Consider the following 67599-nt stretch of genomic DNA (forward strand, 5'->3'; position numbering starts at 1 on the left):
TTTTTCCGGAATTACACATATTGCACATGAAGTGTATTGCACAGTTCTCATTATTGCGTGTGGTGATGAATGAACTGTAAAAATTTAGTATATATTTTATATGAGGCAGAAACAGTCTGAACAGTTCTAAGCAGCTTTAAATTGAATAGGATTTAATTCTGGTCCATTTTATTATGGTAGACCTAAAAAAAGCTTGGGCAATAAATAAATTCTAAACATTTGCTACATTACTAAACTATATAAATGTAACTGTGTATTAATTCTGACCTCGTTATTTTGCTCAGGATTAATACAAAGGCGTTTTTTTATTTCTAATTGTGTTACTTTGTTAAACTCTAGAGGGCAGCATTTCACCGCTGCTGCATCTCGTGTGAGAAGAGAAAAACAATCACTGAAGGCAGCTGGAGAAACCGACTTCGTTCTTAATTCATTGTTTAGCCAGGAGAGCTGGAACAAAACAAAAGGTGAAACGCGGTCATGTACGTTTTGTTAGAATATAAAAAAAATAAAGGAGTTGAGCCGATGTAGTGTTTGGACTCGGAAAGAAAAGGTTACTTTCGTCCAACCTCAAATGGAGAACTAAGTGTGTGCAGAAACAACGTCTTCGATATTTGAGAGAGATGATCAATTATTGACTAAATACTGAAGGGTTCGAAAAAAACTTATCGTCCAGTACAAAGAAGACATGGATTGTCAGCTGGATTCGCAGAGCAGGTATGGAACACATTTGGTGGAGCTTGTTTTACTTTATCGCCACTTTAAAGTTGCACTTTTGTTTCTTTTGTGTAGCTTTTGCCTTGTTTTGTATTTAAAACCAACTGATACTTTTCTACCCATTTGAAATATTAATTTAAAATGTGTTGTTAATCTCTAATTCTGCCTCCCAGATGCTTTCCTGACACCCTCTGATGCTCCGTTGGTTTATTATTGTCTGAACTTTAAAAATAATTTCATATCAAATTTTAACAATAAATCTAACAGTCTTGACTCTCACATCCAGCTCAGAATCAGATTCACTTTTGAGTGCATCATTTACTGCTTCAGAAACAGACTTTTTCGAAATTTAGCTTGTTAGCAGTATTTAGCTAGCCTAGCAAGCCAGACCCGTACAGCAAATAGCTGCACAGGGGTCTAGTGACGCTGGATAGCAGTGTGGGCGGGATAAACGGCTGTCTGTCAAGTTCAACGCCACGCAATAGGATGGCGCAACAACCAATCAGAGCGCTGAAGAAGTTTTACGTAGTCAACGCGACGGAATTTACATTGTGGTTTGTAGTCTATGGCCTGAAAAGCTGATTTCTCTTAAGCTATAAACTCTGTAAATATATAACTTTAGCAACATTTGAAACATTTTCAGGTGAGAAAGTAGTCGTTTAGACCCCCAAGGTGTTGAAAATCTGACAAACTACCGGCTATTTACAATTTTGTTCCCACGAATTCGGCGATGCTAAAGCTAGCCGCAGTGAGCAACGCACTTCTGGTTTTGACTGCTCTCGTCCCATTAACGGAATTTGAGCGTTCAAATGCCTTACCGGAGAGTTTTGTTAGCTCTGAGACGAAGATCGGCCCGCCGTCTTCGGTACATCATGCTCGCAATTGACTGGGGATTGCTCTCAGATGTAAGTTTACTTCGTTTCCCTATAAAGCTAAAGAGAGCTGCCAAGCATTACCCACCCACTGCTCGTAAACCGCACCGACCGCGTAGTCCGAGGCGTCCGTGGTAAGTGCGATTGGGGCAGAGGAGGCGGGATGGGCCAACATGGCAGCCTTAGCCAGGGCTGTCTTAGCGTCCACAAAAGCCTTGTCTCTTTCCAGGTTCCAGTCCACAGTGTGCTTAGGCTTGGCACCTTTCAGAGCCTCGTACAGGGGCCGCATGGTTTGGGCAGCCCTGGGGAGAAAACGGTGGTAAAAGTTAACCATGCCAAGGAACTCCTGTAAGGCTCTGACAGTGACTGGGCGTGGAAAAGTGGTGATGGCCTCCACTTTTGACGGAAGGGGAACAACCCCGTCCTTCGTGACTCTGTGCCCCAGAAAGTCTATGGTGGACCGACCGAACTCGCACTTGGCTGGATTGATGATGAGCCCGTGCTCGGTAAGTCGCTCGAACAGAGTGCGAAAGGTGCTCTGGAGGTGATGAACTGGCCACGAGGATGTCGTCAAGGTACACAAACAGAAAAGGCAGATCCCGTAACACAGAGTCCATGAGCCGCTGGAATGTTTGAGCAGCATTTTTGAGCCCAAATGGTGTGCGCGGGAACTCAAACAAACCAAACGGTGTGCTTACAGCTGTTTTTGGAATGTCGCGAGGGTGTACGGGCACTTGATAGTATCCTCTGATCAGGTCCACCTTCGAAAACATGACCTTACCAGCCAGGTGCGCTGAAAAATCCTGGATGTGCGGCACTGGGTAGCGGTCAGGCGTTGTCGTGTCGTTGAGCCGTCGGTAGTCCCTGCAAGGACGCCAGCCCCCCCCTGGTTTGGGGACGAGGTGTAGGGGAGAGGCCCAAGGACTGTTGGAGCGTCGAACAATCCCCAGGCGCTCCATGGACTCGAACTCTGTCTTGGCTACGGCAAGCTTGTTCGGCTCGAGGCGTCGAGCGCGGGCGTACACAGGTGGGCCAGTGGTGTCGATGTGGTGCTCTACACCGTGCTTGGCTGTAGAAGAGGAGAAAGTGGGCTGGGTGAGTGCTGGAAACTCAGCGAGCAGCCGTTGGAAACTGTCCGTGACAGAGAGCAGGCTGGAGAGGTGTTCTGCGCCAGAGTCGCTGAGCGCGCAGGCATAAGAACAGAAAGTGACGGCGTCGATCAAGCGCTGATTTTTAACGTCCACTAACAGTCCAAATGCACACAAAAAATCTGATCCCAAGAGGGGAAAAGCGACTTTGGCAGTCACAAAGTCCCAGCCGAAGCATTGGCCGTCAAAACACAGTTCAACATGCCTTGTGCCGTATGTACGGATAGGGCTTCCATTGGTGGCTTCCATGGGGGGGCCGTGGGTGTCAGCCACCACGTCCACCTGTGAAGCAGGAAGTAGACTCCGCTGTGCCCCTGTGTCGCAGAGGAATCGCCGGCCGGAGATGGAGTCGTGGATGAAGAGCAGCCCGCCGGCATGGCCGACGCTCACGGCCACTAGTGAGCGCCGGCCTTGGCGTTTCCCGCTCCACTGAAGCTGCATGGAAAGCGGCATCGTTTGGCCTTGGGGCCAAACCTGGCATGGTAGTAGCACACACCTGAAGACTGCTGCCGACGCGGGGCTGCTGCTGCGATGAGCATGTGATCATCGGATATTTCTGATACAGCACCAGCAGGAAGAAGGGCAGCTGCGCAGGGCTGTTGACTAGCCAGGAAACACTTGTCAGCCTCAGCAGCCAGTTCTCTACAATCAGTGCTGGCAGTGTTGGCCAAAGCAGCTCTCACATGAGCAGGCAGTTGGCGCAGGAAAAGGTGGAGGAAAAGGAAATCTGGCTTGTTGTCACCGAGCAGATCGAGCATTCGGTCCATTAGCTCTGAGGGCTTGCTGTCACCGAGCCCTTGAAGAGAGAAAAGCCTGCTAGCCCTCTCTGTCAGATAGTTCGAATGTTTTCAGTAAGTATTCTTTCAGAGTTTCATACTTTCTCGTCAGAGGAGGACGTTTAAGAAGGCTCACTACTCTCGATGACGTAGAACTTCCGAGAGCAGATACCACATAGTAGTATTTCGTTTCGTCGGCCGTTATCTGACGCAAGCAAACTGTGCCTCAGTCTGAGCGAACCAGGCAGAAGAAGACGATTCCCAGAATTCGGGGAGCTTGAGAGACACAGCGTTTGCGGTCATGGCGATCTGGATACGTCCAGTAAACAAACGTCGGGGTCACCAGTGTGGAAGTTGCCTTTAGGCGAAAAGATGAGCCGAAAACTTCTCACATTAAGACTCTGTGAGTCGCGTTTATTAACTGACAAAAACTGACAGTTCCAACTGACAAAAACTGACAGTTCCAACTGACAAAAACTGACAGCTCGCGCATCAACAGAACAGCCGTTATCATGAAACGTCACCGGATCTCTTAAAGAGACCGCAACTATTAAATGCATCATAACATTCAAGACAATGAACCGCACAACATTACAGATAACAGAACACATATAAGAAAGTGAATTATGCCGTCAGTGTTGAGAGCACTACAATAGACGAAATAAATCACTGTCGCCTTGACAACACAAACAATGGAGTCCTGGTTAAAGCGAGGCAGCGGTGCTGCTGAGAACATTATTCGTTTATTATTAATGATACTTGTCATGTTTTTGCACTGTTTTTTATATCTTGTAAAGCAAAATAAAGTTGTATTAAAAAAAAAAAAGCCGAACGCAGCTCACTTCCGCTATTGCGTCACTTCCGCTGTGGGTGACCCGTTGTGTTGGGACATGCGCAGTGCGTTAATCTCTTTGTGCCACCGTGATACAGTCGCATGCCCCATAAAAACAGTCTCTCCAGGTTTCAAACAGCGACGGGAAAAGGAACCGAACAGAGTGAGCTGCTGGTCCGGGCTCACCGCCGGATCCTGATAACAGAGAGGTGAGTTCAGCAGACACAAACAGGTAAAAACTCTCTGGTGCTCCAGCAGCTTTGGCTTCCTGCAGTTTGTTTTACTGTTTCTGCTGAAGGAGAGCAGCGGTTTGAATCCAGGAAGCATCCAAAACAATCATGTGTGCTAAAAGTATTTAAATCTTCTTTATTTGGCTGTTTCCTGTTTGGCTCTGGCTCAAATATTCATGTAATGCTGGTCAACAGTCGTCTTGTTTATAAGCTGAGTTTGTGCAAAACTATTCAACCCAATTAGATCAATAAAAAAGGCAGAATATTGTTTGGCTGCAGCAAAGTTGGGGCCATGTCCGCGATGCTCCGTCTCGACTCGGGTTGCCAACTCCCTGAAAAATAAAACAGGGACGCCTCATTAGAAGGGCCGGCCGAAACCTTTCCTAGCCTGGTGAATTTTTTTAGTTCCTTTTTTTGTGAGTGAAACAATTTTTTAACTATTTGACTCGAACCTGAATTGAATTAGATGCATATTTTTGAGTGATATAAACACATGGAAAACTAATTATTATCCAGCAATTCACTTTAATATAAAATAACAAAATTAACTGAATAAAATAAGTATCTTTCTTAAAGGAGAAGTTCGTTCTTCATCTTTATTTCACCAATACTTTAAGACGAATGAAAGAAAAAATGTTTTTCCCCCTGTTTGAGTAAAAGTACTACTGCACTGTTAGCTCAGAGCTGCCGTGTTGTTGTTATTTTGTAGCAGAGTGGTGGACCGCTACAGGAAATCTTTCCTGCCCACAGCCATCAGCATCTATAATAACTCCTTGATTTAATTGAGTTACATCAACATTTAATTTCCCTCTGGGATAAATAAAGTATTTTTGGAGTGGATAACAAGTTATTTATCTCGAGAAAACGATAACGACACCTCTGGTGCATCATTCGGTAACCATGGAGACGGCCTGGTCCCCTCAGCTGGTCACTGAAGTCGACTACATCAGCAGGATCACTGAGGTGTAAACGCCTGCTGAGCTGCAGTCCAGCCGGCCGTCCCCGGCTACTTTATTCAGTTTGCAATGAAAGGGGGGTAAAAATGGCTAAAAAACCTTTGCCAGAAACACATGTAAACAGGGGCGGACTGGGGAGAAAAAGTGGCCTCAAACCATCGGTAAATTAACACTAATTGTCTATTATCTATAATTATCACTTGTATAATATAATTATCTCGAGAAAACGATCAGAAAAAAGTTTATACCTACCACGTCCGCTCTGGGCTTCCGTAATTATGAGTTGAACTCAAAATGTTCTTTATTTTTCAGCCGGGTATTGTTTGAATGATGAAATCGGAAACATCTTCAGATAAAATGGATGCGTTTCTGCCACAGAAGTCTAACCATAATAACCAAATTTTGACTCTTAAACGTTGCCTTATCTGCGTACCCAGGCTAACACCCACAGCACGTCTCACTTTCACAGAGTTTGGAAAAATGAGTGTCAAGAAAGAGGAAGAGGTCGATCCTCAGCGCAGACTGCTGGAAACCATCCGGAAACCCCAAATAAAGCTGCACAGAATAGGTACGTAACATTATAAAGGCTTTGCTGAGCTAACGCATGAATATGACTCGTGTAGGATAATCAGAGATCTTTGTTGCATGTGTGGTGCATGAGGGATTGTTGTCTTCAAACATGTAAGTGCATCCCTGAGCAGGGTTCTGGCAGAGAAACTGTTCTAACCACTGATGATGTGGGATCTCATCTCTATGTCCGACTGAAAGTTTATATTTCTGCTCTAACAACCACAGACGTGCATAAATACTGAGCGCAGACTCTTGTTTGTTTCTTTATACGTTTCAAATCTGTATACAGAATAGAGTTTCACAATTAGCTACAACACTACGATTTGAAAAGGGGGATGGAGGAAGCTTTGCTTTTAATATTCCAACCGCTCACTCAACCGCTCACAACAAAACAATCACAAAAACACAATTCACTACAATAACTCTCAACACAAACACAGGACAAAGACAGAGACACAGACAAACTCCAACCCTACACCCCTCTCTCCACAGAATATATATATATATATATATATAACATACACAAAATCCGTATATTATGGAAAAAATAAATAAATAGTAATAATAAATTAAAAAAAAATAGAGAACATGTCACATCATACTACATCAGTAGTGGTAGTTGTAGCAGCAAGAGTAATAGTAGTAGTTAAAAAAATAATAATAATAGTTATTACACTATTATATAGTTATACCGTAAATCCTCTAATGTAGGCCGGGGCCTTTATTCACTCACGTGCATCTTGGTCCCGGCCATTATTGGAAGGAGGCCAGAATTAGAGACAGGCCTCTATTTCTATTTGAGCAAAACAGACTACCAGTGGAATGAATAAAAACGAGATTTTGTGTCTATTTGAAGTGAACCTATAAAATACTAGGTTCATTTATTGAACAAGTACAGTTACCATAACGGAACATCATCAACAAATACCGGCAATTCAGGCTAAATTCCAGTGTAGTACCGGTAATATGGTAACAGAAACGTAGCAAACATACCGGTACCAGTAGTGCATTGTTACTTAACCGGTATTTCATAACAAAGGGCAACCTACCGCTCACTCAAATTGTCTTGTTTACGGTAGTAAAAAAATAAAAAAATCCTCCCATTCTGTTTAATCCTCCTCCTCTTCATCTCTCCCCGTAATCTCCTCATCACTCGCGCCAGTCTCTACAACAAGTTCATTATTGTACAGTTCTTCCTCGTCCTCCCGTCCTCCTGTCTGCTGCCTGTCTGTTCTCTTCCTCCATATCGGTATTCATTTAGTTTGGCCGTTGGCATTCGAATGCGATAGTGATGGAAGTGAATGCTAATTTCAACATACCATACACTTATTTATTTTTGATTTTACTTAATTTTCTTTAATTTTGCTTTAACTTTGTTGTTACCGGTAATCTGACTCTAAAGCGCATTGAGCTGCAAGTCTTGTATGTTACGATCACAAGTACCGGTATAATGTTGAGGCTGCCCAGAGAAATCGTTGGTTCTAATTATAGATCCGGCCAGTATTAGAATCCCGGCCAGTAATGGGATACAGGCCAATATTAAAGGATTTACGGTAGTTATATAATAGTTATTGCACTATTATATAGTTCTAGTTATATAATAGATGGGTCTCAGGAAAATTCTCTCAAAATTAGGTTCAGAGTCGCTGGCGACAACAAACACAAAACATTTGTTCTTGCAGCAAAGGGGACGAGTCCGCCCAACACATCATGAAGCTGACCCAGAGATGCCTGAGTTAAAACAAATGTTACTGTCGCTATAAATGTTTCTCACCTTCCACACGACGTTAAGAGAACTGAAAGATAGGCGGAAGTCTCCGCCCATCACATAGTACAGCTTTTTAAACTTCAGGATTTTTCTAACAGGGGCAGAACAGCCCGATACTCCCTATTGTTTTGTTCTCTCTTAGAAGATTAAAAACTCTTCTAACCTCCTTAGAAACCACTGCGACTGCAGTTCTTACATTTTTTCCACCACAGTGTATATTTTGATTTTATGACTCAAACTCTTCTTTATTTTTCAGCCGGGTATTGTTTGAATGATGAAATCAGAAACATCTTCAGATAAAATGGATGTGTTTCTGCCACAGAAGTCTAACCATGATAAACAAATTTGACTCTTAAACGTTGCCTTATCTGCGTACCCAGGCTAACACCCACAGCACGTCTCACTTTTACAGAGTTTGGAAAGAAAGAGGAAGAGGTCGATCCTCAGCGCAGACTGCTGGAAACCATCCGGAAACCCCAAATAAAGCTGCACAGAATAGGTACGTAACATTATAAAGGCTTTGCTGAGCTAACGCATGAATATGACTCGTGTAGGATAATCAGAGATCTGTGGTGCATGCATTAAGGGGCAGCGGCAGCTTCTTTCAGGAGAAATAACTGGAAGGCAACTCTTTAAATCCAGAATGTTTTAGCATACCGTGTTAATATACAGAAAAGTAATGTTCAGTTTAGAAGCTTGTGAATGTGTTTAAAGATCTGTCATGTTCTATGTTTGGGAATTATTATAGTTTTAAAATAATTTGATTTACTTTAGGACCTTTTATTTATGCTCTCCATTTTATTGTAGCTACAAATAGATAATCAACTCCAAGGAATCAGGTTTGAGCCACAAACTTTTCCTCTGAAGTCCTGAGTTATCAGCTTCCTCTTAAAGGTGGACATAAAATGATCATTTCTTAATTTTGGGTACCTCTAGATCAGCTCTGCACACATCACACTTTGTAATTATTTCATGATACAGGAGAGATCTTTTTTGCTCCAAGTCTTTTTATTGATGTTTATACATTGATATTGTACAGAGTACGTAAATCCAGATGATTACAAGCATTACAGATATAAACATCACCCCCCCTTGCTCCAACAGAGCCCCATCCCTGCAACAATAGCCCCGTACCATCGTCCATATACAAAAAAAACCAGAAATCAGTAATAAATTAAAAGAATAAAATAAAAAAGAAAGGTATATAAATTGATTAAATAATAATTAAGGAAAAATAAATAAATAGATAAATAATTAAACAGAAAATAGTCCTTATAAATTCCAGATCATTCCAGTTCAGGATCCATCACATACAACACCACCAAAATCAGACATCTAATTTTTCTAAATAACTCAAAAATGGTTCCCATATAGAATAAAATTTTTGAATACACCCTTTTGTGGAATAACGAATCTTCTCTAATACCAAATGGTGCAGAAGGTCGTGGATCCACATTTTAAAGGTTGGGGGAAGTTTCTCCTTCCACTTAAACAGTATCAGTCGCCTGGCTATGAGAGTTGCAAAGGCCATCATGCTCTTCGTCTTATGATTAAGGTGAGCGTCATAAGGAGTTGTTCCAAATATGGCTGTAATGGCAGAAGGCTCTACAGGTATTCGCAAAACATCTGAAAAAGTTTTAAATACCGACTGCCAGAAGTTGTCTAATTTCGAACAAGACCAAAACATGTGTGAGAGGGTGGCTGGCATCTGTCTGCATCGATCACAAATGGGGTCAATATTAGGTGTGAATTTTGCTAACCTCACTTTAGACCAATGAAGGCGATGTACAACTTTGAACTGGATAACTATATGTCGTAGGCAGATTGAGGAGGAATGTATTCTATCTAAGGCTCTTTCCCAGATATTGTCAGGAAGTTCAGACCCCAAGTCAGCCTCCCACTGAGTCTTTAGTGATGTCAACGGCTCCAAATTATATGAATTTAGTAGGGAGTATATGCTCCCAATCACCCCTTTGGAGCCTGCTTTAAACTTCAAAATGTGATTTAAGAGGGAGTCAGGCGGCTGGGATGGGAAATGTGTAAGTGTTTTTGATATGAAATTACGGCGCTGCAAAAATCTGAAAAACTGAGAGTTTGGGATTTTGAATTTGAGCTTTAACTGATCAAAGGTTGCAAAGATATTATCTATGAATAGATTCTTTATTGTGGCAACCCCTCTATTAGTCCATTCATAAAAAGCACCGTCCATAACTGATGGTGTGAACTGGTGATTTTTTTTATTATAGCGGCACAAGTGGGCAAATCCTTAAGAGAAAAGTTTCGTCTGAATTGTGTCAGTATTTTAAAAGAATGCTTCACAATCGGATTCGAGGTGTATTTAGATATTGGTTCCCAGAGGGGGAGTTTTGAGCATAGAAGTGAATGTAAGGAGGTATGAAGACACGAGGAGGTTTCCATTCGTAACCACTCAGGGTTAGTGGCAGATGGAGGATCTTTCCAAAACAGCATAGTCCTTATGTTAGCTGCCCAATAGTAAAACTGAAAGTTAGGGAGGGATAATCCTCCATAACGGCGATGTTGTTGTAAGATTCTTTTCCGTATACGAGGGGTTTTCTTGTTCCATATAAATCCTGACACCAAATTGTTCACTGACACAAAAAAAGATTTGGATAGATATAAGGGGATGCACTGAAATACATATAAAAATTTGGGCAAAACATTCATTTTAATTACGTTAATTCTGCCACCCAGGGAGAAAATTCCAGCGTTCTAAGTCTTGCTTAAGGTGGTTTAAGAGCGGTGAAAAATTGGTTTTGAATATGTCTTTTAAGTCATGTGTTATCCAGATTCCTAGGTATTTGAATTTGTGTGAACTGACTTTAAGTGGGAACAAACCAAAGTCAATTTGTTTTGCTGCTGCATTTACTGGCATAATTTCAGACTTTTGTAGATTGATTTTGTATCCTGATATTTTGCCGAATTCTTCAAGAAGGTTCAGAGTAATAGGTAGACTAGTCAAAGGTTGAGACAGATATAGAAGCGTGTCGTCAGCATACAAGGACACCTTATTATCCGAGTCATATCTCTGTATTCCCTTTATATTGTCTTCACCACGTATAGCTAAAGCTAGTGGCTCGATTGCAATGGCGAACAGGAGGGGTGACAGGGGACAACCCTGCCGGGTGGTGGAGAGGGAAGTAGGAGGAGAGGTTGTTGTTCGTACGGACGGCTGCCAGTGGGGAGGAGTACAGAATTTTAATCCAGGAGATAAATTTTTCACTAAAGCCAAATTGTCTGAGAGTGTAGAAAAGGTAATCCCACTCCACCCGGTCAAACGCCTTCTCGGCATCAAGTGATAGTAATATTTCTGGAAAGTCGGGTGGAGTGTGACCATAAAGAATATTAAATAGGCGTCTAATGTTAAAGAAGGAATGGCGACCTTTAATAAAGCCAGTTTGATCATCGGCTACAATTGAGGGCAACACCGTCTCTAAGCGGCAAGCCAGGATTTTGGAGAGAATTTTCCTATCCACATTTAAGAGTGAGATGGGACGGTATGAACCACAATCTAAAAGGTTTCTATCTTTTTTCGGAATAAGGGAGATGATAGCTTGTCGCATTGTTAGAGGAAGGGAGCCAGTGGCATATGACTCCTCGAATACAGAGAGCAGGATGGGAGAGAGTTGGTCTGCAAATTTCTGAAAGAATTCACTTGGAAACCCATCGGGTCCTGGGGATTTTCCGGTTTGCATGAGCCTAATCGCTTTAATAAGTTCCTCTACAGAAAGTGATTTGTCTAGCTCGGATACAATTTTGTCATCAATTGTAGGAACCTTTATTTTCCTAAAAAAAGAGTCAAAGCGTGGTCACTAAGGGATTCACTATCATACAGCTTCGAGTAAAATTTGTGGAAACAAGAATTAATCTCAGAATGGTCTGTATGTTTGATGCCAGATTCGTCGTTTATTTCAGCTATTGTCCTATCCACAGTTTTCTGGTGGAGTTGTTGGGCAAGAATCCTCCCTGTCTTTTCACCACTTTCGTATATTTTACTCTGTGACTTATTTATTAGGTTTTCAATGTGTCTCGTTGATAGTAGGTTGAACTCAGTTTGAAAAGTTAGTCGTAGTTTGAATAAATCATCGGATGGGGTAACAGCAAGGGTAGCATCAAGTTTCAGAATGTCATTTGTTAGCTGTTCAAGTCTCATATTGTGACGTTTCCTTTGTTGTGCGCTATACGATATTATTTGTCCTCTCAAATACGCCTTCATGGATTCCCACACCGTTAAAGAGGACATTCCTGGAGTCTGGTTATGTTCCAGGAAGAAGGTAATTTCAGAGGAGATAAACTTGATAAAGTCTTCATCTGAAAGAAGTAAAGTGTTAAGACGCCAGGGGTGATAATTGGCTTTGGAAATCGGTATGCATAGTGTCATCAACAAGGGTGCGTGGTCCGAGATAACTATGGCCTGATATTCACATTTTTTAATTAGTGAGAGAAGTTTTTTATCCAAAAACAAATAGTCTATGCGTGAGTATGTTTTGTGGACTGGAGAAAAGAAGGAGTAACTTCTAGCTGTAGGGTTTTGAAAGCGCCACACATCAACTACACCATACGTATCAAGAAAAAGCTGCAGTTGAGCAGCTGCACTGGATTTGGACGCAGTCTTAGATGAACTACGGTCCAAAGTAGGTGATAGCGTACAATTCATATCACCTCCAAAGATGAGATGATGCGTGTCCATATTGGGGATGTGCGCAAAGAAATTTATAAAGAAGGAGTTGTCGTCCCAGTGTGGTGCATATACATTGGCCAGGACAACAGGTGTGTTGTACAGTCTGCCTACTACAATTATGTAGCGGCCTGAGGAGTCCGTTTCAACCTTTGACAAAACAAATGGGATGTTCTTATTAATAAGGATGGCCACACCTCTAGATTTAGAATGAAAATTAGAGTGATATGATTGTCCGATCCAACCTCCCCTGAGTCGAAAATGATCAAAAGTTCGGAGGTGTGTCTCCTGGAGAAAGGCGATTCCCACCTTTAATTTACTCAGATGGGTTAATACTTTTTTTCGTTTGGTGGGGTGGTTCAAGGACTTTACATTCCAGCTTACAAAAGTCACCTCGCAATCAGCTGAACTATCCGAAAAACCTGTCTTAGTTATAGCCATAATCAAGAGTGAGAAGGATTGATATTCTGTTTAAGTTTCCTGTATTTATTGTGTTGGAAAGGACCTTTAAAAAAAATCAAAGTTGAACAAGGAACCAAGGAGAAAAAAAGAAAATAAAAAAAGACAAGAAAAATAAAGGTTGACCAGGTACAGCAACTCCCCGACCCTCACCTATCAGAACAAGGTGAATCCCAAACCCCTCGCAAAAACATCTACACATTTAAGTGCTTGTGGGGTTACACTAGTCCTAAAAGAACAAGCTCTGCTGTTAAAGAACACTTTCAAATAAGGCACCAAAGAAACAGCCTAAGATAAACATAATTTCTTCTGTTGTCTAAATTAGAGAGAATAATAACGTAACAGAAGCACATTACAGTAATCTGACAAATCAGATTGTTATATCTGCTGTAAATAAAATAAAAGCATGAGAAACAGTTTTAACTTTAACTGACTTCACTCCCTTCAGTCAGGGTGATATGTATGGGTGATAGAGTGTAAAGTACCAACCTTATACATGCGCAGCATTTAGAAAAATCACCCGTTTTAAATCACAGTCAGTCCGGTAAGATTTCGGCTTTCACGTAAGCCATGGCTTCTCCCGGGCTTTGAAACCGTTTCTCAGTTCCGTTTTACGTGATCCGGAGTCGCGCTGGGTAAAGGAGACCGTATTTTACACCGTCTCGACCACGAAGCAGTCGTCGCACCTCGTTGAAGGCAGATCTGGCCTGTACGATGCTCGGGGGATAGTCCGGGAAAATTAAAACATCTGTCCCGTTCAATCGGAGCGGTCCGGACTCCCTGGCACGGCGGAGGATGTCCGCGCAATCCTGGTAGTAATGAACTTTCGCCACGATGACCCGGGGTTTTCCGTCTTGGCTTCTCGGCTGCAGACCTCTGTGAGACCGGTCGATCAGGATGTCTTTATCCAGTTTCAGCGCTTCTCTTAGCAGTTTGGAGACAGCCGTTGGTGAGCTTGAGCCTGGGGTTTCTGGGACGTTTAATATTCGGATGTTGGAGCGTCTCATTCTTCCTTCTATGTCAAGACACTTCTCCCGCAAACTGCCGACCTCCGTCTCAAGTTTCCCCACTTTCGTTAGCAACGAGGTAACGTCGTCTGAACAGGATGACAGCCCCTGCTCCATGTGCGACACCGTTGTTTTCATCACCTCCGCTTCGGAGCGGATCGCGGCGGTGTTGTTAGCCAGCTCAGACTTTACCGCCTGTAGTTCGGATTTGATGTTTTCAAAATCTTCAGATAGAGCGGCTTTAAGCTCCGACCTGAGCAACGGGGCTATTTCTGATTTCAACGCCGCGAGGATTTTGGTCTTCAGGTCCGCCACGTCCATTTGGTCAGCAGGCTGAGGTGTACTACACTTAGGTGGCGGCTCACTCGAGCTCGAGGTTTTTGGCCCAGTTGCAGAGGCTCCTCCGGTGAACTCGAATTTCCACAAATTGTAGGCCATGTATCACAGAAAAAATAATGTATGATGATAAAAAATAGTGACTGAGGCGATGTGTCGCAGGTTCCTATTGAATACTGTGCCTAGAAAAGAAATTTAAAACGAAATTCAGCAGAGCATGTCACTTGTGCTGCCTACTCCATCGCCTGCTCACTAGCGCCCCCAGGAGAGATCTTTTTTGGAGGGAAGCATAGTGGGAAAAAGTTCTGTCTTTGAAATTGTTCCATATTTATGTGCATGTGCTGAAATATTTGTGGATCATGAAATATAGATCGTTTTATGTGGGTTAAAACTATTAAAATCCAATAAAACGTACATAACATGACAGTAGTAACCTTTCTCTGTCTCCCCAGTCGTCCCACAGCACCATATTTTTGTAAAAGAGGAAGTTCCTGCTGACCAACCGCTCTGTAACCAGGACAGGAACTCCAGTCCAGACCAGCAGGAACCAGAACCTCCATGCATTACAGAGAAAAGGGACGATCTCTGCAGCAGTCAGGATGGAGAACAGATTGTATTGAAGCAGGAAACGGATACCTTTATGGTGACTCCTTATGAGGAAGGGGAACACAGTAGACCAGAACCAAAAGCTGACCAGACACTGTCACACAACTCTCCTGGACCTGAGAACCAAGACCAGGAACTGAGTGAGCATGAAGACTTTGTATCAACTAGAGATGCCAAGCAGAAGCCAAAGAAGAGACGTTCCAGAAACAGAAGTCACAGCAGCAGTGAGCACAACTCTCCCGTGTCAGAGAGTCAGAGTGAAGCTGTCCCGGGTTTACAGTCTGCAAATTGTGGAAAAGATATTAACACCAAGGCTAAAAAGAAAGAACATCACAAAGACCAAAAAGATGAGAGGAAATATCCCTGCAATGTATGTGGGAAAAGTTTCAGTACGAGTAATTACTTACCGATCCACATGAGAATCCACACGGGTGAGAGGCCGTATTCTTGCAACTTGTGCGGTCAAACTTTCAAAAATAGTAAATACTTGCCGATCCACATGAGAATCCACACGGGTGAGAAGCCATATTTTTGCAAATTTTGTGGGAAAAGTTTCAAAAATAGTAATTACTTTCCGATCCACATGAGAATCCACACGGATGAGAAGCCGTATTCTTGCAAAATATGCGGGAAAAGTTTCAATAGGTCATCTCTTTTAAACACGCATAGCATCATCCACACAGGTGAGAAGCCACATACTTGTGAAACATGTGGGAAACGTTTCACGACGAGTGGTAGTTTGAGTACTCACATGAAAATCCACAGAGATGAGAGGCTGTTTGCCTGCGAAACATGTGGGCAACGTTTCAGAAATAATGAAAAATTGTCGATCCACATAAGAACCCACACAGGTGAAAGGCCATATGTTTGTGGTACGTGTGGAAAATCCTATCATAAAAATGATACACTGGTGAACCACATGAGAACCCACACTGGTGAAAAGCCATATTCTTGCCAGATTTGTGCGAAAACTTTCTCTGTAAAAGTTGGTTTAAAATCACACATGAAAACTCACAGGGATGCCACGCCAGGTTCTTGAGGTAAAGCTGGTAAATATTTCAGTGCCACATTGAAGCTGGTGAGCTACATAAGAACAACCATTACAACAATGTAATTAGGGATGGGAATTGATAAGATTTTTACGATTCCAATTTAGTGTTGCACGGTATACCGGTACTAAAGAAGTATCGCGGTACTGAGGCATTTAAAACGGTACAGTACGGGATTTGGAAAGTACCGGTACTTGCAACAACGCGGGAAACTCATCACGTAACGTTGCGTTGTAACTAGGATACAACTGAGAGGAGCAGGAGAGAAGATTGGCTGCTTCACCACCTGTCACTCCCCTGGTTGACAAACTAGTTTCCCCTCTTATAAAACATTCACTTTTAAATTTAACACTCTGTGCCAGGACAAGGACAGCCACGGCTCGCTTCTGATAGGGTCCAAACTCGCCGACAACATGAAAAGCTGCCTCTATATCCATCCCCAGCGGAGCGAGCAGGCGTCTCTCTGAGCTAGCATCGCAGCCGAGAGGAAAGGCGCGAAATGGTACTCCGTAGTACCATTTCGAAAGTGACGAAAGTGATTTCTTTTCTTTTGTTTTTTTTACTGGACATAACGACACAACTGGAGTTCGAGAAGCATTGAGGGATTTATTTAAAAGACACTGGTGTAAAAACACAATTATAAGTCTGCTCCCGTTTAATTCCTTTTATTTGATTATTGTAAAATTGCTGAACAGTAACATTATTGTTATGCATTATTGTTTATGTTACAATTTTCTATTATTAAAATCTGTAATGAATGACATTTTCTGTGTTCTCTTTTTATTAAAAAAGTACCGAAAGTATCGAAATACATGTTAGTATCGGTACCGGTACCAAAATATTGGTATCGTGACAACACTTCTGCTTAACGATTCGGTTCCCTTATCGATTCTCATTTGGAGAAAAAGGACAACAAACCGGTCGATTAGCATCAACTTTGTTTAGTTTAGAAGTAACACGAGTCGTGACCTCACAAACCCAACAACGGTGAGGTCCACATTGGTCTATCCTGGCCTGGGTAATTTAACTCTTCCTGCTCTGGTGAAAGGAGAAGCTGGAGGTAGAGGTGAACTGGGGGTAGTACCACCAGCCTCTGGCTCTGAGCCAGTCTGCAGTGTTAGCCGAGGACATGCTAACGTTGCTAACGTTGCTGGGTTCAGATTCACCAACGTTAGTCCGGAGCAGATCGAAAACGCGACATTCATTCATAGTTATTGCGTGTTGGTAGTATTTCCTCCCTTTGGTGAAATATTCACTTTGCAAGTTGCCCTGTTGTCGTCTTTTTTAGGGATGTGTAACCAAACTTTCGAGCGTTTGTACCGCTTGGGCGCCATGTTTACTGTTGGCTGCTGGCTGCGCCGGACTCGCCACGCAACGTTGCGTGGTGACATTCGCGCCCACTGGAATCGATAAGGGAATCGTTTGCAAAATCGCCAAACGATTCCAAGGAATTGAAACACTGGGAACCGGTTCTCAACAAGAACCGGTTTTCGATTCCCATCCCTAAATGTAATGTAACCATTTCTACCAGTCGGTTTATATGTAATGCTAAAAGAAATTAGACATTTTTTCATACTGTTATCAAATCCTGATACTTTGACCAAAAGGGTTTCCCAACCATGTGTGAAAAATCCCAATGACAGCCGGGAGAGGCTCTCACACCCCCGCGCAACCCTGAATTGGATTAAGCCACTAAGGAAATGGATAGATGAAAAAATCCAAATAATCCATCTTTCCTTGACTATTTTTTTTAACACACCGCTGAAATTAAATTGTAAATAAAAAGTTGCCGAAACACTACATTCTTCAGTTGAATTAAATATTGTTAACATAACATAGTCCGGCCTCTCATCTGTGTGAGTGTTTAAATGGTTGTATAATGCCGAGGAGCTGGAAAATCTTTTCCCGCATGTTTTGCAAGAATATGGCTTTTCACCTGTAGACTTATAAGCTTTTCCACAAAACTCACACTATAGAGACTTTTCACCTGTGCTTGTACGTTTACTGTATGTATGCACCAATATTTTGTGATCAGCAAATGATTATCGATTAATTATGACTGGGTTGGAATATGACAAGATATACTTGTGTGTAAAGTTTTAGTAAGGCACAGAGGCAGTTATTTTCTTTTATAATAATATCTTATTAACAGGACAGTGCTGCTCTGACCACTGAGGCAAAGACGATTCGGTTCTATTGGCCCATTGTGTCAGCGCTCCTTGGATATAGTTGATCGTTCTTATCTCGTCTACCTTTCCTCCCCGGCCATAGTTGAGGTTCCCCAGACACAGTCGTAAATACCAGCTTCATCCCTGCCCCCCCCCCTAAAGTGCAGCTTTATCATTATAACGAGCACAGTGGGGAGGAGGGATTTAAGAAAACGGGACATGGTGGTATCTTGCAGCGAGGTCATCTGCAGGTTATACACAGCAACACTCAATACAATGCATATAAGAATGAATTTTCCATTACATCAGCTTACACAAGCTGGGTAAAATTTACAATGGAGTATTGAGGTTTTTAAAGCTGGTAGTTAGTTTTTCTCTGTAAGCTAAGACTGGCTGCTCTGTCATTAAATCATGGAAAGGATTACTAAGTTTTTCCTTACCTGAGCAGTCTTCACAGACACACATTCGACCTCGTACAGGGAGAATAAGATGGCAGATCTGAACCCCTTTCACCAGATGTTCACAACTTCAGAGCCAGATGTTTTCCCTTTAACAACAGCTAAAACATTCCAACTCCACGCTACAAGTAATGCCAGTTAGTTAAACTTTTGGGTGATGGTGTTCGACTGCAGATGCCACAGTGTGAGAATATTCTACCTAAAGTTGAAGTCCTGCAATCAAAAGCTCATTTAAAAAGCTAAACGTGCAAAAAGAAAGAGTACTCAGTATCGTACTTGACAGTTTGTAGACTTGTGTATGATGTTTTTGAATAAATATAAATATCACTGCATATTTGAACTGTTTTTTACTTCTACTGGTGGGTTGTTTAATCTGCAGCAATAAATTATATTCTATAAGATTAAACTGGCTTTAACACTGTGTTTTCATCCATGTCGGGTCACAGGGGGGCTGGAGCCTATCCCAGCTGCCATTGGGCGAGAGGAGGTGTACACCTGAGGTCCGTTTCACGAAGCAGCTTTAGTGAAAACTCTGAGTAGGTTAACCCTGAAAGTTTTCCGTTTCACAAAGGGAGGTAACTCAACCCAGAGAAAGAGGGGTAACTCTAGCCTGTTTCACAAAGAGAGGTAACTTAACCTCACGGTCAGTTACCATAGTAACAGACTCTATGAACCTCTAGGAACCTGGAGTTTCTCTCTGTCTCCGCCCTCTTTCAGCCACACACGCCGTTTGATTTCCTCATTCATTCAGTCAGCAGAGCGAGTTCTTCTACTTCTAGAAGTCCGTTAGGCGCAGTAGGAGGCGACTTTTTCACCAACATGTCCTTTTGACAACGATCCCGTGGATGAAGGTGCAGCATTATTGCGCGGAGAATTAAATATTCGTCGGAGATGGTTATTATAGATGTTTTAGCATTTACAGACAATTATCTTTTTGAGCGGTACCATCAGAATCTGTTGAGACAAAAGACATAAAAGACAAATAAATATTTGTATGAATAGGCTTAAAAAAGATATTATATTTTATAAAGGCACTCGTGTCTTGGGGGTGGACTCCCTCCAGGGATTCCCTCAGCCACTGCCCTCCCGTTAGAGGTGGCGTTGCTGGCCACCACCCGTTTTACGAGCATCTGCCTTCTTTCTGTTGGCTCAGTAGAAGTCTGTGTTAGTTTAAATAGGCTTAATTATTTAACAGAACATGATATAGATAAGAAGACATAGTTTATGTGTGTGAAAACAGCATTATGTTGAGGATAAAATAACTGCACAGTAAAATAGCCACTTAATATTTACTTTACAGTGTAAAACATGATCAAAATGAGGTACCTCCATGCCGAGGTCTCATCTGTTTGAACAATGTTTTTATATTTCATCTTAAGCTGCTGCCAAGAGCGCTCCTCCCCTGCGGGATTGCACCTAAATTAAATAAATGAATGGGCTACCATTCAAGCAGTTTCCCTGTAATATTATTGTGATTGCAAAGGACTACATTTAAACTTACACTTTTGCTGCTGCAGCGGTGTTGCACTTATTTCTAAAAACGTGTTGAAACTCGCCGTATGAGCGCATTAAGATTTCCAATTCGAGGTTGGTGAAAAACGTAGCCCCTCCTCTTCCCCGTTGCCAAGGTGACTCGTCAAATCGGGGCTCCATTGATGATGGCTTTTTAAAGTTGTGGCGCACACGCAAAACTCAAGGTGAACTTACTCTGAGTTGATTAACCTCACTAAAATCAGCGTTTCTGGAACCGAAAACTCAGAGTTTTCTGTCTCAGAGTAGATCAACTCAGAGGTCAGGAATACTCAGTATGTTGAACCTGCTTTGTGAAACAGACCCCAGGTGTCTCCATATTTCATATTTACCGCCATCTTGTGTCAGTTTTCCTCAATTTATGGACATTTGGGGGTTAAGTTTGTCAAAGGCCATCTGGAAAGCGTGACACTCCCCGTCAAGTTTTCATTTTAATTGCATAGATTCATACTTCTGAGGTTACATGAAGGGTAACCAACTGTCTAAGGGCCCCCTTTTCTACAAAATCCACTAAATAAATAAAAAAAACCTCTACTGATTACCATCTTACCTTAGATGGCTGCGCAGCATTTGGATGTACCATGCCGTCCTGGTGTATGGCTTCCCTAAATATACTGAGGAGGAAAAAAGTAGTTATCCAAGGTCAGCAGAAACAACCAGGACGCTCCAATAAAAGAAAGATTAATTCAGCAAAGCAGCCATCTGAGAGAGCTCCACATAAAGAATTATAAGCAATAGGACAGCGGTCACTTTCCTCGGTGGAAGATTTTAAATTAAATCACACAACAACATACCTCAAAATGTATCTTTTTTTATTAAAAACAGTGAAGGATTTCACATGGATGTGATTCAGATGCAGTCGACATTAGATAGCGAGACCAGATGTCCTCAGTTTCTCTTTTCACCCCATAAAAATGTATATTTAACATAAAATCATATAATACTTCCAACAAGGGAGACAAAATGAATGAAAACACCTCTTATCAATTATGTCACAGTATCTGCTCTGAACTTTCACTTTATAATCATCACTTTCTGAAGAATTATCGTTAGAATCGATTCTAAGAAATCAGAAAAAAACATCAGGCACTGGTCATTAAAGCCATTACAACCACTTAGATGAAACACGATAATCACATAATCCATCAGTTTGTGACGGACTGAGAAATATTCTTAATCAAAGAAATGTATACAGTACATTTTCAAACATGAAATGTTAATGAAATCATAAAACAAAGACAGGAATGAAAACCGTGGAATGTGCAGAGTTCACAAAGAGCAGGCGGTAACATATTAGATCTGTGAACAAAGTTCAAGTGCAACAAAAAAACTAAATAATGGAGGAAAAGTATGTTTTTCTGTCAAAGAACAAAACGTAACAGCGAGGCAGGAGGACGACACCTGGTCAGCTTTTCTACTCATTAGGTGATACCAGAAAGCATGAGATCTACATCTTATTGCCATGAAAACATGTACAATACCCTAAAGCAGCAAGAGTGTGAAAGCCTAAAACAGTTTTATTCACTATCAAAGAAATTCAGCTTTTTTTTTTTTTTTTTTTAAATGCACTCCGGCTGGATTCTTGACCATTTCCACCCGTTCCCACAAAATTTGGGATCTATCGAACAATCGCTGCTGCCATCTCTGAACCCAAAATGCAGCAGTAATAAAGAAATTAAGGATAAAGAATGGCCGTTCCTGTAGTGGTCGGCTGCTGCTCTTGGCTGGTGTGACTTTCCACTGCAGAAACCTCAATTTATCATCTTTTAAACAACTTTTATCTCCATCCAAATGCCCACTTAATCCAATTTAGGGCCACGGCTGGGGGGGGCTGGAGCCTATCCCAGCTGTCATTGGGCGAGAGTTGGGGTACACCAGGTCACCAGTCCATCACAGGGCCACTCTGAGGGACAATTTAGAGGCAGTAATTGACCTAACGTGCATGTTTTTTGGACAGTGGGAGGAAGCCAGAGAGAACCCCCGCATACACGGGGAGAACATGCAAACTTCACACAGAAAGAACCAGCCGGGATTCGAACCAGGAACCCTCTGCTGTGAGGCGACGGTGCTGACCACCACAGCACCGTGCAGCCCACAACCTTTATCCAATCACTTAAAGCTTTTAAAAGCAATAAAACATCACAATCGATAAAGTCTAACACTAATACAGCTGGACAGATTAAGTTGCAGGTAAAACATTATTTGCCAATCAGATGCATTTTAATGTCTGAAACTACGTGCGACAAAATTGTGTTGATATGGTTTTTCGGTATGGTATTCGTACCATAAGAGGTAATTTGTTGTATATCTTGTGATGTGTTTAAGTGATATGGAATGTTGTACGCTTTGTTTTCTTGTTTCCTGTTTTTGTCTTTGTCTTGTCTTGATTTTAGTGTGAACAGCAGGACTGCAGATGGAAATTAGCCTTGGCGCTAAATCTGGCATATTTACATTGTATGTTTATTAATATGCAGAGTCCTGTCACAAATAAACAAATAAACAAATAACTAACTAACTAAGGGACTTTCTCAATATCAAATCTTGAGATAAAACATGTGCGTCCATACATTCGCCGGCAGGGTTTAAAGAGGTCCTGCAGTCATGCTGGGGCCACTGACAACTGATCAATTCCAATTTATCTAATAAGTTTACTGTTTAAAAGATGAAAGGGGCACGCTTGATTGTAAAAGAAAGGTTGCTGTGAATGGGCATTGTGGGCAGGTCAGTGGTAGGTTGTGAAAATCATAGCGACATACCAGCCAAGAGCAGCAAACCATTAATCCCTTCTCAATCTCAGCCTTGCTGCTTTTATGTCTTTGGCTTACCAAATCACATGCAATTAACTGTAATTAATGGTAAGTAGTAAGAGTAGCCATAAGGTAAACGAGCATAAACCGTACCTAACATTATACAAACTCACGTTAATCAACACATAGCAACACTAGAAAAAAAAGTCTGGGTGGAAACAACCTCCTAACTTTCGCTCCAACCTTTAAGCCTTTGCATACCAAGAGCAGTTTTTTGCATCATCCAAGAAAACTTGCTGTGCAGAGAAAGCTTACAAAGAGTCTGATCCGTTTTATTAATCGAGCCGTTGTGGATATTTGATAAACAAGGCTAAATACTGGGTCCGTCTGATCTTACGATAACATCGCGCCGAGTTTCACCAGCTGAGGAAGAGCTGATCACTTCCAGGTGTATCTCAAAAGTCAAACCTCCAATTTCATAACCACACATTTAAAAAAAAGAAAAAGAAACCCACCAGCTACCGTAATCCAGTTCTTTAAATGGTTTGCCATAAAGTGCTTGGTACTGGAAAACAAAGTGAGTCAATTTGTTGGATGACAATTACAAACAAGGTGGCTCGAAGCGGGAAACAACTGTCTGAAAACATTTAAAAACATTTGACTCATAGAAAACACAAAAAAAAAAGAGAAACAAAAGGAAACCTGTTTTGAAGACAAAAACTTAGGGTTTAGTGTGTAAAGGATTGACATAATGTGACGTCTTTGTTTTTTTAAAGGTGCGACAATACTGGACGTCAAACACTAACTTGGTGTGCAAAGGCCTTCAGTCTTTCTGACAGACTCGCCTGGTAGAATTTTGTGCAAAATCCTGCTTTGATCTTCCTCTTGACACGTTTTAAATGCAACACTGCTTCTTATTTTCCGACTGCCTGCTCCTGGCCAGTTAAAACGTTAAAACTGCCAGTCCTGAAGGATTTCAATTGCAATCCAAATGCAACCCTCTAAGTCAGTCAGTGGGTCTACATGATGAGATTAATTCGATTACAGCTATAGTTGGGTTATGCTCCTTATTTAAGGAAGGGTAATTCTCCTTGGATATCTGGCGGTGAATGAATGGGATCAGAGGCACAAAGCGTGTCATACCCCGGTATGATAGGTGGCGCTGTACCTATTCCAGCTGTTGCTAATAGAGCCACTTCCTGTTGACCTCTTCACCACCAACAACAACAACAAACTCAGGCATTGGAGAAAGATGGAGAACGCAGAGCCAGATGAAGCTACGTCCCTCTACATTTGGTCTGTGATGAGCTGCTTGTTGCACAAACTCGATGCCCAACGGAGCATTCTCCATCGCGTTGTTTGTTTCTTTCTGACGGCGACAACAACAGGAATATCGTCTCCTTTGACTTCCGGGTCACGACCCCGGGAAAACATCTGGAGCATGCGCAGAACGCAAAGTCTGATTCACCACGAGCTTCAGCGTCTACAAGCAGGTTTAGAGTGACTTTCAACCCAGTTATCTCGGGGTCTGAATCCCATCCGATCCAATTCTTAGTCAGATTAAGGTGTCTACATGCACTTAATAACTCAGTCTGATTGTAATTTAGCCAATAATCCGATCCTTTCAGTCCAGCCGTGGCTAAAAGCTGCTGGTTGGTCGACCTCGTTGTTGCTAAGTATTTCCACCAGGTGCATGATGGGAAGTAATCTCAGAAAAATGTAGTTGTGGTCGTACAAATAGTGACCCGGTAAGATCTGTGAGCTAAAGCTTGTGTGTGGGAGGCTTTACAAGCCATGACATGAAAGGTCAACGCTGGAAAGAAACAATAGAAACTACAGATAGAGACTGAGTAAGAAAACAGGGAGTAATGCTCATGGTTCGTTTCTGTGAGACGGATTCACAGGTCATCGGCTCTTTCACCCCTTTTCCACTATCTGCTGCCTTCTCTCAGTCCGTCTGCCTAATTACAAAAGTGAAGTCATGCGTTTTGGAGTTGGAGCAGTGCCCCCACCAGTTGTAACAAGTCAACAAGTCTGTGTCTTTGCTTCCCTGCTCTGCTATTCAGCACTTTTCTTTTATAGCTTTATTTTTTCTCAGCTCTAATCCTGATTTGCGATCCTCTCAGCAGACCAATTCTGATCCAAACTCCAGCTCCAGTCATCGGTTTGTGTCCTGGGAATCACCGACACTTTGCTCCACTCTGCCTCATTTCACCTCCATCCAACCGGCCCACTCAGTAAACATATGGGCTGTTTTCGAAACCGCATACTATACTACATAATGCATACTACATACCGCATACTCATCGATCAGACAGTATGCAGAGCGTTTACCCACAATGCATTTCGCTCCTGCACGAGCCGAAATCATCCGGCCTGAAGCTGATTTCCCTTAAGCTCTAAACTCTGTAAACTTTAGCAACATTTGAGAACGCAGAGCAAGATTAAGCTACGTCCCTCTACATTTCGTTTGTAATAAGCTGCTTGTTGCACAAACGCGATGCACAACGGCGCAGTCTCCATCACGTCCAATTTCTTGTCCGATTAAGATGGCTACATGAACTTAATAACTCAGTCTTATTGTAATTTAGCCAATAATCCGATTCACAGTGCCATGTAACCAACATGTAATGAGTGGCTTTCGGTAAATCCAAAGCTTCACAGAAACAAAAGAAACTTCACCGTAAAACAATCAAAAGCAGAATAACGGAACTCACAGATTAAATCACTAAAACGTCAGCAACATGATATTTGATGTGTTTTTTTTTTTTAAAGTCTGTATGAGTCCAGCCAAGTGAGATGTTTAAAGTGAAAATGCTGCGATTACTTACGCTGGTATTAAAGCTCATGCTCATTAAATCAGGTAGCATCATTGTCCCGTTTTCTCAAGTAAAGATGGCCGATAACCATATTTGACCTGTTAAAAAAGAATCTTGCTGAAGTAATGGCTAAAAGCAATTCTTAAAGCTTTAATTCTATTCCGTGTCAAGATTTGACATTTATTATTTGACATAATATTTCAGCACAACAATTTCTCATTGGTGTTGGGTTGTTATGTGCACCAACAAATCCCTGTTGTGACAGAAACGTTTCCCACACGTTTCACATAGATATGGCCTCTCACCCGTGTGAGTTCTCATATGAGCCGTCAAACTACCGTTTTGAGTGAAACGTTTCCCACATGTTTGGCAAGAATACGGCCTTTCGCCTGTGTGGGTTGATAAGTGACGCAACAAATCACCGTTGTTGCTAAAACGTTTACCGCAAGTTTTACAAGGATATGGTCGCTCACCTGTGTGAGTTCTCATGTGAACTGTCAAATTACCATTTTGAGTGAAACTTTTCCCGCATGTTTTGCAAGAATAAGGCCTTTCGCCTGTGTGGGTTCTCATGTGAATCAACAATTTTTCATTAACTCTGAAACCTTTGCCACATGTTTCACAAAAATACGGCCTCTCATCTGTGTGAGTGTTTAAATGGTTGTATAATGCAGAGGAGCTGGAAAATCTTTTCCCGCATGTTTTGCAAGAATATGGCTTTTCACCCGTGTGGACTCTATAATGTGCCTTCAGTTTTGACCTAGACTTATAAGCTTTTCCACAAAACTCACATTGTAGAGACTTTTCACCTGTGCCAGTATAACACGGACTCTTTGACGTGGGAGAGATGTCTGCATTGCTACAATCACTTCTGTTGTGTCGCTCCTGGTCTTGACACTCAGGTTCTGGTTCACTGTGGTCACTTTCCTCATAAGTCACAGTGATGATATTGTACTCCTGTTTAAGTACAGGTTGCTCTAGGTCCTGACTAATGCAGAGATCATCTTGTTCTTCTTTAACGTAGGACGACTGTGGTTCCCTCTGGTCCAAACTTAAGTTCCTTTCCTGCTTACAGGGCTGTTGGTCCACGAGAACCCCCTTCTGTTTGCAGACATGTTGCTGTGCGAAGTCAGAGACTACAAAGTAGAAGACAACAGGAAAAAGATTACTTCTATGTTAAGGAAGATGCAACCTGTTTGTAAAGAAATGATGGACTCTGGAAAAACTAAGTGTTAATGTAGTTTTCTGGAAAAAGGAAAAGAACAAGTGTTTCTCTCACGGTGTCTGACACTCACTTTAGTGGTAAAACCAACTTCACTTTCAAGTAACCTGCTCTTGATTTGTAAACAGCAAAAGCTAAAACAACAATCATAAATTAAGAAATTATAACTGTGCCTAATGTATTTACCACACGATTCAGAAGTAACTGGCCACTCAGGTGCGAGTTTTCACGCCAGCAGGTAAATGACCATTTTGACAGAAACTTTTCCCACATTTTAAAAGAATACAGCCTCTCATCTGAGAGGGTTGTTACTCGTTTCAACAAATCACAACTGTGATTTAAATCTTTCCCAAGTTTCATAAAAATGCTGCCTCTGACCCGTGTGAGTGGTTAAATATTTACTTTTATGCGGATAAGCAAGCAAATCTTTTCCCACATGTTTTGCAAACAGTGAAATCTCATGGAGTCTGTAATGTGCCTTCAGTTTGGACTTAGACTCATAAGCTTTTCCACATAAGTCACAAGACTTTTTACCTGTGCCAGGGTTACATTGACTCCTTGACATGGGAGAGATGTTTGCAATGCCAGTGTCACTTCTGTTGAGTTCTTCATGATTTTGGTGCTCGTGTTCTGGTTCACTTTGGTCACTTTCCTCATAAGTCACAGTCACAATATTGTACTCCTGCTTCACGACAGGTTGATCTAAGTCCTGACTGATGCAAAGCTCCTCCTGTTCCTCTTTAATGGTGGAAGGCTGTGGTTCCTTGACATCCGGGCTGGAGTTCCTTTCCTGCTTACAGAGTTGGCGGTCCATCAGAACCTCCTCTCGTTTGTAGACATGCTGCTGTGGAAGGTCTGGAGAGACCAAAAAAAAAAAAAAAGGATGAAATCAACCAGCGTGTAAAGAAATGGTGAATGTGTGACTTTTCTCCCAGGTTATTCAGGGGTGTTACAGCCCCCCCCCCTCCTGTAAGAGGACTGTAACTGCAAGGCAAACGTTAAAGGGACAGTTTGCCTCTTTTGACATGAAGCTGTATGACATCCCATGTTAGCAATAGCAAAAATAGCACCAAGAGATTGTGAGGTCTGACTTTTTCCTGGAGAACCATTTTGTGATGCAAATGTATTACTCTGTTGAACGCATATTGTTCTGAGAAGCAAAACGCTTTATTTTTTAAACCCCAGCCAACTAGCCGGACTACCTTCATCAACACCAAAACGAGGCTGGAACTCTGCTCACAAGACGCAGCAGGGGGTAAGAAGATGTTCAGAAATGATGTTGCTGATATGGGATGTCATACAGCTTCATGTCAAAAGAGGCGAACTGTCCCTTTAAATGGTAAATCGACTTGTACAGCGCTTTTCTGGTCTTGCTGACCATTCAAAGCACTTGTAACATGCCACATTCACCCATTCATACAGCACATATTAGTCTATACCTAACTATCGGTAGGCAACGTGGGGTTCAATGTCTTGCCCAAGGACGCTTCAACATGTGGCATCTACACAGCTACAGCTGCCCCAATGGACCTCAGGTCATTCAGAATTCATAAGGACCCAGCTAACTGGAGCAAACCATTGCAAATTCCCCCCGGGCGTCCGGTAGTATCCAACTGCAGCAGTGGGACATAAGTGACCAATGACCAGAGGTGGGTAGTAACGAGTTACATTTACTTGAGTAAGTATTTGAAAACATTATACTTCCAGGAGTAGTTTTAAATCTCTATACTTTTTACTTTTACTTGAGTAGATGTGTGCAGCAGAAACTGTCCTCTTACTCCGCTACATTAGGCTACAATGAGCTGGTTACTTTTCTTCTTACCTCTTTGGTATTCTACGCCTCATTATTTTTACCCCCCCGCGTACGCCTCATTTTAATGTTTTATTCTGACAGAGAGAGAGACTTCCGCCAAAGGCTCTACCACCTGACTGTGTTTCACCAATCAGACGCAGCCGTGCAGTCTGGTCACGTGACCGTACTCGATCTCAGCGGCGGGACGGGTTAGCTTTAGCATTAGCAGTCGTAGCAAACAAACAAAGAAACAGATGAAAAATGTCAGAACCAACGGTGGGAAATGAAGACGCAGACGAGGCCTCATACTGAAAGCATGTTTACCTTACAAAGAGTGAGAAACAGCAGCTACATTATGTGTCTTCTGTGGCAACCAAAACAAACGCACATTTCAGCAGAAACTCAACATCTAACTTGAGGAAACATGTAGCGCTAAGTTTCCTAAACTCGTTTTTCCCCCATGGATAGGTGAATGTTTGTTTTTTAGGTTACATATGGGTTACAGTAACAAACACTGCCTATCATGTTAGCACCATTTGCCTGATTGTAAAAGCTGCTGTTAGTAACGGTTAAGGTTAAATGAATGCCTTCTCAGGCATTACATTTAGATGAAATCATGAGAGACAGAGCCTGACTGGCTCAGAGCCAGAGGCTGGTGGTACTACCCCCAGTTCACCTCTACCTCCAGCTTCTCCTTTCACCAGAGCAGGAAGAGTTAAATTACCCAGGCCAGGATAGACCAATGTGGACCTCACCGTTGTTGGGTTTGTGAGGTCATGACTCGTGTTACTTCTAAACTAAACTAAACAAAGTTAATGCTAATCGACCGGTTTGTTGTCCTTTTTCTCCAAATGAGAATCGATAAGGGAACCGACAAAGAACCGAATCGTTAAGCAGAATCGAAAATGGAATTGGAATCGTAAAAATCTTATCAATTCCCATCCCTAGATATGGGTATGGTTAGGGTATGTATGTAGATCGCCTCAAATTAAGAACAAAAGTCTCTTGGAGGTATGCTCTAAAATGTAGAAGGAGGCGGCCATTTTGGGTCAAAGGGCAAATTTTGGCCATTTTTCAGATTTACACACCTCGTATTTTAACGAACTCCTCCTAGGGATTTTGAGCTACGGACTTCATCTTTGGTCGGTATGCAGTTAAGTGACGGGGGAGCAAAAGTTATCAAAAATCTTGAGATTTTGAGCATGTTTATGGGGCGTTGCCACCACGTTGAGAACTTGGCGTACTCGCCAGCGTAAACAAAACGCTATAACTTTCAGAATCAGAATGCCTTTATTGTCATTATACGTGGTACAATGAAATTTAAAGCCACCAAAAACAGTGCAAAGAGTGCGACTATAAAAAAATATATAAGTAATGTAAAAAAGGGAAGGATTTTCATTATGGTATTATTATTACCACCGGCTCTGACTGACTGAGAAATTCCTCGACATATTTTTAATGCTTCTTCCACTCCCTGCTGCAATGCTTTTATTTTATGTAAAGCACTTTGAATTGTTTGTACATGAAATGTGCTACAAATAAATTTGATTTGATATCCAAAAACATTGGAAGCAGGGTCCACATGCGGTTTCCTCGCAGGTCTTTCTCTCTTTCCACGGGGGCCCAATGCGGGCCCGTGCTGCACGGGTTGGGAAAAAGAAGAAGAAGTGTCTCCAAAAAGAGCATAAGTGTGAAGAGAAGCCGCGGCCTCTGCGCATTTTAATGTCCAACTTGGAGAGCCTCCGCAGCGCCATCTTGGACCCGCCCCTCTCTATCCGCAGCTCTCCCTCTTCCCACCTTCTGTTTGTTCAACTTTAGCCCAAAGAATTAAAAAGCTTGAGCCTCTCCGGCTGTGACCCGACAATGCTGAGTGTTTCTGGTTTTAATTTTTAGGAGACGCATGTAAATGCCTGTCTGAAAAATAGATGCCTAAATAGAGACCCGACACATCTTTTCTGTGTGATTTACCTCTTTTCTGGAGCTTTATCTCGGGTTTCCAGCTGATATCCAACACTCTGAGCTCTTCTTCGTCCGTTTTTCTTAAATCCGTGAATATTTCTCGCGTTGGTCGCTCGCTGATAAGCTCCGTCAGGAACCGAAATGAAGACATTTTTTCCCCTTGGAACTTCTGGAATGTAAATCCGCTACACAACACTGCCTGCTCGTTCTTCTTCGGTGGGGTTTGATAGCGTCTGGCATACCGGAAACGTACAGGCTCGCTGCCGCCACCTGCTGGTCAACAGCGGGAACAAGACATTGACACGTTTTGAACGCTATTGTTTTATTTATTTATTATTTATTTGATTAGGACAATGCACATTAATCAACATATCAGCAGAGTAAATATGTAAATATGCCAGAATTAGCACAGTTGCTAAATTGAATCCGTTGGCCTAAGGCAGGTATCATAAAAACATACAGACAATACACCATGACAAATGGATATAACATAGATATATCCATGTTTGAACATGTTTCAGTGGATCTCTGCAGCGGTTACCATGGAAACAGCTGCAGATATTCACTTTAAAGCTGCTCAGAACTGAACTTACTCTGTTTCTGCCTCAGATTCTGGGTTTATATCCTTGTTTGAATATGTTTCAGTGAATCTCTGTTGCTGTTTTCCTCCTTCAGTCAGTATATAAAGAGACAAGGGGTGCTAAAGTCAGCATGGTTGGCATCTTCTGATATAATCTAATGAAAATATGAATATAAAATAGTTAAATTAAGTGAAAAGTTTACCTTTAAAAGGTTGTGTAAAGAGTTAAAGTAATAAATATGCTTAAATTTAACACAACTTTAGTAAATGTAACTTCATTTAATCAGACGTGAACATCAGATTTCTGTGTGAAGACATTTATTACATAATAAAAACACAAATGTATAAAAATAGCAAAAAAACTGAACGTGGTTACAGTGTTGTCATGATCTCTAATCAGTGAGCTGCTTGTTGATGAACTGTCAGACTCGGTGGTTTCCAAAGAAAAGAGCGGGCAGCGACATCAGGAGGGCTTTAATGATCAGTTTGTGATCACTTATCGATCCGCAGCTGTTGGCTCGGACCAGAGGGTTTTCATCTGCTCTGCTGCCAGGGCTCTGAGAAGGGAAACGAAGCAGATCATCAGCCACATTGCTCTGTTAATAACCAGAGATGGGGACTCGAGTCACTGTGACTTGGACTCAAGTCGACTCGAGTCGCTGTTTTGATGACTTGTGACTTGACTTGACAAAAATAAAAGACTTGAGACTCGACTCGGACTTGGAAGTTAAAGACTCGGCACCTGACTTGACTTGAGACACGATGACTTGAACGACTTGAGTGTTATTCAGTTCATGTTTTCAGTTTGAATATAAAATGAATAAATTAATTGAAAAGATAATATGGATTACCCGGTAGCAGCGCAGGCTGAGAATGGCGTCATGATTGGATCCCTACCCTGTCAATCAGTCATGCCCTCTCTACATACCTTAGTGTTTATTGGAGAGAATAAACTCATATCAGATATGCATCAACATGTCAGCGGGACCGGGAGTCGTTGGCTGTGTTCGAAACCGAATACTTCTCCTACTACTCCTACTAACTTTTTTAAGTTCCCGGATGCATACTAGATTCTCCTAAATGTTGGGTATGCATCATGAGGTTACTACTCATACTCAAACTACCCAAGATGCAACGTAACGTGACGTCGCCGATCGTCATTTCCTGTCAAAATGGCAGTTTCAAGCTAGCTACAACGAGGGTAGGTTCACTTCCTGTTTTCAAAACAAAAGCACCAATTGTATGGTAATGGCTTTCCCTATAATAAAAGGCAACGGGTATTTTATTTTGTGAAAATCACCGGAAGTGCGTTGCTCACTGCGGCTAGCTTTAGTAGCGCCGAATTCGTGGGAACAAAATGGTAAACAGCCGGTATTTTGTCAGGTTTTCAACACGTTGGGGATCTAAACGACTACTTTCTCACCTGAAAATGTTTCAAATGTTGCTAAAGTTTACAGAGTTTAGAGCTTAAGAGAAATCAGCTTCAGGCCGGCTGATTTCGGCTCGGGCAGGAGCGAAATGCATTGTGGGTAAACGCTCTGCACTGTCTGATCGATGAGTATGCAGTATGCAGTAGGCGGTTTTGAACACAGCCTTTGTCTTCGGCTTTCGTAATTACCATTTTGACGGCAAAAGACGAACAGCACAGTGCAAGACATGCGGCATCAACATCTCAGACAGCCAGACGACAACTTCCAACTTTGTTCGTCATCTGAAGATCCATTCTGACCAGTAAGTGCTCGTCAAATTAGCTAATATTATCCTGTTAGCCTAGTTGATAGTTAGCTAACGTTGATATGATGCGGGGTGGACAGGTTGGACACATTGGCCGATGATGTTTACTGACAGTTACTTATATCTTTGTGTTTTCACTTTATTAAGATCAGATTCTGCAGGTAAAATTGCAATAATAAGGTGACTTGGCTTTGACTTGACTTACCCAAGAACAAATTACTTGAGACTTACATGAAACTTGAAAGCTAAGACTTTGGACTTACTTGAGACTTGCACATGTGTGACTTGGTCCCATCTCTACAAGTAAGTCCCAAGTAATTCAAAGTCAAGTCACCTTATTACAATTTTACCTGCAGAATCTGATCTTAATAAAGTGAAAACACAAAGATATAAGTAAATGTCAGTAAACATCATTGGCCAATGTGTCCAACCTGTCCACCCTGTATCATATCAAGCTAACGTTAGCTAACTACCGACTAGGCTAACAGGATAATAATAGCTAATTTGACAAGCACTCACTGGTCAGAATGGATCTTCAAATGACGAACAAAGTTGGAAGTTATGCTAGATGCTTAACACCCAAGTTATTCAAGTCATCGTGTATCAAGTCAAGTCAAGTGCCAAGTCTTTAACTTCCAAGTCCGAGTTGAGTCTCAAGTCTTTTATTTTTTGTTAAGTCAAGTCACAAGTCATCAAAACAGCAACTCGAGTCCCCATCTCTGATAATAACTGCTGCAGACAGACACCACATTTTTCCTGCAAACCCTTCGAAAGGCTGCCTGCAGAAAGCATTTATTCTGGAAAAGCAGCAGCGCCCTCTATCTGCGGTCAGCTGGAAGCGCAGGCCTCTCTGAGGATTAAGAGTTTGTGTCCGACAGGAAGCAGAGCCGCTGTAAATCTGAGGCCTTACAGCAGTGAGTGATGGGGTCCACTGAACCGGGGGGTCATTCTCCTCCTCACTACTTCCCCTTTTACTTCCCTGCCTTTGAGACCAAACACTCTTTGTGTTGCACAACAGTGGAAAAACTTCCAATCAGTGTCCAGGGAGCCGCCAGGGCTGATGATGAATCTCCTGTCGTTTCCTCAGCTGCTTCAGCGCTGCAGCCATAAATCGGGCAGTTTCCAGGGTAAACCTGCAGGTTGTAAAGCCAGAAGATCCAACAAAAGCATTCGGCTGAAAGGTATGTATGCTCCAGGGTTTGACTGGAGGAGAGAGGAGGCGGCAGGAGAAGCTTTTAGTGAGGACACAGTGTTGTATCCTTTGCAAAGATCTCTTCTCTTTGTTCGTCCGACCTCAGTGTCTTTCCTCTCTTCCTCTTCTTGCATCAGGAGACACCGTCAGGGAGAAAATTTGAGCTAAAAGACCTTTAAAAACTACACACTGTTGCTTCGGGGCATCACTTTTAACTAGGGCTGGGCGAGTTAACTCGTTATTATCGCGTTAACGCGTTAATTATTTAACGCCGATAAATATTTTATTGCGCATTAACGCAGATTTGATTTTTTTTAATCAATTTTTTTTTTAATTAAATTTTTTTTAAAAACAACAACATTTCTTTTTTTTTTTTATTATTGTAAAAGTCTGTTGCTCACAGGCTTTTATTTTGTAAAAGTCTGCTGCTGTCTGCTGTGGAACAGGAAAAGATTCTTAATCATGTGATTAATGAGATTAAACATTTTAATCGTTGCCCAGCCCTAGTTTTAACTGATATAAGTAAACTATAAACAGAAACAGCTGCATCATCTGTCAGAGGAGCATTAAAGGTGTCAAAGACGATGGAATATGTCACGCCTCGTTAAAAACATGCTGAGGGTGTCCATCCTCCTCAGCGCTTCCTGCTGCCTTTGTTTTAGGAACCAAGACATCGTTCATCGTTTGCGGTCATGGATTTCCAGGTCACAGGCAGAAGAAAAGAGGTCAGGAGGCACCGAGAAGAACCCTTTTGGCAAAAGGTTACACATATATGTGGAGTGGCAGTAAAACGACACACTGAACTTACTTTTAATTAGGGCTGGGCAACGATTAAAATGTTTAATCTCATTAATCACATGATTTCCCTGATTAATCACGATTAATCGCATTTGTACGCAGAATCCAAAAATGAATCCAAAAGTAGCGTATAGCTTTTAGCATTTAGCTTTATTTTAAATGTGCTGCCATATGAATGAAAGTGCCATAACATTTGTTGTGCAAACACACTTTTAACATCAGCATCTTTCTGTAGTTTTTATGTAGAAGCCTCGCTCCACTGTCTGTTTCCTTGAATGACTTGCTGCTATCAGTTGTGTGTTTTGCCTTTAAGTGATATTTTAGACTGGAACTACTACGCTGAGAAGACAATTCAACTTGGCAGTGTTTACAGATGACTTTGGTTCTGTCGACTCCGCCGTCTGGAAGAACTTTAACATGAAAATGGCCGAGTAAAAGTTCCGTACCCTTCTCCATGTTTGGTGGATCCGCCGATTACTTTCTTTTCCTGTTCCACAGCAGACAGTAACAGACTTTTACAAAATAAAAGCCTGTCAGAATTATACTTTTACAAAATAAAAGCCTGTGAGCAACAGACTTTTACAAAATAAAAGCCTGTGAGCAGCAGACTTTTACAAAATAAAAGCCTGTGAGCAACAGACTTTTACAATAATCAAATAAATAATAAAACAGGGGTGGTTTTGTAGCCAAGCTACAAGGTTTGGGTTGAGCATGCGCCCCATGTACAAGAGGCTACAGTCCTTGCTTTGCTGTATGTTGTTCCCCCTCTCTCTGCCCCCTGCTTCCTGTCTCTCTGAACTTTCCTATCCATTAAAGGCATAAAAGCCCCACCCAAAAAAATAAAACCTGCGTTAATGCGCAATAAAATCTTTATCGGCGTTAAATAATTAACGAGTTAACTCGAGTTAACTCGAGTTAACTCGCCCAGCCCTACCAGTCCTCACAAACACCTTTATTGCTCGTCTTCCAGAGCTAAAACATCTAAACAGTTTCTGTCCTCATCTGCTAGGCTCAAACCTAAACAGGAGGAACTAAAACACGAAGAGAGGAGGCAAGAGCTTTGTAATTTGGCTTTGGGAAAGGATAACCCAGAGCTTCTTATTCTGAAAATACAGTAAAATAAGTTTGGTGTGTTAATGAATAAATAGCCTCACAGACTAAAACACCAAAAAAGTGGCATTTTAGTCTTCTGGCACAAGTTCAAACACACTGAATTATTAAAAGGGACTAACTTAAGTCTTTTAATTCACAAGTGTTAGAGTGTAGGTTTGAAAAAAGAATCTAATTAGCAGGGTAATCATAACAGCTATTTAAGTCACTTTAAAACAGGACTAAATCTCCATTTATTTCAGCTTGATTTGGCCCGTTTCTCTTCTCCCTGAATAACTCTTTATTAAATGGTCTCATCCCTCTCACCTCAGCAGTAAATGTCTCTCTCTCATTCTCCGTGTCCTCTCCTTCACTCTGTATATGGATGACAAGAGGATTAGAGTCGTAATTATTACACGTCTTATTCTTTTCCGTTGATGATAAAAACTTTCTCCAGAGCTAACAGTTACCATCTCAACATCATGCTAATTAATTAGCTGGAGCTTCACTTCTGTTTATCCATCTCTGGAAGAGTTTCTGAAGAGTTTTTCTGAGCTAATTCATGAAGTGGAAACAGTTTAACTGCAGGAAGTAGTTTCTGAGTAACCATTAGATCTTTATTTGAAGCCATTTTCCAAATTATTCTGGATCTCACATTTATCAGAAATATATCTTATTAGTACTGTGCAGAAGTCCTGATCAGCTTAATTTCTTTGTATTTCTCAATAAAAACAGTTAACAGCTGCAGAGATTCACTGAAACGTGTTCCAACATGAACATAAACCCAGAATCTGAGTCAGAACCAGAGTTAGTTCAGTTCTGAGCAGCTTTAAAGTGAATATCTGCAGATGTTTCCATGGTAACAGCTGCAGAGATTCACTGAAACATGTTCCAACATGAACATAAACCCAGAATCTGAGGCAGAAACAGAGTTAGTTCAGTTCTGAGCAGCTTTAAAGTGAATATCTGCTCTGAGCTCCTGTGTCAGGTCTTTGCTGGATTTTTTCCTCTTTCTTAAGGACATCATTTTCAGATCCTGTTCATCTGCTGGAGATAGTTCTTTAGGCCTGACACTTCTTCTTCTGTCCTCCACTTGTCCAGTTTCCTCAAATGTTTTAAGGACACGCTGCACACCATGCTGAGATATGCCAAGTTTTCAGCTAACAGCTCTTTGGGAATCACCTTATTGCTGCAGAAATCCTGTTTTCTGTCTGTCACACTGTGTTATCTTTGCTGTTTTTCACACATGCAGCTAAAGAAATGGGAACAAATCTTAATTCCAGTCTAAAACCCACAAAGAGCTTCTAGATTATTCATTTCTGGTGGCATAAAACAGTTTAATCATTTCATTTATATTAGTTGTTCCATAATTCGTCATTAGATTATATCTTATATTCCTTTTTTAAGCTTTAAATTGAATCTTATTTACTTTTTCTTGATGTTGAATAACATGTAATTCTTATTATTGTCTGTTTTTTTTCCTACTTTTAGACATGATAACGTTCATAATTTTGGGGATTAGGATATTTTTAAACTGAATTTCTTATATTAATTTGACTCTTTTGGTAACTGAAAGCAGTTTTAACATAAATGTACAAAAAAGTTGAAACTATGAAGCTGTTTTTTACACATGCAGCTAAAGAAATGGGAATAAATGATGTGTCTCTGTGACAGGCTGCTGGGAACAAAGTGCCTAAAGATCCAGTTTAAAACGGCTTCTTTGCTCAGTTGGACACAACACTGGTTCATCCCTTGAGTTAGAGCCTTTTTCCTGCCTGAATGGTTCATAGCTCAGAGTTAAGTGGCTTAATGAAGAAAAAACACATTCCTCTGAAGATGCTCAGGTACAAGAACTGAAGATGAGGGAAGAAGCAGAAAATGTCCAAAGGGAAACTCTGAAATAGCTTCAGGAAGCTGCAGAACTGCTGATCAGGACACTTTAAAGGTTAAAGAAAGTCTGGCTGTATCCAGCAACTGTCAGCGGTTTCAGTATAAATATGGACATAAGTGAACATTATATGAAAATAAAGAAAAACTGTAAATCTGTACTTTAACAACACATCTGAACAAAAACAGAAGGATTTCTTACATTGTTCATGACACCATCGGCCGCTGTCACTGGAAGCAGAGAGGCAGAGAAGTGAAGCACAGTCAGTACCTTTAACACGTCTCATGACAGTGGCTGTGTTCCAAACCGCATACTTCTCATACTACTCCTACTACTCATACTAACTTTAGCTTTTTTAAGTATACTATGTATACTATATGCATACTAATGTTGAGTATTCATCATGAGGTTACTACTCATACTCAAACTACCCAAGATGCAACGTAACATGACGTCGCCGATCGTCATTTCCTGTCAAAACGGCAGTTTCAAGCTAGCTACAACGAGGGTAGGTTCACTTCCTGTTTTCAAAACAAAAGCACCAATTGTATCGTAATGGTTTTCCCTATGATAAAAGGCAACGGGTATTTTATTTTGTGAAAATAACCGGAAGTGCGTTGCTCACTGCGGCTAGCTTCAGTAGCGCCGAATTCGTGGGAACAAAATTGTAAACAGCCGGTATTTTGTCAGGTTTTCAACACGTTGGGGATCTAAACGACTACTTTCTCACCTGAAAATGTTTCAAATGTTGCTAAAGTTTACAGAGTTTAGAGCTTAAGAGAAATCAGCTTCAGGCCGGCTGATTTCGGCTCGGGCAGGAGCGAAATGCATTGTGGGTAAACGCTCTGCATACAGTCTGATCGATGAGTATGTAGTATGCAGTATGTAGTATGTAGTATGTAGTATGCAGTATGTAGTATGTAGTATGTAGTATGCGGTTTCGAACACAGCCAGTATCAGCTGATATGATGCCGTTACCGTAGTAATAGTCGAAGGTGGCGTTGTAGTCGTAGTCGGGCGTCGGCGTTGTGTCATATTCATCGTAGGCGTTTGGCTTCTCTTCTTCTTCTTCATGACTTCCTGCGTTTTCTGTAAGAGAAATAAAGTGGAATCTCAGACATGGAACTAAAATGTGCAGGTCACTTTGGAGCCTTTTAGAGGTTTACACTGCCTGACCCGCAGAAATACACCTAACTGTAGATTTTAACACGCACCATCCAACCTCTGTGTTTTTTTTAAGGATCAGCTAATTTAGCCATGTATGGACATACGTTCCTGATGTGGGCTACTTGTTCTTTGGCGCTGTCAGCAGAAGAGGCATTCCCTTCTCCCTATTCATTATTGAACAGCAGTGTTCGCCGTTATTAATTATTATTAATATAATTATTATTATAATGTTTTGTCGGGGAGCAGTGTTCGCCGTTATTATTACGCTATATGCAGTTATGCACACTGGCTTGCCGTTGCAATCTTTTGTTGTGCTAATTACAGCAAATCCGCGCAATATGCATTCTGTCTGGCTTTGGCTCTGTTTGGCTTTGGCACCTTGAGGTCGCGCCACCTTGTGGAGGTCGCGCCACCTTGTGGAGGTCGCGCCACCTTGTGGAGGTCGCGCCACCTTGTGGCAGGTCGCAAGATTGCAGCACGAACAGACGAACGAACATCCAGACAAACAGACAAACAGACAAACTCGGGCGATCACATAACCTCCTTGGCGGAGGTAATTAGTTTAGCTACTGTTAGCTTGGCTATATCTAGTAAAGATTTATGACCAGCCCTAATTGAAGATGGAAACAGTCACCATTATGATTAGCTGTTAGCGTATAGCTGTATAGTTAATTAGTTTAGCTAGTGTTAGCTTGGCTACATTTAATAAGGATTTCTGACCAGCCCAAATTGAAGATTCTTAAAAACAACCCACTCTTCACACATAACCCTCTAGAATTATGTAATAAAACAATGATAAAACAGATGTAACATACTCCACAACCCTTTTTTTTAAAATAAGATATAATATATTTATATTTATAGATTAATTGAAAAGATTATTTGAATTGATAAGACATTCTGAAATTCGGTTTGAGGCATTTTACCTCTGCCTCATTTTCCCTTTTCTGGAGGACCCTGTGTGATATTACCCCTACATATCAGCAGAAAAGAGTGTGAAAAAGAAGCAAATATGTGTAAAAATTTCCATTTCTGTTCTCATCTGCAGCTCTGTGATTTTAGATTTTAGAGCTCCTTTTGTCTGGGAGCTACAAAGATGCAACAAAGATGGACACCAAGGAAGAGGACCTGCAAATATCTGTAAATATAAAGTACTTGTTCTGAGACAACAGAACCACACTTTCTACTATTAAAAACATAATAATTGAAATCTAACTGCATCTCTCTGACAATAAACTGCTCTGTTCAGCAGTGTTTATGCAAACTTTGATTGTGTAAGGGCAGTTTTCAGTATATAACCTGTGCTTAACATGTCTTTATTTACCAGTGGAGCTAATTTCATGGTGTTGTTTGTATTATCAGGGCAGGAATATGTGTATGTTGGCAGTCCGGAGAGTCAACGGGCGCTCATCTAAGCGTGAAATAAATAGAAGATCTGCAATGCATGAATGAGCGTTGCGTACAGTTCACCTTTAAACTGTCATTCCACTGATTTCCAATGAGCTGCTTTATTTCAGAATTGCGAAAGCTTTCATGTATTTACTGGGACAGGATGGACACTTTGCTGCACATACACGCCTAGATTGACTGTAAAAATTAAACTGGTCTGTACAGATTAAAAAATGAAACACTTGCATATGTTTGCACAAGTTCTAATCTTCAGTCTTGTTCAATGTTGGATAACCTGGTTTGGGTGGATGTGTGTGCTGATTTACTGATAAAAAGATGAGTCAAAAGATGACTGAGAAGTCAATATTTGGCACAGTAGAGTCCTATCTCAGATTACACTCTCAGGGATATAAACTGTCGTTGGGCCTGAGGGCCTCTGTGGTAACGTGACCTGCCACAGTGCTTTGGTTTATAGCTGAGATGGAGCTTGAGGCGTTCAGGTTTCACCACATTTTGTCCAGATGTAATGGACCAGATGCATTAGAACACAACCCCAGTTACTCCAGTCTCAGGAGTTTGTGCACAGTTGTCTAACAAGCTGTTCAGTTTGATCACAATCTCCACAGTTCTTATAACTTGCACTATTTGTAACACAGACATCTGTGTTACAAATATAGCGATAGCTAAAACCGCCATAAAATGTTTGAGGTCTGAGTTGTTTTAGATGGACAAAGTGACCATTATGGTTAGCTGTTAGCTTAACTGTTAGCTTAGCTATATCAAGTAAAGATTTCTGACCAGCCCAAGTAGAAGATGAGAAAGTCACTATTATGATTAGCTGTTAGCGTATAGCTGTATAGTTAATTAATAAGTTTAGCTACTGTTAGCTTGGCTACATCTAGTACGGATTTCTAACTAGCCCAAATAGAAGATGGAAAAAGTCACCATTATGATTAGCTGTTAGCGTATAGCTGTATAGCTGTATAGTTAATTAGTTTAGCTAGTGTTAGCTTAGCCACATCAAGTAAGGATTTCTGACCAGCCCAAATAGAAGATGGAAAAAGTCACCATTATGATTAGCTGTTAGAGTATAGCTGTATAGTTAATTAGTTTAGCTAGTGTTAGCTTAGCTACATAGTAAGGATTTCTGACCAGCCCAAATAGAAGATGGAAAAAGTCACCATTATGATTAGCTGTTAGAGTATAGCTGTATAGTTAATTAGTTTAGCTAGTGTTAGCTTAGCTACATAGTAAGGATTTCTGACCAGCCCAAATTGAAGATGGAAAAGTCACTATTATGATTAGCTGTTAGCGTATAGCTGTATAGTTAATTAGTTTAGCTAGTGTTAGCTTAGCTACATCAAGTAAGGATTTCTAACTAGCCCAAATAGAAGATGGAAAAGTCACTATTATGATTAGCTGTTAGTGTATAGCTGTATAGTTAATTAGTTTAGCTAGTGTTAGCTTAGCTACATAGTAAGGATTTCTGACCAGCCCAAATTGAAGATGGAAAAGTCACTATTATGATTAGCTTTTAGCGTATAGCTGTATAGTTAATTAGTTTAGCTAGTGTTAGCTTAGCTACATCAAGTAAGGATTTCTAACTAGCCCAAATAGAAGATGGAAAAGTCACTATTATGATTAGCTGCTAGCGTATAGCTGTATAGTTAATCAGTTCAGCTACTGTTAGCTTTTCTGACCAGCCCAAAAAAAACATCCTGAACACAAAATTGATGGAAACAATTACACATTTACATTTTTTTTTCTTCATAGTTAATGAATTCTTATCACGATAAGAATCCTGGCTGTGGTGTTTGAGCCCTTATACACCTAACATCTGGAACCAGCAGGGAGGGCAGGACCACCTGCAGGGTCTCCAGGGTTCGGGTCAGATAAGGTGAGATAAGCTCTGACTGTAAACTATGACGTACAGTCGCTACACCTGGAAGACACCAAATGAGGCACGAACCTATAAATGATCCAGTGAGGTAAGAAACGTAAACAAAGCAACATTTGTGTAAAATCAAGGTATTAATAATTCTGTTTTAATATTCAATTTAGTTCCCATATTTTAGTTCTATTCAAACTAAAACATAACGTGGGTTGTTTTGTTCACGAATGTTTCATTAAAGTTACACTCATGTCCTGTAGACTTAGCTTACAGGGCTGAATGCAGAGTGACAGAACAGTGATTTAACACGTTGATTTGGCCAAACAAAAAAGTTTCAACGAGGTCTCTGGGCCTATTCTCTGCTTGCCGTACGAACCAGCTTTAGAACATCTGGGAAAAATAGCATCAGAGTTCACCTCTGGATCCAAACTGATGAAAGAAAGTCTTCATCACAAGCTGCAACAACTGCTCCTTGACTGTAAATTAATCTATTTGAAACAAACACGACTTCATCATTCGTCAGCTTTGGTTAGGCTGCAGCAGCCTCCAGGAAACAAGTTTCACAGAAGACAGAAGTTTGGCTCTGAGCGAACCTGCCTGTTTAGATGACACGTGACCTGGAGTTAACTCACTCCTGAAGCTCTTTATTACACACTGGAAAAAGTGCCCCTCCAAAAATAAGTAAAAAAAACAACAAATACAAGATGTTTTTGATTGAAATAAGCAAAAAAAATCTGCCAATGGAACTAGTGAAAATCGGCTTGTCAAGATTTCTTGAAATAAAATGTGATATTTAGGACTTTTGAGTTAAAAGTGATCTTGAAATTAGCTTAAAAACCTCTTCAAATGTAAAAAAAAGCTTGTTTCATGTGAAATATGACTCAAAACAAGATGTTTTCAAGACTTTTTCCCTTAACAAGATATTCCAGATGTATTGTATTAAAACAAGTCCCTATATATTTCTGAAATAGTACTTGTTAGGCAGTTGTGTCTTATATTAAATGTAATGAGATACTCAATGAGAAAAATATACTTGGTAAGACTTTGATTTTTTCCAGTGAAAAAGCTACAAGATGTTCTGCTTTTTTTAGGGACATAAAACAGTCAGAAGCTAGAAAAGATTGTTGTTTTTGTCTGGCTCGTGGAAAGTTCCCTTCAGCTCGTCCTGAAGCTTCTTCTCTGGTGTGGACCTGAGCATCATGTAAGAAAAACAACAAATAAAAGACGTTTTTGCTTGAAATAAGCAAAAAAAATCTGCCAATGGAACTAGTGAAAATCGGCTTGTCAAGATTTCTTGAAATAAGATGTGATATTTAGGACTTTTGAGATAAAAGTGATCTTGAAATTAGCTTAAAAACCTCTTCAAATGTAAAAAGAAAAGCTTGTTTCATATAATATGTGACTCAAAACAAGCTGTTTTCAAGACTTTTTCACTTAACAAGATATTCCAGATGTATTGTATTAAAACAAGTCCCTATATCTGGCTGAAATGGTACTTGTTAGGCAGTTGTGTCTTACATTAAGTGTAATGAAATACTCAATGAGAACAAATATACTTGGTAAGATTTAGATTTTTTCCAGTGCAGTTACAAGGCACGTTGAGATGTGTTGAAACACGCCTGCAGTCAGAGACTCAGAGGTTTTAAAAAGCCCTGCTGTTAATGCTTCCCGTCACTTAAAGGATCAGGCTGCTGATATTCTTTGTGCATTTTACGTAGTTGATAAACTAACGACGAAGTGGGGAAACAGAACATTAAGAGATGCACTGGGGACCGTGGGATTTAAGGAAAGAACTAAATCCTTTTACTCTACATGACGTCTTGGGAAAGTCCAACATTGTTTATAACCAGCATGTTCTCACAGACATACCTCAAATGAATACAAACTCTTGACACAGCAATATGTAGTGGAGACAAAGAATGTGTCGGCACTGTGGAAAGTAACGAGCTCCTCTCCCGCTGTTTTCTCCTCATAATGCAGACGTGTTTTAAACCAGCTTGTATTATAATGGCCAGTGGGGACCTGAGCCGTGATACATGAGAGGCAGAGGGCCCGATGCAGGACGTGAAGCTTAGCAGGCGAGACTGTGGCAGAAGAACAATGGTTTAATAAGGCAAGGCATCTTTATCTATATATAATATAATATACACATATATATATATATATATATATATGTATATATATAAAAATTATATATCTGCCGAGGCAGAATGAGCTGGGAACTAATAAAAGAAAAATACAAAGAGGCAATTAAAGAGGAAACAAAAAAGAACTGACTGGTGGATGGATGGACGGATCCACCCACTCATGGGTGGATGGATGGATGGATGGATGGATGGATGGATGGATGGATGGATGGATGAATGAGTGGGTGGATGGATAGATGGATAGATGGATGAATAGATGGATGGGTGGATGGATGGATGAGTGGGTGGATGGATAGATGATGGGTGGATGGATGGATGGATGGATAGATGGATGGATGAGTGGGTGGATGGATAGATGGATAGATGGATGGATGGATGAATAGATGGATGGGTGGATGGATGGATGATAGATAGATGATGGGTGGATGGATGGATGGATGGATGAGTGGGTGGATGGATAGATGGATGAGTGGGTGGATGGATAGATGGATGGGTGGATGGATGGATGAGTGGGTGGATGGATAGATGGATAGATGGATGGATGGATGAATAGATGGATGGGTGGATGGATGGATGAGTGGGTGGATGGATAGATGGATGGATGGATAGATAGATGATGGGTGGATGGATGGATGGATGGATGAGTGGGTGGATGGATGAGTGGATGGATGGATAGATGGATGGATGAGTGGGTGGATGGATAGATGGATGGATAGATGGGTGGGTGGATGGATAGATGGATGGGTGGATGGATGGATGAATGAGTGGGTGGATGGATAGATGGATGGGTGGATGGATGGATGAGTGGGTGGATGGATAGATGATGGGTGGATGGATGGATAGATGATGGGTGGATGTATGGATGGATGGATAGATGGATGGATGGATGGATGGATGAATAGATGGATGGGTGGATGGATGGATGAGTGGGTGGATGGATAGATGGATGGATGGATAGATAGATGATGGGTGGATGGATGGATGGATGGATGAGTGGGTGGATGGATGAGTGGATGGATGGATAGATGGATGGATGAGTGGGTGGATGGATAGATGGATGGATAGATGGGTGGGTGGATGGATAGATGGATGGATGAGTGGGTGGGTGGATGGATAGATGGATGGATGGATAGATGGATGGATGAGTGGGTGGATGGATAGATGGATGGATGAGTGGGTGGATGGATAGATGGATGGATGAGTGGGTGGATGGATAGATGGATGGATGAGTGGGTGGATGGATAGATGGATGGATAGATGGATGGGTGGATGGATGGATGGATGGATGGATGGATGGATGGATGGTGTGGTTGGTCTTTATAACTCCTCAACTGGAGCGGGATATTTGGGTTTCTACAACAAAGCTGTAAATATAATATTAGGTGCTACAACGCTGTGGTTGGACAGCAGTCATGGAGTTCCACAGGGAACTGTGCTGGTCTCTCTTATTTTGTTTTCTGTTTGCATTTAGCATTTGGCTCATTGCAAACGAGTCAGTAAAATTCCACAGCTCTGCAGGACAATAATCAAAGTGTTTATATTCTGATCTCATCTCCAGTGGTTTTTTAACTTCTTTTTGCTCTTGGCTTTGATTTTGCTGCATCTTTTCTGTCGAGGCAGCAGCTTTTAGTGCCCTGCAGCTTTCACTTCCAGTTAGTTGGGATGTTGCAATCACTTCTTCCTCAGATGAAAACAAATAAGAAGAGAAAACAAAGTGTCTTGACTCTTCATCGTCCCTTTCACCGACTGTCATTAATCATGTTGAAATGTTGGATACGATCCCGCGGAGCTCAGTGGAATCTGCTTGGATTGATGAACATGAACGCTCATGTTTCAGGGTTTGGTTTCTTTGTGTTGTTGGTTCGGACAGAGAGTGAAAGCAGAGCGGCTGTGTCTCCTGCCTGATCACATCCTGCGGATAATGTTGCACAATTCAACAAAGAAAGCCTGGCTGGAGGGCAGATAAAAAGGGAGGACTTCAGTTTCAGACTCACATTTCTCACTTAATCACCCCATTATCTTATAAACACTAAATCAAAACGGCTTGAAGGAAGCCGGACTAACAGTTTCCTGGTATTTACCATTTACTCAACAGAAAAAGTGACTATTTTCTTCCGTTTCTTTAACAGCTTTGCTATTAGAGGATTTAGACAAGGATGTTTTGTTAATCCTAAATAGGCTTTTAACACAGCGACTGAAAGCAAAACCGAAGTTTAACATTATATGGATGGGAGATGAACTCGGGTCTGGGGTGTAATGAGGCAGAAAAAGCCTTTCAGCCTCCAAATACAAACATTTAAGCTGATAAAACTGTGTTTGTTCCACAAACTTCTGCGAGTCAATAGCTGGGTTTTCTTTCACCAAAGAAGCAAATCTGAAGCAATCTTTTTAAAAAGCAGCAAAAACAAATCAAAAAAGGTTTCATTTAACTGGTTTTAAATGGATAAGTAGTAGTCATCAGCCAACACCATAGCAATCCAAAACTGGTCCTAAACCCTCCAGAAAGAAAAGAGAAAACAACAACTGTGGTGGATATTCTTCAGGACTAAAGGGCAGATTATAGTTCTGCGTCTATCGTCTTGACGTGTTGCTTTGCTCTGGTCGCGAACCACTGGTTGCAGAACCATAACATGACTCTCGCGAGTCGTGAGAACTTCGGTGGGGGGAGTGTATATATTCCGCTGACACGCTGATCCTGGTCAAAACAACAATGGCGCGTCTGCAAGATACTACGGAGATGGATATGGAGTTGCTCGACCTTGAAGAAGAAAGGATTCTGCTATTGGAGTTGGCGAAAAGACGAAGGAGGAAGCGTAGGTGGTCTGTACGCCCGTTGAACCAGACCATGGAAGAGACTGGGGAGTTTGCTACACTTGTTAAACCCGGAAAAGCACACCGAGGACCAATCACAGCCGCTTTTGTCTGCGCACTTCCGTTGGTGGTCTGCGTGCGTCTGTCGCGTAGTCAGGATTTTTTTTGAGGTGCACGACAACGCGCGCAGAGCCTCTGCGTGGGGGAGTGGTCAAGATTTTGACGCTGGCAGAGGCTCTGCGTCCGAGCGTCAGAGGCTTTGCGTCTGAAGCATAAATCAGGCTTAACTCTCATCTCTGGGAATATCTGGGATAATATATCACATCTGAGGAAACTCAAGTCAGACACCCGAGAAAGTTAATAACGTAGCTGCAAAAGCTGTTTGGAAACTCTGCTGTTATATACACTTAACACTCAGTGGGTCTATATGATGAGATTAATTGGATTACAGCTATAGTTGGGTTATGCTCCTTGTCTGATCGAGGGTAATTCTCCTTGGATATCTGGCGGTGAATGAATGGGATCAGAGGCACAAAGCGTGTCATACCCCGGTATGATAGGTGGCGCTGTACCCATTCCAGCTGTTGCTAGTAGAGCCACTTCCTGTTGACCTCTTCACCACCAACAACAACAACAAACTCAGGCATTGGAGAAAGATGGAGAACGCAGAGCCAGATGAAGCTACGTCCCTCTACATTTGCTCTGTGATGAGCTGCTTGTTGCACAAACTCGATGCCCAACGGAGCATTCTCCATCGCGTTGTTTGTTTTTTCTGACGGCGACAACAACAGGAATATCGTCTCCTTTGACTTCCGGGTCACGACCCCGGGAAAACATCTGGAGCATGCGCAGAACGCAAAGTCTGATTCACCACGTGCTTCAGCGTCTACAAGCAGGTTTAGAGTGACTTTCAACCCAGTTATCTCGGGGTCTGAATCCCATCCGATCCAGTTCTTAGTCAGATTAAGGTGTCTACATGCACTTAATAACTCAGTCTGATTGTGATTTAGCCAATAATCCGATCCTTTCAGTCCAGCTGTGGCTAAAAGCTGCTGGTCGGTCGACCTCGTTGTTGCTAAGTATTTCCACCAGGTGCATGATGGGAAGTAATCTCAGAAAAATGTAGTTGTGGTCGTACAAATAGTGACCCGGTAAGATCTGTGAGCTAAAGCTTGTGTGTGGGAGGCTTTACAAGCCATGACATGAAAGGTCAACGCTGGAAAGAAACAATAGAAACTACAGATAAAGACTGAGTAAGAAAACAGGGAGTAATGCTCATGGTTCGTTTCTGTGAGACGGATTCACAGGTCATCGGCCTCTTTCACACCTTTTCCACTATCTGCTGCCTTCTCTCAGTCCGTCTGCCTAATTACAAAAGTGAAGTCATGTGTTTTGGAGTTGGAGCAGTGCCCCCACCAGTTGTAACAAGTCAACAAGTCTGTGTCTTTGCTTCCCTGCTCTGCTATTCAGCACTTTTCTTTTATAGCTTTATTTTTTCTCAGCTCTAATCCTGATTTGCGATCCTCTCAGCAGACCAATTCTGATCCAAACTCCAGCTCCAGTCATCGGTTTGTGTCCTGGGAATCACCGACACTTTGCTCCACTCTGCCTCATTTCACCTCCATCCAACCGGCCTACAAAGTAAACATATTGGCTGTTTTCGAAACCGCATACTACATACTTGCAAACCGCATACTACATACTGCATACTCATCGATCAGACAGTATGCAGGGCGTTTACCCACAATGCATTTCGCTCCTGCCCGAGCCGAAATCAGCCGGCCTGAAGCTGATTTCTCTTAAGCTCTAAACTCTGTAAACTTTAGCAACATTTGAAACATTTTCAGGAGAGAAAGTAGTCGTTTAGATCCCCAACGTGTGGAAAACCTGCATACTTGCTGATCGAATGAGTATGTAGTAGGCAGTTTCGAAAACAGCCATCGACTTTATAGGAACTCCGTCCTACATAAGAAATAAGACAAAAATACGATTAAAGCATTTAACCAAAGTTCCAGATGTTTACTATCAATGCAATGTAAAAATATGGCTTCTGGAAAGAAAGATCCCTGTGGCTCCATTTGCCCCAGGTTGGGAGTAAAATGAGACTGAGTACGGTCACGTGACCAGACTGCACGGCTGCGTCTGATTGGTGGAACACAGTCAGGTGGTAGAGCCTTTGGCGGAAGTCTCTCTCTCTGTCAGAATAAAACATTAAAATGAGGCGTACGCGGGGGGATAAAAATAATGAGGCGTAGAATACCAAAGAGGTAAGAAGAAAAGTAACCAGCTCATTGTAGCCTAATGTAGCGGAGTAAGAGGACAGTTTCTGCTGCACACATCTACTCAAGGAAAAGGAAAAAGTATAGAGATTTAAAACTACTCCTAGAAGTATAACTGTTTCAAAAACTTACTCAAGTAAATGTAACTCGTTACTACCCACCTCTGCCCAAATCCACTCGTACAAAGTCCATAAATTAAGATTTGTGTAATAAAGTGAAATGATGTTGGGAATATGCATTGAACACATGAAGAAAAGGAGGTCGGCGCCCATTAATATCAGCTGGTTTAGTCCTAATTGATGGTCTGTAAAAAGGTTTCTCATTACCGAGGTGTCACAAAACACACCGATGTTATCAGGTTACAGATGCATTTCTAAACTTTCTCCATTGAGCAGCGTTGGGGCCTTAAACCTCTTAAATTTTCAAGTCAAAAGGATACTCAGACCTGATTCAGGGTGAAGTCGACCCAGAAGGCCGAGCGGGAAAACGAGCCCCCACCTCAGAGACGACGCAGACGAGTTTCTTTAACTTTTACTGCTGCGCCTGTAAAGCTCACAGACCGCTCACCGTCTGGCATCTTTGTTCCTCTCACAGTTTATTGATCATGTGAACGACACAATAAAAACCACCAGTCACTTCTGCTTCTCAAGTGTTTCCAGTAAAACTAGAACCACCAGCTCAAAACCAAAAGGAAAATAAGAGATTCTGTGTTTTTTAACTGACCTTTACCTCCATAAATGTTCTCTTTCCCGACTCTTGGTGTGCATCATTGCTCAACAATAAGAGAAAGTTTGAAAACGAAAGTCAGCGTTCAGGTCTGTGCAAGTCTGAATGCCCAACAGGAGGGGAAATATTACGGGAAATGTTTTCACCTTAACGGCTCAGCAAAGCACTTCAGGGCTTCTCTCATTCATCCATGCATATGCCATCAGTTGTCAAACACATTTGAAGCCAGTTCTTGAAAGAAAAGCCTCATCAGGCTTGTTTCCATCAGCCTGTTTTCGAGTACATAAACCACTGTGTGAAGTGTGGTCAGCAGGGGGCGCTACAGGCCACGTTCCACATGGCTGCTTTAAACGGAGCAGCTGATGCTAACTGGAAGCTAATGGAGGACACACAAACGAACAACCGAAGGAACGAGCTGTTTACATCTGTCGGGATTATTCTTTCATGTCAGCCAACGGTGGCCATCTTTACTCTCTGGAAGCAGAAAAAGCTGATTGATCATGTGATCAGTGCTATGAGCAACATATTGGCAGTGTTCGAAACCGCCTACTACATACTCATCGATCAGACAGTATGCAGAGCGTTTACCCACAATGCATTTCGCTCCTGCCCGAGCCGAAATCAGCCGGCCTGAAGCTGATTTCCCTTAAGCTCTAAACTCTGTAAACTTTAGCAACATTTGAAACATTTTCAGGAGAGAAAGTAGTTGTTTAGATCCCCAACGTGTTGAAAACCTGACAAAATACCGGCTGTTTACAGTTTTGTTCCCACGAATTCGGCGCTACTAAAGCTAGCCGCAGTGAGCAACGCACTTCCTGTTATTTTCACAAAATAAAATACCCGTTGCCTTTTATCATAGGGAAAGCCATTACCATACAATTGGTGCTTTTGCTTTGAAAACAGGAAGTGAAGCTACCCTCGTTGTAGCTAGCTTGAAACTGCCGTTTTGACAGGAAATGACGATCGGTGACGTCACGTTACGTTGCATCTTGGGTAGTTTGAGTATGAGTAGTAACCTCATGATGCATAACCAACATTTCGGAGAATCTAGTATGCATCCGGGAACTTAAAAAAATGTTAAAGTTAGTATGAGAAGTATGCGGTTTCGAACACAGCCATTGACTTTATAGGAACTCAGTCCTACACAGAAATAAGACAAAAATACGATTAAAGCATTCAACCAAAGTTCCAAATGTTTACTATCAATGCAATGTAAAAATATGGCTTCTGGAAAGAAAGATCCCTGTGGCTCCATTTGCCCCATGTTGGGAGTAAGATGATCCAAGTCAGAGGATAATTTGGACCAGAGGAGTAAACTGAACGTCTGATTAATTTTGCTAGAAACTTGGCTAACCTTCTGCTCTTTGGCTCCCCCTAGAGGTGTGCGATGTAACATCACGGTCATAAAAAAATAATCTCAGTGTGAGCCCTGCACATGTACAGCCATACACATGAACGTGTTGTCATGGTGAAAAGGTCACAAAGACGGCATGAAAAGCACACAAAAATGTTAAGCGACTAAACAATTTGCTGAACCCCAAAATTATAACCTTCCAAAACTAGATCAAAGCAAGTATGTTGAATAAAACTAAATAAAATCTGAAGTAGTTAATGACCGAGCTCCATCACATATTAAAGATCTCATTATAAGATATTTTCCCAACAGAGCACTTTGCTCTCAGACTGCAGGTTTACTTGTGGTTCCCAGAGTTTCTAAAAGGAGAATGGGAGGCAGAGCCTTCAGTTATCAGGCCCTTCTCTGTGGAACCAGCTGCCAGTTTGGGAGGCAGAGCCTTCAGTTATCAGGCCCCTCTCTGTGGAACCAGCTGCCAGTTTGGGAGGCAGAGCCTTCAGTTATCAGGCCCCTCTCTGTGGAACCAGCTGCCAGTTTGGGAGGCAGAGCCTTCAGTTATCAGGCCCCTCTCTGTGGAACCAGCTCCCAGTTTGGGAGGCAGAGCCTTCAGTTATCAGTCCCCTCTCTGTGGAACCAGCTGCCAGTTTGGGAGGCAGAGCCTTCAGTTATCAGGCCCCTCTCTGTGGAACCAGCTGCCAGTTTGGGAGGCAGAGCCTTCAGTTATCAGGCCCCTCTCTGTGGAACCAGCTGCCAGTTTGGGAGGCAGAGCCTTCAGTTATCAGGCCCCTCTCTGTGGAACCAGCTGCCAGTTTGGGAGGCAGAGCCTTCAGTTATCAGGCCCCTCTCTGTGGATCAAAGAGACGCTTTGATCCAATCGGTTGGTTTCCTTCGCTGGGCTACTTGTTCTTAATTGGGTCTGTATGAACTGGACTAAATTGGAATCTAATTAAATCGATCAGATTGGATTATGATTGCACTGTAATGAACAGACTGTATCTTTAAAGTGTCTTGAAATGACATTTGTTGCAATTTGGCGCTTTGAAAATAAAACTGAACCGAATTTAACTGAAAAAGATCAAATCGACATGCTGACACGTATAAAATCTGTTTTCATTTTTGGAAACTTGCAAATTAAACAGCTGCAGCTTGAAAACCAGAGAGGATCATTTTTCATGCAAGATGGCAGTGAGATATGAATTATCGATCCCTCAGTTCACCCCACAGCTGGGATTTTGGAAAAAAAACAAAACTATGTAGGTCACCAGTTCAGGCGAATGTGTAGCTGAGTGATTTGTATGATTTTAAATGCTGACAAACTGAATGTTTTTAGACAAGAATAAACATCAAAATGTCAGTTTGTGGAGCAGTTTTGAAAGAAAACTGGTGCTTCTTCTTTTAACTGATGGTTAAAAGATGGTTTTAACAGTCACGTGAAAATAAAAGTGCACGGTTTGCCATCATACAGAGGGTGGATCAACTTACCCACCGGCTCAACTTACCTCACTGATGCTAAGTAATTTACTTAAGCTTAAACAACCGTGTAAACAATGTACACTGAAAAAGAGCTGATTCAGCGTTTTGATTTGTGACAAACAGACAAAAAACACTAAAAACGTAATAAACTACAAACAAAGACGCATCTTAAATCACATGTTCAGGGTTAAAATCAGATTCCTCAGTTTAACTGCTTGAGCTGAAGAAAACCAAGAGATCACAGCGAGTTTCAGTTGGAGTGTCGATTGATTGGTATCCGTTATGAGGTCAGGGGTCGCAGGTCACTCACCGCTGCAGGACAACAGGATCAGAGCGAGCCAGAGAGAAAGAGAAAGCAGCACGTTCATCCTGGAAGAAAGACGGAGACTGACTGAGAGGGAGAAGACGAGCACAGTGGGGGTGTGTCCTCAGCCGGTTAAAATTAGCCCTTTAACAAGCAGAGACCTGCAGGGTCAGAAGCACCGAAGTCTGAATGTGTTCACACGGCGGCTCCAGTTCTGATCCAGATCAGTCTGAAAAGTGAAGCCAATATCTCAAAAGGTTGTATCCTGCACAGTTAAATGAAGACCAAACTGAGATCATTCTGTTTGGTAGCAATGAGAAGAGGGTCAGCGTTAGGGATGGGAATTGATAAGATTTTTACGATTCCAATTCCATTTTCGATTCTGCTTAACGATTCGGTTCTTTGTCGGTTCCCTTATCGATTCTCATTTGGAGAAAAAGGACAACAAACCGGTCGATTAGCATCAACTTTGTTTAGTTTAGAAGTAACACGAGTCATGACCTCACAAACCCAACAACGGTGAGGTCCACATTGGTCTATCATGGCCTGGGTAATTTAACTCTTCCTGCTCTGGTGAAAGGAGAAGCTGGAGGTAGAGGTGAACTGGGGGTAGTACCACCAGCCTCTGGCTCTGAGCCAGTCAGGCTCTGTCTCTCATGATTTCATCTAAATGTAATGCCTGAGAAGGCATTCATTTAACCTTAACCGTTACTAACAGCAGCTTTTACAATGAGGAAAATGGCGCTAACATGATAGGCAGTGTTTGTTAGTTAGTTAGTTACCTGCAGTGTTAGCCGAGGACATGCTAATGTTGCTAACGTTGCTGGGTTCAGATTCACTGACATTAATCATTCATTCATAGTTATTGCATGTTGGTAGTATTTCCTCCCTTTTTTTTAAATATTCACTTTACAAGTTGCCCTGTTGTCGTCTTTTTTAGGGATGTGGAACCAAACTTTCGAGCGTTTGTACCGCTTGGGCGCCATGTTTACTGCTGGCTGCGCTGGACTCGCCACGCAACGCTGCGTGATGACATCATTCGCGCCCACTGGGATCGATAAGGGAATCGTTTGGAAAATCGCCAAACGATTCCAAGGAATTTAAACACTGGGAACCGGTTTTTGATTCCCATCCCTAGTCAGCGTTGGTAAATATCTTGAGACTCGGGCCCTTACAATCACTGACCGAGTCGGTAACCTCGGAGTGTTGATAGACTCAGATCTGACTTTCAGCAGCCACATCAAAGCTGTCACCAAGGCAGCTTTTTACCATCTCAGAAACATCAACAGAATTAAAGGTTTCCTCTCCCAAACAGACCAGGAGAAACTCATCCATGCATTCATCTCCAGCAGACTCCATCACTGTAACGCTCTTTTAACTGGACTTCCCACAAAGAGCATTAAACATCAGCAGCTCATCCAGAACGCTGCTGCTGGAGTTTTAACTAGGGCTGGGCAAAGAATGAATGAATAGAATCCTTGGACAACAAGCAACACTTTGCAGCCCTTTTTCTAGGTTTACATGAAGCTTGTGACACAGTGAATGTTAAAAGTTAATTAGACCTATTAGTGGAGGACTGTCTGAGGGCTCAATGCTGGGACCACTGGGGGGTCTCAAACGCAAAACAAATTACCTGAAATGTACCATTTTTACGCAAAATGAGCTTTTTGCACATGATTAACGTGCGCACGTTCTATAAATGTCACATTGAACGCGTTCATTTCTGATCTGTTGGGATTTTCACCCACAGCCATCTCTGGAGTTGACAGAGAATGGTCCTAAAAAGAGAAAATATCCAGTGAAAATGCCTTGTTGATGTGAGAGGTCAGAGGAGAATGGGCAGGCTGGTTCCAGGTGACAGGAAGGCAACAGGAACTCCAATAAGCACCTGCATTCACGGCTGCTCTCCTCTCCCAACATCCAGGCTTTCATGCCCTGCGCACAGACACATCCAGCCCGAGTTTCAGAAAATAAATCAGGCTTTTATTTTGTAAAAGTCTGCTGCTGTCTGCTGTGGAACCGGAAAAGAAAGTAATCGGCGGATCCACCAAACATGGAGAAGGGTACGGAACTTTTACTCGGCCATTTTCATGTTAAAGTTCTTCCAGACGGCGGAATCGACAGAACCAAAGTCATCTGTAAACACTGCCAAGTTGAATTGTCTTCTCAGCGTAGTAGTTCCAGTCTAAAATATCACTTAAAGGCAAAACACACAACTGATAGCAGCAAGTCATTCAAGGAAACAGACAGTGGAGCGAGGCTTCTACATAAAAACTACAGAAAGATGCTGATGTTAAAAGTGTGTTTGCACAACAAATGTTATGGCACTTTCATTCATATGGCAGCACATTTAAAATAAAGCTAAATGCTAAAAGCTATACGCTACTTTTGGATTCATTTTTGGATTTTGCGTACAAATGCGATTAATCAGTGAAATCATGCGATTAATTAGATTAAAAATTGTAATCGTTGCCCAGCCCTATTAATTACCAATATAACCATCTAACCCTTAGAACCAGCCATACGGCTACTAAAGGCCACCGCCTTGGTTAACCAAACTTTCTAAAGAACTTCTTCCTGGTGACCACTAAAGCCAGAAACACCTCCAAACCTTTAAAAACTCAGCCCTCATACAGTCATAACCAGTGTTTTCAGAAATGCATTTTTTTTTTTACAGTGCAGTGAGTTGAACTCAGTGAAGCTTGTTCAGGACAAATCCCAGCATGCAAAGAATTTCCAGTGTGATTCAGTGTGACAAGAAGCACAGATCTGAAAGTGAGTTTGAACGACTACAGTTACCTTTCGTGCACATTGATCAGAAAATATACAGTCCTGCCAAAAGATTTTTGCAACAATCAATGCTAATTCTGTCTGAGGAGCTTCTGTTTATCACTGACTGAGAACTTCCTGGGTCGCCGCTAGAACCCTCCTGAACCACCCAAACACCTCATGAACTTTCTAAGTTACCTCTTGAATTTCTCAAGTAATAAACAAAACCACTTAACAGACTTTAAGGAAGTTTTAAAGTCTTATATGACAGCCAGGATAAAGTTAAGTACTCCAGCAGTTTCCTCAGATGTGTTAATCCAGCATCTGTGACCATTAAATCCATTTAAAGCATCTTAAATGCTGCTTGACCGGGACAACCTTAAGCTCTAAACCCTTCTCTTTCACTATGAAAACTCCCTTAAATCGATCTATATAACTTCTTAAGGGATCTTTAAACTCGTATTCATGACCACTGCCATTAACACAACAACCACGAGCACCTGCAGGAGCTAATCTGTAGCCAGAAACGCATCAAGAAACGCCTTCCGGTGACCGTCGAACCCTCATCTCTGACCGGAGGGAACCACCTGCAGTATCTCCCTGAAACTTACACGAAACAAATAAGTATTTTCCAATGTGACCACCAGAGTTTAGCTCCTACAACTTCATAAAAATACACTCATGCCTGCAAGGATGATCTAATGCATCTCTGTTAGCTGAGAGGTTCTCCATGACCTCTATTACTATCCCAAGCACCCACAAACCCTTCATTCACTGACTTATTAATGTGTAGAACATTTTTAAAGGCCACTGTCCCTCTTAAAGGACCTTTTAGAATCTGTGACGTCCACCAAAGCCCCTTAAAGTGCTCACAGACCACAACCACAGTCACCTAATGCACATTAAAGCTGCTTTAAGGAGGCCTAACACCTACAGCCCCTGGAACCACTATCCAACAGGTCTGGAGCTTTATATGACCCCCTTAAATGACCCCCCAATTCTTCTTAATGGATGCAAGGTCAGTCAAAGCTCCTCTACAACCTCCCAGCGTCCTAATTCAGATCTAAAAGAAGCTTTAAAGAAGCTTTAACGTACAGTTCTAACAACATAAAGCTGCTGTCAGTGTCCTCCGAGGTGAATTTGTGATAAGAATCCAAACATCCGAAAGGCTAAAGAAAAGCTTTGGTTCTGTTTTGCTGCTCTTAGTTGCTCTGAGTCACATTTTTCCACTCTCACTTCGACATTAGAGATTTATGACCCCAGTGTTCCCAGTGATGCCTAGCTGAGGGTTTGTGCATGCGGGTAGGGATGTGGGTGGTTTGATGGATCGTTTGCCTGTAGGAATACTTCTTGCTGAGAAACGCCATAAAAGACGACAGAATGTGCGTAATCTATGTCAATTTTGGGACCGCCTTCAACTGAAGACCTGTGGGTTTTAGATCTTATGAGGAAATATTTTAGAGGCTTTGCTTTGAGACAGATGCAGGTTTTAGGTTTTTAGGGTTCCTGGGAATAGACTCAGTGAGAGTTTTTGTGTCCTTTGCACAAGATGCATGTGTTTAAAAGTGCTCCGGTAAATGTTCAGAAGAAAAAGGGACTTATTTTTTTTTTCACTGTATCTGGGCTGCATTCCCAATTAAAACATTTTGGAAAACAGTTAAGCAAACTATAGAAGATCTTGTCTTGAAGGAATTTCCTCTGGATCCAGGATTTTTTTATACTAGGTGTGCATCCCAAAAACACTTTGTTTACCAAGTGTGAACAGTTACTGACTGACATGTGTCTACTGCGAGCTAAAAGACTGATTGCACTCTTCTGGAAGAAAACAACAGCGCCAGGTATCAAACAAATGCTGGAGACCTAAACCCCTGGAACGCATAACATCTCCTAAAAGGGAAAAGTGAGCTATTCGAAAACATACGGAGACCCCTCTGGACATTTGTGGATGGGGTGGACTTGTTTCAAGAGGAAGAGGTTATCTAAGGGTCCAGGACCGGGGCCAGGACGCCAAGAGCCAACAGAGTCTCTGCATTGAACTACGATCACCTGTGCATTTAAGCTCTATATCTGCAGATGTGTATCCAAAGAGGGCGAGCTGTTGTTGTTGATTGCCTTGGTTATATGGGGCGTGTGTGAAAATGTGAAAAATTCAATAAAAATAGTGAGAAAGGTCGAGGTCGTAGAGGTCGAGGACGTAGAGGTGCGTCACGATGTTTCAGGAGGCCTCAACACTGGTCCACTTGTTAGAGCCAGATTTTATCTCTGCTGTCGTGCACCCATTGTCAGGTAGGGTGGGTGCGAGGAAGGACGCGGATGCAGATTCTTTAAAAAAAAAAAAAAAAAAAAAAAAAAAAAAAAAACTTGGTTTATTTTCAAAAAGGTTTCAACAAAAAGTGCGGCTGAGCCGGATACCAAAAACTAAACTGTGACAAAAACAAAACATGACTATGGCTTGGAATACTAGAAAAAGGTACTTAACTTCATTGTGACGGGACACAAGTGAGGATCTGGCTATGGGCATGGACAAACCGGGAGACCAAGGCTGTGTTCAAAACCGCATACTTCCATTCTGCATACTGCATACTACATACTGTATACTCATCGATCAGACAGTATGCAGAGCGTTTACCCACAATGCATTTCGCTCTTGCTTGAGCCGAAATCAGCCGGCCTGAAGCTGATTTCTCTTAAGCTCTAAACTCTGTAAACTTTAGCAACATTTGAAACATTTTCAGGTGAGAAAGTAGTCGTTTAGATCCCCAACGTGTTGAAAACCTGACTAAATACCGGCTGTTTACAATTTTGTTCCCACGAATTCGGCGCTACTAAAGCTAGCCGTAGTGAGCAATGCACTTCCTGTTATTTTCACCAAAATAAAATACCCGTTGCCTTTTATCATAGGGAAAGCCATTACCATACAATTGGTGCTTTTGTTTTGAAAACAGGAAGTGAACCTACCCTCGTTGTAGCTAGCTTGAAACTGCCGTTTTGACAGGAAATGACGATCGGCAGCGTCACGTTACGTTGCATCTTGGGTAGTTTGAGTATGAGTAGTAACCTCATGATGCATACCCAACATTTCGGAGAATCTAGTATGCATCCGGGAACTTAAAAAAGTTAAAGTTAGTAGGAGTAGTAGGAGTAGTATGCGGTTTCGAACACAGCCTATACTGTGGAGGGTGATTGGTGATTGAGTGCAGCTGATGGGGAAAACACAGGTGAAGGAAGTGAAGCTGATGGCAGGAGAAAGACTGAGGAAAAAGGTGGCATAGCATGGCAAAAACTAAAAACAAGACCTGAACCTAAAACTTAACAAAACTAAGACATGAAAAACTAAAACATGGTAAAACTAAGAACTTAAACAGAAACTAAAAACGTGGCAAAAAACCTACAGACATGACACCCATTTGGTAATCATGCGTTAACAAGTTGCTGATGAATCTCGCTTGTTCTGCTGCTCGATTCTTTCTAGTGGCATGGAATTACATCACCTGCAACCTCCCACAGACACAACAGGTTCTGTGCATCCATCAGCACATCAGATATGAGGCGTCACGCTGGAAACCGGCCAACGACAAGCAAACTGCCTGGAGCCGATTGGCCGTCTGCCCAGCAGTAAAAACATGCCGTTGGTGGTGATGGACGTGGGAATGAGGCTGATTTGCGGCCCCTGTCTGACTCTGTAATGCCGCTGTGTTTAGCTCAGGGTCAACAGATCACGCTGACTGTTTGCATTTCACATTAACTGCCGCTGAGGTTGTCACACTGTGGTCTGAGAACCCTTCAAGGGACCCTCAAGACCTTCCTGAGGTCCTAGAGGGACTTTTACCGTATTTTAGCATTCAATAAAGGTCATCTGCCAGGTTTCGGTACACCTGGGGACCATTATTTCCAAACCATGCTGATAAATTTACCTTTCCTGACAAATTACCAGGTGATATCTCGTATCTTTGTTTTTTTTATTTCAGAACCTGTGCAGATACACAGCTTTTTATTTCCTTTTTTTAAGGCTGACACATGTAAAACTCACCAGATTACTCATTTTATTAAAAACTCAAAGCTGTGAGCAAATTCACAGAAGAGGTTGGCCCCCAAAAGCTATGAAAACTAAAGTAATTTGAATTTTTGTACTTTAAACATACATTAAAACCTCTCCCCTTATTCTTAGATTTATTTGAGACTTAAAGACTTTTTTGGAAAATGTTTTCTTCTTAGATTTTAATTTTCCTTCCAGAACTAAAGAAAAAAAAAAACAACTGTATGTAAAACTGAACTCAAACAGCGCCCTCTGCAGGTGGATGAGTTGAATAACTGAACAAACAGCAGTATAAATCCACAGTGAAAATGGAAAATAGTCAGATCATCACTATGTTATGAATTTTTTTTTTATTATATTTTTTATTTTAATTTAAATTTTTTTATTATTTTTTATTTTAATTTAATTTATTTTAATTTAATTTAATTTAATTGTATTGTATTGTATTATTTTATTTTATTTTATTTTATTTTATTTTATTTTATTTTATTTTATTTTATTTTATTTGATTTGATTTGATTTCATTTATTTTTGTTTTATTTTATTTAGCATTTTTATGTATTAATTTTATATGATTTTATTTTATTTTATTATGATGAGATTATTTCACGTCTATCCAGTACAAAGTTATTATTCCAATAGATGCTCCCACAGAACAGAAGATGCTAATAGCTACTTTTGTGATGGATTAATCTGATGAATTTTGGAGAAAGCTGTGGTCCATCTCAGTGTTTGATTTTCAGCGAGTTTCCTGGTTCCTGTTTGTTTTTCCAGCTGGTCGTTACTCAACCCGGGGACTTCTGGGAAAAGTAGTTCACAAAATGTAAACAAATTAGTTTGGATCTGACGGACGTGTCTTTTTAAAATTCATTTAAATTATTTTATTTGTTTCTCTTTATTTTCTTTTATGTATTTTTAATGCTTCTTCCACTCCCTGCTGCAATGCTTTTATTTTATGTAAAGCACTTTGAATTGTTTGTACATGAAATGTGCTATATAAATACATTTGATTTGATTTGATTTCTGATGAAGACAAAAGGTGAGCAGGATATAAACCATGGAGCAGATGAGATGTTTGCAGGTTTTCACGGTTAATGTAACTCTAGGTAATGAACGATGTGAATGTATTGTGCTCTGAAGTGTGTGTTGGGTGTGTGAGAGCAGTTTAATGTTTAGAGACAATGAGGAAGTGAACTTTGAAATCAGGTGTTTTCTTTTTTTTTTTTCGGGAACAGACTCGGTTCAGAGAGGAGCTGAAAGCAACGAGAGGCCTAAACCAAGAGACGTCTGAACCTGCTGCTCGTCGTCGCTGTGGCTGTTCGAGATGAAGCTGGAGGTGAAGATCGAGGTGCTGAAGTTCGGCTTCGCAGTTTTGAACACAATCTTCCTGGTGAGACTTCTTCTGTTTTCCATCAAATATAAAGGTGTAACTTTATGGAAACAAACAGCTCTCCCTCCCTGCACTCTCAGAAAATAAAGTACAGGATTGTACCTTTAGGGGTACGATGGCTTGTCCCTGGGGCAGTACCCTCAGAAGGTATAGTTTTGTACCCTTGTGGTTTGTACCTTACAGAGACCAATCTTGTACCTCTGGTGGCTTATACTGAAGTAGCCTAACACAGACTGTCTATTGTACTCCAGCAGGTAGAAAAAAAGTACAGGTAGGTACCTTTTACCACTTGAGTACATATATGTACCTTTTGGACCCTCAAAAAGGTACATATAGGTAACCTGGTTCTCACGCAGATGGATGTTTCTCATCCATCTGGAATTTTGTCGGTTGCCTAGCTGTTCTCTGCTGTGAGTAGGGGGGGGTTGTATTCAAAAACCTCTCGAACCTGATTGGAGATCTCAATGTGTGTGTCACGTACTACTTCGACCAATCATATCAAAAGCGGACGTGGCGCGTTGGAGCGCGACCAGTCTTTCGGTCTGTGGTGGAAAATAAACAAAACACAACAGCAGCGAGCAAAGCAGGAGCTAGCAGCAGCTAATCGTCCGGCAATGGCTGTGTTTGACTGTGTTCGTTGTCGCGCCGGATGCTACGTCATACCTGTTAACACCCCGCCCCACGATTGTGATTGGATCTAGGCATAGAGACGGGCCCGGTTATGGGGTAACCGAAGACTTCGGGCTCAACAAGGCGAGCCCAGACCCTAGTGCGAGCTCACGAAGTGTAACGAAGATGCACGAAGCACGAAGGGTCTGCGTGAGAGCCAGGCTACATATAGGTACCTTTAGGTCCAATAATTAACCCTAGGGGGTACATTAGTATAGATTGTACCTCAGGGGGAAAAAAAGGACTCGTACTGTACCCCTGTTTCTGAGAGTGTACCCGTCTATAAAAGGAAATGAAAAGATCACCTGTACTCTATGGGACTGTCTTAATACTTTTTCTTCTCTTTTTTGTTTGTAGTTGCCATTGCAATTTAGTCTTTTGATTGATTCAACAATTTTTATTCAGCAATCGCCAATCCAGTTTCTTTAGTTTTCGTCCTTTTCTGACAGTATTTTTTACTGATTGTGTGCAAACTTGTAGACAAAAAGACAATTAACCACGGATCTGTGAGCAAAAAGAATTTAAACCAAAAGAATATGGTACTAACCAGCTAAAAAAAAAAAGTTTGTTGTTGGTGGTGAAGAGGTCAACAGGAAGTGGCTCTATTAGCAACAGTTGGAATGGGTACAGCGCCACCTATCATACCGGGGTATGACACGCTTTGTGCCTCTGATCCCATTCACTCACCGCCATATATCCATATATATATATAATCAAATTAATCTCATCATGTAGACCCACTGAGTGATAAATAACCAGGAGCCACCAAAAGTTAGGCCAAGTCAGTTCTGTTTTAGACCTTTGTTCTTATTTCTCATTTTTAATCTTCATATTTTAGTACTTTGTCTTTTTGTGTTTTAGTGCAGCTTCAGTTTAACATTTTTTTTTGTTCTTTTTTAAATAATTTCACTGCTTTGTTTGACTTTTTATGTAATCTAACGAGGATTAAACGAGGCTTTAGACTGAACTATTGATCCTCCCAGCCAGTCACTCCAACACAATATCAATATAAAAACCACCTCTACATCTCTCTGTTAGAAACCTGGATGCAACGATTGGTGACCAGTTTTCCTCCGCTGACCATGCTGCATCTGCCTCTCGGTCACATTTCTTTACAACATCAATAAAATCCGGTTTTATCTGACTCGGTCTGACACCAACTCCTGGTACACACCATGGTTATCTCCCAGCATGCATAGTGAAACAGATGGTCCAGAACACGGTGGAACATCTGGTGGTCCATCAACCGAAAAGGTGACCTTTCCAGGCCTCCACTGGCTGCCCATGGCTGCCTGAATCAAATTCAAGTCACTAATGGTGCCCACAGAGAGACTTCTGGGTCTGCAGCAGCTTTTTAACCCATAAGAACCTGGACCCATTTCTACTTAAATGAAAATTAAGGGGATCATAACACAGACTAAACAGACCATATAGAACACATTTCTGACATTTTTTTCAAAATACCACCACCCCACTGTTAGAGATCTGTAATGTGACATATATGTCACATTGGGCGTTAAGAACCTGGATAATTTCTCCATCAAGGAAAATTATGGGGGACATAAAACAGACTAAACAGACTATATAGAGCACATTTCTGACATTTTTCTCAAAATAACACTCCCTAGTGTCAAAGATGTGTCAATGGGTGTTAAATGGTTTAAATGGTTTGAATCTTTCCTTTAGCAACCAAAAACAAGCCATTTAAATTTAGCTAGCTCTGCCCGTAGCGGTAACCTGGCACACGGACATCTTGGAAATATTATTATGGGAAGACTAAATCACATAACCTGTCACATGACCCACCAGGATGTTAAGTATGGGCCACTCTGGCAATTCATGAGTTGAAATCAAGGATAAAGTTTTTCATGGAATTTTCCAGAACATTTAAAGGGACACCTGTGTCACGGTGGGTTCTTATGGGTTAAACTCAGTCGTATAGGCTGATGCTCCCTCTGGACATCTGCGTTCCTCTCAGGAACTTCGTATGGTTCTGTCATCAATACAACAAGGCAGCCTCAGTCCAAACTGTTCTCATTTGTGGTTCCATGATGGATGAAGAACCAACTACCAAATGCTATCAGAGCAGGGGTGTCTGCATTTAAGAACCTTTGAAGACTCATCTCTTCAGAGAACACTTCCTCTCTTAAGGGGCCTTTTACACCAAGCCAACCATCGGCCACTGGGCACATCTGGAGCGTTGGTGAATGTCCGTCTCTTCTGTAGTTTTGGTGTTTGCACCCCATCGCCACAGTTGGACTTCATCGGCGTCTTTTTTCAGCAGATTTAATCTGTAGAACCAGCGTTGTGTCACTCACTTAGACTACTTTCAGACAGCACACTGAAGTGACCCAAATCCGATTTTTTTTGGCCCTATGCGACCTGTATCTGATCTTTTCATGGCAGTCTGAACAGCACAGATCGGATTTTTTCCAAATCCGATCCAGGCCACTTGGATGTGTGGTCCTAATTCCGATACGTATCTGATCTTTTGCCATGCGACTGCAGTCTGAACGGCCAGGGCGCATTTATCCGACCTACGCGTCTGAAAAGCCTCTCACATCAGTCCCACCACTCCTGGCTACGACGACGCACCCAAACGTGTCTTTGGATAGACGATGCCACTGCCCCACAAAAGGCCGGGGCCAAAAGCCTAGTTCTTTTTCTTTTTAATATCCTCTTTAAAATTATGCCGTGATTAATGTGCTGGCTCCGGCTGGACAACAACTTTAAAATCGCAATATATGCATTTCTACTCTTACCATCCATGTTTACTTCCGCAAACACTGGGCACGCTCGCTGCGTATGACGTCATCGTACGCTCTTCTGCGCATGTGGGATAGTATGGGGCGGTAAGCTGTTCACACAGCAGGCCACATCCAGGTCACATTTAATAGCAATGCGAACGACCTAAAAAAAAATCGGAATTGAGCATCAAGGCCTGCAGTCTAAACGTAGCCTTAGAGAGCTCACTCTAGCCCCTTTCACACTGCGACCCGCTACCTTAGCGGGTCCAAATTGCCACTTCGTCCCGCGTCGAGCAATGTGAACGCTTGGCGTGTTGGTGACCCGTGTCGCCTGAAGCCGAGTTCAGGGGGCGTGGCCTAGTGGCAGAGCGTCACACGAAACACATAAAATGCTGGGCGTGTACAATGACGTAGGCACAACCCATGCGTCGGAGGTAGGGTTAAATACACCTGTCTGCATCACATTTTTCAAACCAACGATGGCGGGACACCTTGAGGACTTGTTTTTGCAATTGTATATGCAGTTCATGGAGCTGTTTTTTTACGGGGTGTGGATGGTTACAACGTGGGATGCCGCCGAAGAACATATGCGGAGAATACAAGAGCACTATAGTCCCCGAAATGTGGCGGTAAATAACGTCCTCTGCTCGGAGGCTGAGGAGCTCGCGGACCTCCTTGTCTCCCCGGTTGGCCATCTTGAAAAATGTCTCAAACTTGAAGTAAAACAGATGAAAACTTGAAATGAAACTTGTCCTCACCTGTCGCTGTTGTTCTGAATCAGCTGTCCATTCTGTCTTTTAAACTCCTCACGTCACGCCCACGTCCGACCCGCGTCGATTGCGTTCACACCAAACTCGGCTCGGCAAAAAGACTAGGGTCCGACGCGGGTCGAATGGCGAGTCGAGTTGACACGCCAGCCCGGGTCGTCAGTGTGAAAGGAACAGCGGACACACTAAATTCGCGGATTAAACGCGGGTTCTTCCTCAGTGTGAAAGGGGCTTCTGATTGGCTGTTCAGAATGAATGCACAAGAAGGGAGGCGGTAGTGACGAAACAAAGCGACACCATCCCCATCTTCGCTGGCGAACTTAGTCACCTTGCGCAGCCGTAGGCTGTACGTCCAGGCCAGTTGGAAGTTGCCTTTGTGGTGTGTTAATGTCCTATTTTGTTTGTCTCTTGGTGAATGCTATGAAATGTGGTGAAACCCACCTTCTTTATGTGGATGCAGTACCTTCACTGTGACCTTTGACCTCTGCAGGTTCTGGGATTGTGTGTTGCCGGTTGTGGACTCTGGATTCTGTTCGACACAGGAAGCTTCCTGAACGCCCTCACCTCTGGTAACACGCTTCACCCCAGCTTCCCCGCCTCGTGCACCACAAAGATTAGGACTAGGGACTATAGGGAGGAACTCCTTGAGCCCCTAAATAAAAATCTCAGAGAAAAATGTCCCGAGACAAACTGAGAAAGTTGCTGTGCAAAGTTTGGAATAATTAATCAAGCATTGCACATTTTCACTCTCTTTAAACAGCCCCAGTTTACACTTTTTATCCTTTAGAATTGATCAAATCAGCAAAACAGACACATTTCAGAGGAAAATAAGCTGCATATCAACAAAATTCAAATTTTATTTTAAACTCTGTATGTTTACCTGTTAAGAGAACTTTTTTCTGTATTAAAACTTTAACGGACGATGTGAACACTTTCAACACAAAGCATCAAGTTTAGTTGGTCAAACAGGTCTTGGATCTAAGTCAACGGCCTGTTGGCATCTCTGTATCAATCGTTGTGTCTCTGTGTGTTTGCGTGTTCAGATGATTTGCAGGTGGTGGCCGCAGGGATGTTCTTGGTTGGTGGAGTGGTGGTGTTGGTCAGTGTCACTGGATGTGTTGGAGCGAGCACCGAGAAAAGACTCCTGCTGCTGGTGGTGAGTTGCAACAACACCTGATCTGCATCACTGCACCTATAAATGATGATATTTTAATAAAATAAACACTGAAATATATTAGGGCTGGGCGAGTTGACTCGTTAATTATTTAACGACGATACATAATTTATCGCGCATTAACGCAGTTATATGTTTTTTTATTTAAATTTTTTTTTTTAAAGTTCAGAGAGACAGGAGGGGGCAGAGAGAGGGGGAACAACACGCAGCACAGGGCCGGCCGACTCGAACCGGGGCCAGCTGCAGCGAGGACTATAGCCTCTGGAACATGGGGCACCACCCCTGTTTTATTATTTATTTTATTATTGTAAAAGTCTGTTGCTCACAGGCTTTTATTTAGTAAAAATCTGTTGATCACAGGCTTTTATTTTGTAAAAGTCTGTTGCTCACAGGCTTTTATTTTGTAAAAGTCTGCTGCTGTCTGCTGTGGAACAGGAAAAGAAAGTAATCGGCGGATCCACCAAACATGGAGAAGGGTACGGAACTTTTACTCGGCCATTTTCATTTTAAA

General features: G+C 41.8%; 3 protein-coding genes across 5 annotated transcripts in view; 2 read left to right on the plus strand and 1 right to left on the minus strand.

Annotated features, from left to right (window-relative positions):
- Window positions 1-4401: 4401 nt before the first annotated feature.
- On the plus strand, window positions 4402-34179 carry LOC142380473 (uncharacterized). Of its 3 annotated transcripts, none has more exons than XM_075466359.1 (4): window positions 4402-4551; window positions 5966-6096; window positions 8279-8365; window positions 34116-34179. In XM_075466359.1, the coding sequence occupies exons 1-4, from the start codon at window positions 4445-4447 to the stop codon at window positions 34136-34138; spliced, it is 348 nt and encodes a 115-aa protein (XP_075322474.1). In that variant the 5' UTR covers window positions 4402-4444; the 3' UTR covers window positions 34139-34179. The 3 variants fall into 3 exon arrangements, with proteins under 3 accessions (XP_075322474.1, XP_075322472.1, XP_075322473.1); XM_075466357.1 differs by lacking the exon at window positions 34116-34179 and adding an exon at window positions 14817-19178; XM_075466358.1 differs by lacking the exon at window positions 34116-34179 and adding an exon at window positions 14817-19178 and having other exon boundaries at window positions 4462-4551; window positions 5998-6096.
- On the minus strand, window positions 24398-30943 carry LOC142380474 (uncharacterized). Its single transcript, XM_075466360.1, has 3 exons — window positions 30724-30943; window positions 27498-27818; window positions 24398-26877 (listed from the first exon to the last, which is right to left on the minus strand). The coding sequence occupies exons 1-3, from the start codon at window positions 30863-30865 to the stop codon at window positions 25958-25960; spliced, it is 1383 nt and encodes a 460-aa protein (XP_075322475.1). The 5' UTR covers window positions 30866-30943; the 3' UTR covers window positions 24398-25957.
- A 27118-nt stretch (window positions 34180-61297) lies between the features above and the next one.
- Window positions 61298-67599, plus strand: part of LOC142380912 (CD82 antigen) — a 14360-nt gene continuing 8058 nt past the window's right edge. The window contains exons 1-3 of the mRNA XM_075466856.1: window positions 61298-61731; window positions 66405-66483; window positions 66958-67070. Coding sequence (XP_075322971.1) covers window positions 61666-61731; window positions 66405-66483; window positions 66958-67070 — 258 coding nt within the window. The 5' untranslated portion in view covers window positions 61298-61665. The remainder of the gene's footprint in view (window positions 61732-66404; window positions 66484-66957; window positions 67071-67599) is intronic.

Source organism: Odontesthes bonariensis, chromosome 5 (assembly GCF_027942865.1).
Source record: "Odontesthes bonariensis isolate fOdoBon6 chromosome 5, fOdoBon6.hap1, whole genome shotgun sequence".
Taxonomy (NCBI): Eukaryota; Metazoa; Chordata; class Actinopteri; order Atheriniformes; family Atherinopsidae; genus Odontesthes; species Odontesthes bonariensis.

Excerpts from the sequence above, each read along its gene's own strand:
- LOC142380473 (XM_075466357.1), top strand. The coding sequence starts at position 4,445 with ATGCCCCATAAAAACAGTCTCTCCAGGTTTCAAACAGCGACGGGAAAA. Across the intron at positions 6,097-8,278 it reads AATAAAGCTGCACAGAATAG|AGTTTGGAAAGAAAGAGGAA; the intron begins GTACGTAACATT and ends TCACTTTTACAG. Across the intron at positions 8,366-14,816 it reads AATAAAGCTGCACAGAATAG|TCGTCCCACAGCACCATATT; the intron begins GTACGTAACATT and ends CTGTCTCCCCAG.
- LOC142380474 (XM_075466360.1), bottom strand. The coding sequence starts at position 30,865 with ATGTCTTCATTTCGGTTCCTGACGGAGCTTATCAGCGAGCGACCAACG. Across the intron at positions 27,819-30,723 it reads GATAAAGCTCCAGAAAAGAG|ACCTTCCACAGCAGCATGTC; the intron begins GTAAATCACACA and ends TGGTCTCTCCAG. Across the intron at positions 26,878-27,497 it reads TCAATGTAACCCTGGCACAG|TCTCTGACTTCGCACAGCAA; the intron begins GTAAAAAGTCTT and ends TCTACTTTGTAG.